The sequence below is a fragment of the Vidua macroura genome, chromosome 12 (assembly GCF_024509145.1).
Source record: "Vidua macroura isolate BioBank_ID:100142 chromosome 12, ASM2450914v1, whole genome shotgun sequence".
Taxonomy (NCBI): Eukaryota; Metazoa; Chordata; class Aves; order Passeriformes; family Viduidae; genus Vidua; species Vidua macroura.
In genome coordinates this window covers 18,790,092-18,851,039 of record NC_071582.1, presented here as the reverse complement: position 1 = coordinate 18,851,039, position 60,948 = coordinate 18,790,092, and the positions used below count along the sequence as shown (strand labels likewise).

The 60,948-nt window shown below is 39.1% G+C and overlaps 1 protein-coding gene across 6 annotated transcripts; it reads right to left on the bottom strand.

Moving 5' to 3' along the window:
* Nucleotides 1-228: 228 nt before the first annotated feature.
* Nucleotides 229-51,910, bottom strand: LRRC28 (leucine rich repeat containing 28). Of its 6 annotated transcripts, none has more exons than XM_053988113.1 (11): nt 51,838-51,892; nt 51,298-51,412; nt 49,329-49,546; nt 45,561-45,601; nt 42,902-42,939; nt 42,003-42,140; nt 19,810-20,016; nt 13,524-13,626; nt 9,970-10,145; nt 7,602-7,761; nt 229-4,691 (listed from the first exon to the last, which is right to left on the bottom strand). In XM_053988113.1, the coding sequence occupies exons 3-11, from the start codon at nt 49,509-49,511 to the stop codon at nt 4,619-4,621; spliced, it is 1,119 nt and encodes a 372-aa protein (XP_053844088.1). In that variant the 5' UTR covers nt 49,512-49,546; nt 51,298-51,412; nt 51,838-51,892; the 3' UTR covers nt 229-4,618. The 6 variants fall into 6 exon arrangements, with proteins under 6 accessions (XP_053844088.1, XP_053844087.1, XP_053844089.1 ...); XM_053988112.1 differs by lacking the exon at nt 51,838-51,892 and adding an exon at nt 51,691-51,792; XM_053988114.1 differs by lacking the exon at nt 51,298-51,412 and having other exon boundaries at nt 51,838-51,910.
* Between the last annotated feature and the right edge of the window lie 9,038 nt (nt 51,911-60,948).

Below are 60,948 nucleotides of genomic sequence, written 5' to 3'. Positions count from 1 at the left end.
GTTTCCATATGGGTTTTGTTCCTATTATGCAAGATCTGATGAACTACATTGTCTGAGACAAAGGGATTAAATGAATTGAAGTGGTGTTTTGGGCTTGGGAATGCTTTTAGTGTCTTCACCCCACCTCTTCAGCCTTGGGACAAGAGACTTATTAGCTAATTACCATGCAAATGAACTGAAATGTAAATTAAATGCTACATTCTGACATAGCTTAATAGTCCCAGGAGCAAGAATTTAGTTAATTTTAATGAATGGTAATTTTATCCAAAAATATAGTTTATTAACAAGCACATACAATAATTCGCACCACTAACTTTAAATAAACCATCTAGCAAACTCACCTTCACACTAATTGACATTTGATTAATACAGAGCAAGAAAGCAATGCACATGTGCTTTCCACAGACACAGAATGAACTCAGTTGCAAACAGAGTTCAAGTTATAATCCAAAAAAGGGCACATAAAAGCAAAAGCAATGAAGACTTCACATGAACATTGCCATTTCTTTCCACCAGACCTTCGGTCTCCTACAAAATAGGTCTGTAATACAAAAAAGTAATAAAAACTCTGGATTCAATTTATTCAGCCTCTTCCATCACAAGTTAACATTTTGCAACAACATGAGTACTATTAAGAGGGAGGTTAAGAGGCAAAGATAGTTACATCTTGGAATTATGGAAGCGCAGCTGCAGACAGAGCAGCAGCCATGGATTCCGGTGTTGTCCCAGTTTCTGCAAGAAATACAAAGATGGTAACACACATTCCTCCCTCTCATCAATTAAAACTTGACCCATCATCCACTGACATCAGGGCAAAAGTTCTTTTGTTATCAGTGGTACTCTGCTGGGGCCAAAGTGGCCTTCAAAAGCCAGTTGTCCCCTCTAGTGACAGGTTTGTCACTCTCCAGTCTTCAGCTGGGCTGTGATGTCAGTAGAACCTGACACGCTGCTCCCACACGGGTGTTAGAACAGTCCTGTGCTCCCTTCAATGCCAGAAAAAGGGATTCAGCAGAATTCAATCTGCAGGAATTGAAGCCAACTTGGCAATAAACAGCACCGCTCTGCTCAGAGCAACATCTCAACCTCACCACAACCAAGTAAATAGAAGGTTTGTAATGAACCGTGGTAAGAGCCCAGGAGAAGCATCAAAACAGAAAAATACACATTTCTTTATATCAGACCTTGCTCTTTGCACAGGAAAGGGCATTTCTGAACCTCTGAGAGATGATGAGGAAGGTTCCCAGGAACAGTGCTCTGAATGTAACAGTGTCCACGTCAAAAGCACTCAACAGGATTTTTAAACAAAGCCAGAGATTCTTCCATTTCCTTCATGGCAGAACAAAAAGCTACCTCTGTATAGGGTTTGAATAGGGTGCCTATTATCACAACTTAAACAAAAGTTATGCCTGTGATCCCTAATTATAATTGGAGTTAATCTTTACTTAGAAAAAATTTATAGCAGTATCAATGGGTTAAAGACTTATTTTATATAATCCCTCTCCTGCACCTTTCTGTTTGTAATGCCTTGAGAAAAAAAAAACCTGAAGACTTTTCCTGCTTCCACCCTAAGCGAAGAATTAAGATCTACTGTTAACAACAAAAAAAACCCTTTTTAAATTGTCATTTTTTTCAACATCTGGCACCTGATGTTTTGCAGTACACAGAAAAAATTACCTAGGTGGGAACTAACCTGACAAACCAGACCAAGAAATCAAAAATTACCCAGAAATAAACCAACTAAAGAGAAGTCCAAGCACTGTGGCACCTTGAAAAACCAGTGATGCACAGTTCAATCAGCAACAAAATCCCTCTCTGCAATTTGCATAGCTGGCTCTCATGCTTGCTGGTTATGAAATACTCTTACAGCAGAACAACTTTAGAAAAATTTGGACAAGTGAGAATGGAGTTATTTTAATCTAGAAGAATATCACCCAAAGATACAGATGAATACAAATACTGTTCATATTAAAAAAACCCCAAAACATCAAACATGAATTTAAGTTGCATTCTCAGTCTGTATTTTGGCTTTCCCCTTCTTTGTTTTATAAAAATAGGGTATGACATTTTAGCTTCAATTGCATGTTTAAGTCATTTATTTATTGAACATTCCATTCTTGAAATATCATCTATTAAAGTGTTAGTTAAGATTTATCCTGCTTATAGAACAGGCTAAATTTCTTCTGAAGTGCACTTGGAGACAATAAAAAGACTGATGCAGACTCAATAAGAAATAATTAGATTATGGGGAGAGAAAAAAAAAAGTTATAATAATAAAATCAAGCTTCACTCTTCTTGACTTCTAATAAAACAAACATTAATGTATTTTAGGTGATCACAGCCAGATTTAACTCCAAAATAGTATTTACAGACTGAATTCAGATGTAAACTGTGATTTCAAGTCCACAACTTGTTATAAAAAGAGGTCAAAAACTTTCAAGAAAACACCTCCTTCAAAGACAGAGGAAGCCACAGTAAAAATCAATACTAAAAATTCCTGATCAGAGTATTGTATAAAATTAACATCTGTAACACTACCATAGCTTTTACCATCTGTTTTTAAAAAAGTGGATTCTGTCCTACACTTGCACATTTCTGATAGAGATATAATTGTACATGGGCAATTTACACCTCAGCTCTGAGGTACTGAAGGAAAAGGATAAAGCTGAAGGTGGATTTTGCTGCCTCAGCAGTGAACCCTGTGGGGTGGCTGGGCCTGCTGGGATTCCAACATGGAAACAAACCTGGGAAACGACACAGACAGAAATCCAAAAGCACCAAGGCTGCTTGGACATGGCTCTTTCCCCTACTGCAAAGCAGATTTAATAAATGGGATTTATTTTAGAAAGTTTCACAATTCTTAAGCAGTAGATGATACTTGCATTCCTGAATGATTTTCTACATTTCTTAATGCTAATTCAACTCTCTAAAACCAACCCAATAAAACCAGGAAAGATTTTTACAAGTAACATGCACAACCTAAAAATTCCACCCTCAAAACTGCCTTTTTGGTACTCTTTTAAGCTCTTAAGATACTCTATTTATTGAAGAGATGCCAGGAAGCCTGCAGAGGGAACAAATGCTTCTTTGGCAACAGGAAAACATTTTAATGCCTCCTGCCTTCAAAGTATGCACACCTCACCACAACATATGCTAATACACTACCAAATAAGTCTCTTTATCTTGCCATTTTTATAACAAACTGTTTCATTCATATCTATTTCAGCTTGTAACTACCTATTGCACAGAGCAGCACACTGTGCTAAATCAACAAGTGGTTTATACCTAAGAAAGTAAAAAAAAAAAAAGAACAAATTATATTAAAAAAATTATATATTCAAAAACAAATCAAAAGGAGTGATCATCTATAAATTGTTTCAGTATAAAATCAAAATGTTTAGTCACGTAGGCATTTTGGGCCTTTTTTCCATCCTTTGTTCTTTATTTAAAATAAACAAGATGTAACAAAAAAAGATTCCCACAAATACAATAGTGAGTGGCAATTTGTACCAAATCTGCCATTAATGTATAAAAACAAATGTCCCAGCCTTTCTGTGCCCGTATCCATGTGTACAAATACACCTGTGCATGGAGGTACACACCTGCTCCTGGATTTCCAGCCTTCTCCAAGGCACACAATCCACTGACACACTTGAACAAATCAGCCAAATGCTGAATCTAGAAAAAGATCAAGACCAGCTCTTTGCAGATCTATAGCCTGCAACTGTAAAAATACAATAAATATAAAGATTTACTATCATATTACTCGTTGGATTTTTTTTCCAAGGGAAATTGATACTTAAAAGTCGTCTTCTTCCTGAAGAATTCCATGGAACAAAAGGAGAACTATTTCTAAAAATAAAGCAATGAAAATAAAGACAACACACCCTCAAACATGCTGGAGCAAGAGCCCTTAGTGTAGGCATCAGTACCAGCCTTCACTGAAACAGGATCTTCAGTCTCCAGACATATCCTAGTTACTCCCATCAAATAACCGTGGTATTTAATGATACTAGAAAGAAAGATCTGCTTTTAGCATGTGGATTTAAATACCACAGAGAACTGTCAAAGACTTGATATACAACTGGGATAACTCTACTGCAGTAAACATTAAGATGAGAAAGTAAGGCTGAATTCTATGGAAAAGTCAGAGGGATCCATCAAAGGTTTCAGCAGGCTTACAGCAATGCACCTGATTTCAGCTGTACAGAGGAAGAGGATAGGGATGAATAAGTGAAAATTGGTTTGCCATAACTGAACTTTTTTTTTTTCCAGTTAGAGGAATGCAACTGCCTCAAATGATGCAATGGGTCAACCTGAAATCAGGCACATTTGAAAAATACTGGAAATCCTGAAGTCAGAGCTTGTGAATGTGTTTGGTTTGTGTGCTGCCTTGGAGGAGAGAGAAATGAATACTTTTAAAAGCTCAGTATTTATACTTCTGAAAAGTTCCTGCAGTTCCTCCAGATTTGATAGGGCAGGATTTAAGTGCCTCAGAGTGTTCCTGACTGGGCACTTCTGCTGCTTTGGCACAAGCACACACGGTATTCCAGTACCACGGGGACACGGCGTCAAATGCAGCTTTACACTGGCAGCACTCCTGAGGAGGTTGAAATGTTTATCAACTCAGTAGGTCAAAAGTCTGCAGACATTGGGTGGAGCAGCAGTATGCCACAAAACTAACAGTTGTCCTCCTAGGAGAAAAAAAAAAAAAAAAACAAAAGGGGAGGGGGGGAACAGTTGTCAGTAAAGATTAAAGCTCCTGGCTCCATTCCACACAGACAATGTGCTGGTTTGTAAAATATGGGATTAGCCCATCTCCACAGCCCAGAAAAGCACAGGTTCATTTGCTGTCTCTGAGTGCCTGACACCAAGGCAGAGAAACACTGCAGGGGTTCTCAAAACCTTCCTGGTTTCTTATACACTGGGTTTAGAGCAGCAGTGTGTGGTTTTTCTCTCTGAGCAGGGTGTGCCTGAGTGTCACAGCCAGCAGGTTTAGCAGCTGACAGGAAAATAGCTGGGCAGCCTCAGCACTGCTCGTGTGTTTCTTAAATTACTGCTTGTAGGCATGAAATGACTGAAGGCCAGTGTCCTCCCTGGTTAGCAGAGTGAACAAGCAGATCTTCAAAAAGGATGAGTGACAGGCAGTGCTGTCACACCGTGCCACGCAGTGCAGCAGGAATGGCACTGTGCAAGTGTGATCTGAGCCCCACAGTGACCCTGCTCCTGCTCCAGCCTGGCAGGGACTGAGATATCTGCCTTACAAATGCTCAGATCTGTTTTTCACTAACCCAGAAATCACACTTTACCCAGTGCTCATGGCATCTGTGCTTTTTCAGATACAGAAATCCAGTCCAACACGTAACTCTCCTTCCCTCTAAGAGGATACAGAATGTGATACGGAAATCCAGGCAGGAGTTACTGGCATGGATGTGGCATGTGCTAATCAGTGCTGTTCAAACGCCCAGGATCCCTACCCTGTGTGTTTTCATGGTCACTTTAAGCTCTTTAGAACAGAAACCCTGTCCTTCACATCTTTCTAAATCAGCTATCACACCTCCACAATTCCACATAATCTTACCACGTCAAGTGCACAAGCTACAGAGATAAGGATGACAGGCTGCCCTGTTTAGATCTCATTTTCTGTGGATTTGCATCAAATGTCAGCTACTTAAGACTGGATTCATTAAAGGCATTTTGCAGAACACAGTACATTCTTGTCTAAGGGAAGGAATGATAACTATTTTTGAAACAAGTGAAAACCATGCAGAAATATGTATTTTTAATTATTATATTTTAGAATGTTAATACAGAGTTCTTCCAAAACAGCTCTAAAGTATGTTTTTGTGGAGTCTTAACTTTAATAATTCCTAAAAGTGCCTGCTGATAATGTCTATCATCTTCTAACTGCAACTTCTACAGTGAGCAACGCTTAGCAATTAATTACAAAGTAGTCCAAACTCTCACATTGTTGAATTATTCAGGGTAATAGATGGATTTAGTGACTAGCCAGTAGTTTTCCATCATTGTCTTAGAAAATGATACTGTTGAATGTTTGAAAGAGATTCTTTATAGCATGATTATAACATGACTAAGAATATTATGACTGTAATATGGAAGTTAATTATTTCACTCAACATGAAATCCACTGGATTTCGACATATGACTGAAGTGTAACAGTGGCAAATTGAAGTGTGCAATCTCTGCAATCAGATCTTTCTAAGAAAGATGGCTTTTCCAAAATAGCATTTATGCAGCCCTCTGGCTGCTGCCCAGATTTGGCATACCTAAGTTGCTTCATTTCATAAGGCTGAATTGCTTACAAATCAGATGCTTCTCATGTTACAAACTCACAGCACAACAAGCTGTGATACAGCTGTGTAAAGCAGGTACCATCAACCTGAACCACACATTAGTCTCTTCTCTTTTATTGAAGATCTTCCTATTGAAAAGCAGTTTCTTGTTTTTATGGAAGATCAAATCAACTATCAAAACAATGGATTTCCACAGGCCAGGAACTGGCCTTAAGTGGTGTTCCTGCATTATATAGACACCAAGAAGTAACCTCAAAAACATTCCTTTTTAGAGCACCTTTCTTTTCTGCCTACCACCTTTAGGTATATGCTTTGTAATTAATGGCTTGACTTGAATTCTGTAACAAGAATCTGCAACATCACCTTTGTTTGTTTAACTCCAAGTGACTTAAGCTTTAAATCTCCTTTATTACTTTTCAAACAGTACAAGTTGGAATTTCTCAGATGATGCTTTTCTGTTGCAGAAAGTGCATTCATTGATATTATGGCTCATGGAAGGCTGCAGTATCCACTCAGACTAGTAAGGATTAGGGAAAGAATCACTGCAAAACAATCAGGGCTCATCTTAAAGGCATTTTATATCTTTATCTACATGAAGGCAACATTCCCTGAACCATATCCCCATTCTGAGTCCCTTCTATGACTGTACTGTCCAGTAGGTCAGCAAGTCTGTGTGGGCTTGTGCACTTGACTTGTGAATCCTGCAGACACTTTCACAACTGCTACAACCATAAAACTGAAGTATTATTAAAAACATGTATTGCTACAAAATGTATGTTACTATGCAGAATGCTTCCACAGCATATATCAAGTTAATTAGTGTGGAAATTAAAACAAGAGTATTTTACTGCAGAACATCTTAATTAAACTCCAGCTTAGAGCTTTTTTCCATCTTGATCCTGCAGCACTTTTTGTTTGGTGTGGCAATCTGAAGTCAGGGTTGAGACCACCAGAGCAATTACTGGTGTTAGGTAGCACTTCCTTCCCAGGGCACAGAGCTGCCAGGCATGTACTGCACTACCACAAACAGCTCAATCCCATCCTATCCAAACCCTTTCCTGTCTTACACCAGGCTGAGACAAGCATATCTGAAGACCCTTTTAACAGTCTAACAGAAATATTTTGGTTGACTCATGAATAAAATATTTGTCAACATATACATGCAATCAAAGGCTAAGGATTTTGGATCTGAAATGCTAAGTTTAAAAAAAAATCCTTAAGAATATGCTTTGTTCTATAAGGTGTTTTTCTTCCTAAACGAAACCCCAGTGTAATTTCCTGTATAATTACCCTTGATGCAATCCTGCCATTGGAGTTTCCCTCAAGGGAAAGAGCTTTGGGTAGACAATGGTAAACATAGGCTGGCTGCAGCGGTGGCAGTGTCCCAAGGGACAGTGCAGCAATTCCAAGAGGCTTTTGGGTAGTGAGATTGGAGTCAGAAAGTTTAAATCTAGAGAAGAAAAGAAACAAAAAGTATTTATAATAAAATGATTGCATGATAAAGGCAAACACAAGCATGATCCATGAACAATTCAGAAAACAGCTGCCTCACATTCTTAAGGTTTTGTCAAAACAACAATGAGGTAATACAAATTACCACAATTAAAGTGAGGCACATAGTGCTTTCTATGTCTAAATTCAAAAAAGCTGAAGTTCAATGTACAAGTTTAGCATCTGCGGGCATAAGTTTAACTGGGCTAAAATATCCAGGTGAAAATATTATAGCTTGAGTAAATATTAGAAAGGATTAAAAGATCATGAAGGATTTTTAGACACAAAGATGATCTAGACAGATGTTTAGTAACTAATAACAATACAACATTATGAAAAGGACATCAGTAGTATTTTATTAATGTATTTCAACAACCAATCCAGCAGGATAGCTAATACCACTACAAAGCTCAGACTCCACCATCAGCAAAAAGGTATTTGCAGTATTTGGAATTACTTGAAATTCAATCCAGCCCAGCATAATTCTCACAGGCCCAACCAAAGAGACTACTCTAAAAAGATCGATACATTCCTCATCTGTTAAGTGTTCCCCCACAGCCTACAAAATGCCATCATTTTCACCAAAAGGGACTCCAGGGTCATTTCCTGGGAAAGAACCATCACTTTCCCAGGCCTGGCCCAAGCCACATGATGTTTTATAAATTAAACCCCACATGCTAATCTCCATCTAGAAACTGAGAGACAGCCAAGACAGGTGAGTGAGTTTAGGTGCTGAGTAATCAAGACAAGATGCAGTACCTGATAAATCAGTTTTATGGTATCACACTGGTTTCAGCTTTCCACCACTGCAAGGCTGAACCCCAGACACAATGTACCACATGAGCCCCAAGGAGGGGACGAGCAGGACATGTGTGTCAGAAAGAAAAGGTCACACTCTGCAGCCAAGCAAAGATTGAGGAAAAGTAGTCCAGTCACTTCTGTCACTTCCCCAGCAACTGCCAAGTATTTAACAGCACTCTTGAAACTGCAAATTTAGGCAGTGACAGATGAAATCTGCTACTTTAATCATATGTGCCACCTGCTTCCCCAGCACAGCATTATCGTACACCTGTCTGACACAGGCACTGCTCCTGCTCACCAAAACTGGGCTGTTGCAGTGGTAATGCCCACAGTCTTTAATAAGGTCACTCAGAATAGGACATAGCTATGGGTGTGTGTATATGGATATATAAATCCATCTTTTTCAGGTTCTGCATCTTGGCTGAAAATAGGTGTAATCTCACAGCCTTGTATAAGACTGTTTACAAGCCAGTCCTTAAACTGATTTTGCAGTATCACCTTCCCATTCCCAAACCAAAGTTCACTGGCATCTTCAGGAACCACAATCATACAGCTGGATTCCAGAAATGACTGTGCAAGTCACAAGTGGGTGAGAAAAGGCAGACCTCCTTGTACACTTCTCCTGGCAAAGCAGTGAGGATTTACTCCAGTGGCCAAGGTACAAAGAGACCCTTTCCATAACCCCTCTGATCTTCCCACTGGAACTCTCACTCTTCCGCTTTCTCCTTTGACCTTTAAAGCTGAGAATTCCCAAGATAGCATCAACAGTGGGGAGTCACAACACATCCAGATCTGAGAGGATCTGCAGGTTATCATCAGATATTGCTAACTCCTGTGATTGCATGATGCAGAACCAGATAAGCCAAGGGCCACTTTAGAGCAGAGAGCCTGAACTGGGGCAGAACTAAAGCAGCTCAGCTGTCACACTGTGCCGAAATGGCCGAGGGCTGCTCGCATTGCTTCTGCCTTATGTATAACAAGTCTGCCAGTTTAGGAGTGTGCTGCCTGGCAAGGAGCTGCATTGTTGGCTGATGCATCTGATCTTGCCTCAGGAACTGTATTTCTCATCTCCTATTTCCATTAAAGAGTTTCTCCTGCAAAAAAAAAGGGTCCTTCTTCATACAGACTTCAAGTAAGAAACCATTTATAAGCACCACTTGACCTCAGAAATAGTCTTTGGAACTCTGGTTTTTGATATTGGACATTTTTGTTCTAATGCAGCATTTCAAACATAATTTGATTAAATAAATCTTTTAAAATATAAATCCTTGCCCAGGCCTTTGAAGAACTGTTAGGAATGTTCCTATCACTGCCAGAAAACACTTTCACTCTTTCTCTAATCTGAAGAAAGCAGAAATTTCATTACCTTTCAAAAACCTGTAGTAGGTGTTATAGAGGGTCCTCATGGCCAGTTCTTGCAAAGGCAGGACATGATCGGTTTCTGTCCCTATAGATTTCACCTCTGCTGGCAGGAACACAGTTAACTGGCCTGATGAAAAAGAGAGCAGTTTCACCTCTGAAACTTGAATTGGAGAACCACAACTAGAAGGACACAAGACATTTAGAAAGTGGTTAGAAAAAAAATAATAAAAGTGACTTTATAGGGAAACCCAGATGACCAACCCAAAGTAAGCCTGATACTGTTCTCCAGTGCACCACCCCTCAAGGATTCCTTGCAAAGAGCAGTGCCTGGTGTGGTTGACCTTTAAAGGTCCCTTCCCAAACTATTCTATGATTCTACAGATTCCCACCTTCTGTGATGTGCTAGACATGGGACATTTGGAGGAATTACTCATCAAATAACATAAAGAAATGAGAACACAACCCCAAAGGGGTGAACCATGTATGCTACGTGCCCATTACTTTGCCCACGTGACAATCTCTTTTAGCCTCTCATTGGTAAATCCTTTACTGAGAGAGCAGTTTCCTACCAACAGTTTGCTTCCTGTGTCTTGGATCAACCAGCTGAAAACAATCATGGGTTTCTCAACTATAATATGTGAAGCAAACTCCAGCCCCCACAAAAAATGTATTTTAAGTGCTACTGGGTGATTCTGTACTACACCTTTCCCCATCCACAGAGTTCCCTTGGAGGGTACGGGGTGGGCAGATAAAGGAAAAATAAAAACAACTGCAATGCTGTAGTGGGAAGATATCCTAATAAGTCTATTAGTCTTGCCCTTCCCAAATCATATATGGAAAGGGAAGGTTATTTGGATCCAAAGAGAGAAACTTAGCTTGTAATAAAAATAATAACTCTTTACATGATCCCTGTTGCAAGTGATCATACCAGAGAGACACGCATAGGAAAATTCTACTAAGAGGTTGGGGAAGTCAACAGGGGAATTGGAATTGTTTATGACAACTGAAATTTGAAGCCAAGAGCAACTTGTTAGGGCCAGTCCTAACAAATGGAACAGAAACACAAATTTGTCAGCCTTCCCAGATATTAGACCTAAAACGGAGGTAACCACTCTCAACCTTATCAGATGTGAAAGAAGTCTCATAGTACTCCTCTGACAACAAAGAATCTCGTCTCTTCTGATTAAAGGAGAAACAGCCCAGAGAAACAACCAAAAAAGAGCAGCATCAAATAGCAAGCAAGTCAATAAGTCTCTTGCTAAATATTTAATACTCTCCCATTAGTGAGGTTAAAATATAAGTGGGAATTCAGAGATCCAGTATTCCAATGATCCTTTCCCAATGAGTTATCACAGTAAGTAAATCCATCATGTTGTATTTTCAAGCTGAATAGCCCCTCACCAACCTCAATAAGGAACAAACCCATGAACTCACTACAGCCTCTGCAGTTCAGAGCTGGGACATTTGGTCTACTTCATGTAAAGGCTATTAATGCCACACACAAAATCCATGGAGGTTAAAAATTGGAACAGAGGATGGTCTAAACAGCTGGGGGAAAATAGGAGCTGCAGAAGAAGCCTGGTGGATAAATAAGTGAGGGGAAAAAAAAGCTGAGACCACCTATTGGCTGCCTTCAACAAGACTGACAAATCCCTAACTGGGGACTATGAAATCCAATCTGAAAAAAATAAGATCAAAATTTATTTTGAGTGCTGAGATCATCACCTCTCATATAAAAGACTTTTTTCAGTCAGTCTGACTGCAGGATGCCCAGACAGAGATTCAATACTTACACAAGGCAATTTATATTCTATTTTCAGAAATCAAGCTTTATGTCAGTAACAGCAGCTTGTCAGATTTTATTCTCCAGTGGAGGGCCAGACAGCACTAAAGCCTGGATCTTCAACTCTTGCCTGACCCATGAAAACCTTAGCCTGGTTACTAATGCTTTCTTGGAAAGAACACAGAAATTCTTCACATGACCATTATTACACAATTTTAAAGTCTCTCAGCACATTATCAAATAAACCCTTTGGTTTCTTAACAACATATATGTGTTCTTCCCAACTGATTTTTTTTTCCTTAAAAATAATCTGTAATGTTTCAAGACAGTTTTCACAACAAATACACAAATACAAACATTTTTTTCACTAGAAATTCTCTCTTTTTACTATTCATTATTAAGGAAGTAAATCACTTTTCATTCTACAGAGGCATTACAAGAATTGCAACACTTGCAACTCCTTTAGTCTCTTCTATACTAGATTTTTAGGACTAGATTCTACAATTCTATACTAGATTTGTAATATCAGAGACAGTAGCAGGTGGTCTCACAAGCACTGTACATGTAAGAACAGCAAAAAGAACTGGTAGGATCGTCACAAAGGTCAGTGCAAAGATAAAATGATTTTAACTGAGAATAAAATGAAAAATTAAAACTTAAAAAAAAAGACATGGTTGTTGTATAAAACCACTTGAAATAGGCAGAACAGTTGTACCATCTCCTGCGTGATTATTACTGATTTTGGTTACAATCAATACAATTCTGTTACATTTAAGGTTGATTTAATGTCTGTCTAACAATTTACAATCAGTTCTGAAAGAAAAAAGGCTAGAATTTATCCTTCCTGAACAACAAAATTAGTAAACGCTTGCGAGTCACACAGTTCAGCAGAACTGTAATCCAACTGCAAGTATTTAAATATCACCAAGCAGCTGACATGGGAATATTAGAAAAACCTTAAAATGCCAAGACTCAGCATCTCCCATATTGCAGCAGAGTGCAGGCTGTAGAGAGGGAATTTATATTTAATGCGAGATCTGCTGAGAGTGAGCATACCAGAAATTTATAATTAGATGGTAATGGGGACAATCCTCTTCTGATCAGTTTTACACCAGTAAGGCTCCATTCATCAGGGGTGCTGATCCTAATTTATGCCAGTGTCAGGGCAGAAAGAATTAAGCCAGTGTCCTACACAGACCACTTTTTTCTTGCATTCTAACCACAAACATGAGACAGCCCAGGATATTTTTAAAATCCACAAGTAAAAATAAACCTGTCAATCCATAACTCCTAAAAAAAGTCACTTTAGTTAGTAGGTACCAAGACCTACAAGAAGCTGATACTGGGATGTAAAATGAGAGAAGGAACTGCACGTGTCTTTTCAAGATATGACCAACAATTTACAGAAATGTGAGCACTTGGAAACAAAGAGATGCTGCAATATATTGAAAATTATTTTGTTCATTCTTTAGTTCTGGAAACTCTGTGAAGCCTACACTTTTGGCCAACTTTTAAAGTCAGCTCTAGGCCTTATTATTACAAATTCTTTCAGAATAACTTCACTGTTATGCCCGAATACTAAAATAGTCAGAAGTCAGCAATTAACACAGAAGATTTATTACAAAAATAAAACAGAGCTGGGAGCTGCAGTAATCGCCTCCAAGTAACATCAGCTCTGAATCAATCACAGACACACAAAGAATAACTAGTTGTATCATAGAGGAGAAGTTTTACAAGGACAGGTACACAAGACATCTGAATTAATTCATACCTACCCACTGCAACCAATGACTTTATTATACAGATAAGATGGGAGGCCTTTCAGGTGAATGTTGTTATCCACATAAACATACTGGAGCTCTCGAGAACGACCTAAATCTGGGGTTAGAAAACAAGAAAAGTCAAGGGGAGAAAGGATGACATAGTGACAATTACAAGCAAAGCAATTCTCTTTAATTATAAATAAGCTAATCAGACTCAATGTAAGCAAACATAAATTAGTACTTCTCAGTTGTAAAATTTCAGCCAATGGTTTTATTATGGATGAGCTGAAAAGCTGTTTAGAAGCAAGCATTTCAAATTACTAAAACAAAACAAAGCCCCCTTTCAGAAGCCCTGAAAATCCCATTATAAATAATTAAATTTTAACATTGACAAACTCTGAAGTCAGTTTGAAGAAGCAAAGGGACAATTGATTTCAAATCCTCAGTGCATACTTCAAGTTCATAAGGTCAAACCTGCTTTCATTAACTGGCCTCATGTCAGTGAAATCACAGCTTCTCTATCTTTGGGAAAGTGGGCAAGACAGACACAAGAATGTGCTCTGTCCCCCTCCTTCTCTTCTCCAAGGAGGGATCCTTGCTGGGATTCATTAGCCTTAACCAAATACAAGTGCAGTCATTCAGAAACGAGTCTGTGTGATGCAGTGAATTGCAGAGCCCAAGAAAACACAAAGCATTAAACTGCAGAATGTTAGACATCAAATTTGTGGCTGCTATAAATGATCAATACTTCTGGAGGTGTGCTGATTGCATTACTGCTCTTAAAATATTCATGGCTGGTAGTCAAAAGAAGCAAGTACAGCACGATTAAGTAATGCCTTCATGGACTAGAAATCTATTAAGATACCTCTAGATAGAAGCATATCAGTATGGATCTATTTTATTTTGCTTAGAAAATTAGAAGGGAAAATTTAGGTTTCTTGGAAGAATTCTCAGAAATGAGAATTCTGCTAATTAGCAAGGTCTAGTGAGTGGTAAAACTGTCTGCTATTAAAAGAAGTGAAAAACCAATGAGAGACATTTCAAAAGACACCAAACTGAACTAAACAGAAAAGTCTGAAAGAGTCTGGACCAGTAAGAAAGCTGATGTGTAAAATCAGCTGGGCAGCCCAACTCATCTGTCACTCCCATGCCCTTTGAGACACTGGGGTAGGAAAAGGTTTCTATGTTTAGTGCAAAGCACAAACCAGGAGAACAAAGTCTGAAAGCCTCTGCCCGGGATGGGAGAGCTGTGACCCAGACAAACTGCACCATGAAAAACACAAATCATCTGTGTGCCTCCCAACCTGTTAAACTTTCATGAGGACCTTAGAGAGACTAAGATAAACAAGCATTTGGCTGCATCAGCCACGGCAAGACAATACTAATATTGACTAATTCCGACTTCCCATCTTTATCAGTTACCTTGGCTAGCAGAAATAAAAGGGTAACTGAAGAAATGGGCACAGCTTCTGTCCCCTTTGTAATCATGACCAAGAACAGAATAAAAATTAAAACAACTTCCATGATATTTCTATTCAGAAATTCTATTTAGAATACTGATCTCTTCTCATTCCCTACTAAAACAATAGGTATTACAAACCCTTCTTTATTACTGAATAGTTTTATTGTACACAAGAACCCTAAATACCACTTAGTGCAGATATTTTGAGTGATCCCTCCCCAAACGTGTGTCCATCTTAAAATATACTCAGTGTCTTCAGCTGTCACCCACTTGAATGGCAGCTGTGAGCACCAGAAACCTTAAAAGTTCGTGCTGAGGAGTGGCACAATATCAAATCTTTGATATAAAGAACAAGTGATGATGCTAACAGAAAACGAAGAGTTTCTAAAATAAAAGCATTAAGAGAGAAAAAAGTGAGTTTGGGTTTTTTTTTCCCTTTAACACAGGCCCTTGCTTTGCAACAGTCTGTAGGGGTTTCAGGGACCATAATCTGGGCTTTGTTCAAAGCAGGCACTGGACATCAAGGGACACATTCAACCATCACATGCTGCTTTGACCCTGTCCCAGAGACATTCCAGCTCACAGAAGTATCTGCTGCATCCATCGAGTGTCCTGCCTCAGGACGGGAGCACAAATCCCTCTGCTGACTGATGGGCACTGCTGGAGATGCTGCTGAGCATCACCTCAACAAGATGATTTATTTGGGCTCACTATTGCAGGGCTGAAAATAGTTTAGTAAAGTTCTGGGATATTTTTAGATGAAACAAAACCCCATTGTTATCCTACAATGAATAAAAATACTGCAACATAGAGACAATGTAACACCATAAAATATTGTAAGGCTGGTGAGGAATCAGCCAATGCAATTTACAGCAGGTAGCAGGTGGATGGGACATGTAATGTTCAGAGAATGTTCCCTTGTGTTGCAGAAGCCAGTTAGAATAAAACCAGCAGAAAACTATGGGTTGCTGGGGTAGCTTGAATGTGCTACTGTTTAACTTATTAATTTAGAGAATGGCAGAAAATTTTTAAAAGAGGCTCATCTTGCTGGTTTCTACACAGATGTATGCAAATGGGCTGAAAATCAAGCAAGTCAAAAAAAGCCCTAAAGCTGTTCTTTTCATATGCACTGAGAGGGGGGAGTGAGGCTGCATCTCATCTCTTCCCTCTGTCTTTATCTTATGCTATGTTTAGATTCTAAGTTCTGAGTTGACTGCATTTCCTAGGTAATTAAAGCAAATTTTTGGATGTTAGACAAAATATCTCAGTAGGAAAAATTCAATTCCCAAAGCCAAATAGCCTGTAACTATAAATGTTCCTTTGATAGAGTTTCTTTGCATTAAATAACCAAGCATCTTCTAGACTCCAAAAGATTTTTTCCCAGTTTCAAACATTATCCATAAAGTTTAAATTTTAATAAATCATCACTTTGAAAGGCTCTTTGTATCCCATCCACATTAATTTTTATGTCTTATATCAGCCAACAAATATTGTTAAAAGTTCTCTGAAAACCATGCTTCTGAAGAACTCTGTGCAATAAGGAAGCTGCCCATCTCTGAAAAGGCTAAAGCTACAAAGAAGGTTTTCATGTGGCTTTTGCAAGCGCTGTACTGTGTCTAAAACATTTCCACTTTCCTCCTTCCAGCCTCCCAGATCAAAGACCTCTCTCCCAGAAATGACCAAATGCCATGAGTCCTGAACAAACCCCAATTCTATTTTTTTTCTTTTTCTCCCTCTTTTTTTTTTTTTTTTCCTTCCCTTTTTTTTTTTAACCTCAGGGCCCTGGCATATGCATTCCACATGGCTGAAGATGGAACAAAAGCTCTTGTGTGGCTGCACTGATGCTCTTTTAACCATACTGTGAGGGCATGGACACAAAAGCAGCATATACTGAGGTAGAATAAGACCTTTGTTTACTGTGCACTGATAATTACTAGACCCATTTTCTAAAGAAAAAGTGCACATAAGCCCTCAAATAAAGTGATATATTACTGAATATTTGCTGTCATAACATCCCCTGTACTGCCAGTACACTTGAGAATTTATGGCCTATTTTAATTATATTTGTACTTTATTACACAAATGATTTTTATTTTTGCAGTGTCATCAGATTCACATTTCTGCTTGCAGTGGAATTTGTTTTCAGGCACTGGAGCACTCGCTAATGCTAAAAATTTAAAGTTAATTTTCTGTCAAAAGATAATATATGCTGTAAGTAGATTGATATACAATGATCAGCAGATTTCTAAGGCCATTTACTAAGGGAGCATGAAGTTACCATGACAATAATACAAATGTTCAGGATGCAGCTTTCAGTTCAACTTATATATAGAATTTTTGGAATTGTTCTTAAAAATTAGTTTATTTGGAAGACCCAAAGGCTGAGGTCCATCGTGTCTCATTTCTTTCAGTTTAAACTCAAATACTCACAGCTGAAAAATTATTTTTATAAAACACTGGCATATCCAAGATCTAGGTGTATTCTGCAAAACAAATTACTAATGCACTATTGTTTACCCATCTGCTTGTTTATGGTCCTGTTCTGAAAGTCAGGGAGTGGGATCAGGTATTTTTGCTGTATTTTAGAACTGATTAACAGTGTTACACTGTTTTTCCCAAGACACATGTGCCTGCAAACTTAAAAGATTGTACAGGGCAAAGAACCTCCTGATCCCTGTCCAGCAGGGCTGTGCTGCTGCTGGAATAAACCTTGCACCCATCAATCCAGGAACAGGAAAATGCAGATTTCCACTACACTTAACAAGAGCTGGCAGCTACGAGGGACAAACTTGGACAAGGCAGAATGGATTCCTGGTTGACAGAGTAGATGTCACCCACCACGTGAAATAAATGAAGTAAATAATGCTTTAAAAAGCATTAAGCAGTTTGTTTCAAACGTATTTCTTTTAACATGGACACATCTAATAAAAAAAAAAAAACAAAACCTCAACCATTCTGTCAGGAGATGAATAAATTCTCTGCTTTTCAACACAGCTCCCTAACTGCAAAAAATTGTTTTGACAATATTTGCTTGACTATCACTTGAAAATATTTCTGCAGTATTTTTCACCATTATTTAGCATCCTTATCAGTCATTAACTGGTAAAGTGAAGCTGGATGTAAGAATACACACAAAAGCCCCACCAGCCAACATGTGCAGCAAGCAGAAGTAATGCTACAATTATGCCTTAACTTCAGCAATACTCCAAGACAAATATTTTCCCAAGCAACAGAAGATAGATTTAATCTTTTTGCTTTTCAATGCACTCCCTCTTCTTTATTTCATCACATCTTGACCACTCTGAAGCCTTCTGATTCTTCAGAGGAAGGATTAAACATTTACATTTATACTGTGCTGCTTTTCCTCTGAACTCTAGGATTTATGATTCAGTTTCATATCCACAGATAGCAAATTATCTCCAAATGTTCACCAGTGAGTCACTATTAAGAACTACTGAACAAGGTCAATTGACAGTCTTTGATGTTTCCCGTTATTTTAAAAGTTCCTTTTGAATGTTTTGAATTTGAGTCTAAAAATAAAGAAAAAAGAAGGTGTGTCATTATATTAGAGATTTATTTCCTCCTTTTGAACTTAAAACTTTGGCAGATCTATGGCTCATCCAGGTCACGGCTCGCTCACAGGTAAGGTACTAGTGCAAAAGTAGCAAAAACTTTTATCCTTAAAAACTTCACATCTCATCTTACTGAATTTTTGCAAAATTAAAATTGTTTAACTTCCTCTCTCATGGGAGTTAAAAATATTTGCCAAAGTAAGGGAAGGCAATTTGCTTGTTTTAGTACTGTGGAATCTGGATGCTGCATCCTGGAACTCGTTTTCTCATTTATATAATGACATATGCTGGGACATAACTGCAACACTTTGGAGACATTATTTGCACTTACTTTCCAGTAATAAAAACTAAGGTGATAAAAAATTCAGAAAGATCAGTAAGTTCTTTAAAAACTGAACTGCTAGTGCTAAAAAGATGAAGTTAAACCTATACAATGTAATTAGTTCAGAAATTATGATCTCATTTTTAGCCATCTCAATTTCCAGCTTCTTTCCAACGTGATTATCATAACTTAATCTGCACCTAATTAACACCAAACTCTGTAGTCTAGGAAAAGTATTAATGGTTATTCAGATGGCAGGGCAGTTTTGCATGTGTGTCTGTATCTCAGCTGAGATTACCCCGTGGCAGGGCTGAAAAGTGGCAAGTTCAGAGAGGAGGATTTGCTTTTCCCAAAGGGAACACACAGTGACTGCCCCCAACAAACCCCCACACACTGACTGCACCTCCCACTCTTCCAAACTTTCAAAGGGTTGAGCAAAAGGCACATCAATTCCTCCCTGGGCCACTACTGTGGAAATTTTGATGGATGCCTGTACACAGCATAAACTAAACCTGCACTGGATTATGTGGTACTGACACTCCTAATGCTGAAAAGTAATTTATATGGAGTTACTGGGACTCCACAAGTTTTAAACCCTAGTTGAGGAATCTTAGTTAAATCATCAGATCCAGCAAACAGAAACAGATCATTACCCAAAGTGGTGGAACTCAGATTACACAGTACTATATTTAAGCACATCATTTAAACTTTTTCCCCTCGGTTAGCTAAAAATAAAGCAAATTTGATAGCTTTAAAAAAAACCCACGAAACCTTAACCTGCATTTTTTTTATTAACATATTTTCCAACAATATGATCTCTGTGACAGCTCCATAAACAGAGTCTGCGGGGACCACCAAAGAAACTCACTTGTTGCTTTGTTTTTAATTTCTGGGGGCGGGCAGTTTGTTTTGCTGTCTCCCACCCCCCAGGTGGGGACTCACCGAGGGGCAGGAATGCCAGGCGGTTGCCAGCCATGGAGAGCTCGTTGAGGCTGGGCAGCTGGCACAGGTGGCGGGGCACAGACCACAGGTGGTTCCTGTCTGCAGTCAGGTACTGCAGAGAAAGGCACATGTGCAGCCTCTCGGGTAACGTCATCAGGCGGTTGGTGGAGATGTCCAGAGTCTGCAGCTCCCGCAGGTCTCCAACCTCTGCACAACAGGCAAGGGGAATTATAACTACTTTCACAAAAATCACCACAAAAAAAAATCTTCTCACATAAATTAAAACTAAAGTTCATCAGCGAAGCCGCTTTTCTGTAGATACTGTTCTATCAATCCATGTTGAGAACTCATACTGATTGATGTCTTGTGAAGGCTGACCTAGAACACAGACTACATGGAGTTAAAGAATAAAGTAGGGATTTATTAGGAGGCCTCAATGGATCCACCTTGGGCAGCACAAGAGTCCAGCCAGGGCTACACCCAAGATGAACCAAAATGGTCACAAAATGCACGAGCGCTCATGAGATCTCTCACTTTGATCAGTTCTGCTCCATTTGCATATTGGAGTTCATTGTCCAATTCCAGCTTTAGGTTATGAAGTCCCTTTCTTGTTTGTCTCTCTTCAGCCCACGTTGTTTGTGCTCTTGGGCCTGAGATTTGGATCATTTGTCCTTGGTCCCCAGCTAGAGAAGGAATTGTTTTGTCTCCCTGCTCTGTGAAGAGAGCTCACCATCCCATAATATGAAGCTCAGAAGTACACACTAAAGCAGCACAGACTCTAAAAAATACAAAAGCTAAAACCCGAGGCATCATGATAATCTCCATCATCTTCATGTATCAAAAAGATCTGGCATATGAAGATGATGGAGATTATCAGTATCAGTTAGGAACCTTTATCAGTGTGTTCAAGTATGAGATTTTTCATAGAGCATTCCTGAATTGGGACAATTTACTGTCAGAATATCAAGCATTTTCCTAGTCTTAAATCAGAACAAAGAAGAAAAAAAAAACCAACCAAAATGCAAACAAAATCACATTACAAAGCTTGCTGATATTGAGAGTGTTTTGCACAACCCCAAACTCAGGAAAACTCAAATGAATGTGGTTTTTTTTTTGGTTTTTTTTTTTTTTTTTTGTTTTTTTTTTTTTTGTTTTTTTTTTTTTTTTTCTTTTGTTTTTTTTTGTTTGTGTTTTTTTTTTTTTTAATATTGAGGATGCAATGGGGGATTACTTAAGATGCTCTTGCAACAAGAGTTACAAACACATGCATAGCACTTCTTGCTTAGTGACAGTCTTTCACCCAGCATGCTTGGGAAAAACAGCTCTGTCTTCATGATACAGTTCAGAAGGGCTATTTTAAATTAGAAAAGAAATTTCTTAGTAACCTGTGAGTGATATTGTTATGTTATATTGTAGGAAGATATTTCACTAAGTTCTAATCTACCGTTGCAATAATTACACCATCTAGAAGTTTTTGGTTTTTTTTTTCAAGAATTTAAAAGCTGATTTTGTGTTTCAAATATTATTGTTTAATTTTTTTAGGTAGGTAACAAATTAAATTCTTAAAAATGCGTAAGACATGATCACACAAGCAGCCTCACTTCTGCAGCAGTGTTTTCCCTCGTGTCTGGCCTGTGAAACAGGATACAGGACTGACTGACAAATACATTCAAAATATGTTAAGCAGCTCTGCAAGTTACCTCATTGTTTATTTAGTTATTCTTTTACAGTTACTCTAAAAACTGGATAATTCTATATACCATAACATTTCCCCCAAACCTACGGAACAGTTTTGCTTTGTTTTAAAAATACTTCACAGCAATGGAACCAACTCATGAAGTGCTCTGTGCCCCTAAAACTTGCTGCAGTTCTCAGCATCTTGCAGACCCAAATGTACTTTGCTCTCAGCTGAATGAAACCAGCTCTTGCATCTGAGAGCTGCTAAAACAAGATTCACTAGAATCTTCTACACTGAAAACACCAGACAATCTACACAATCCACAATCTGTACAATTTACAGCTCTATCACCCAGATTTTTTACGAAGATATAAATAGGGTAACACTGTTTAAGTTAAAGTTAAACAGAACCTGTTGTGCCCTTAAGCTCTCTGCAGCAGGAGCTAGAAAATTCACTATTCCCTGAGCTCTGAGGTTGCACCTTGTATACTACACATAAAGAAGGAAACAAAACACTGGGTTAACCCAAGCTGTCTTCCACACAATGGGAAAAAGAAATTTACCTTGGGAGAAACTGCTATAAATGTTACTTTCAAGACTGGAAACATGAAAAGCAAAGAAAGGGAAGTTGTAATTCAGTATCAGAGATTTTCACACAAGTAATCATTAAACAAAATGCATGAGCACATTTAGAGGGAGTTTCTGCCCACTGCAAACAATCCCAATCAACTACAATGAAGACTCAACAACACAGTTTATGCGTCCTTTTAGAAACATTACTGACAGAAGCAGCTGCTATACACAGATGATCACATTCTTCAAACCTCTTAGCTTTGATGTCAACAGGAATAAGCTTTACTTGAAAAGGGTTTTTTTTTTTACTACAGGATTGAAAATAAATGACAAAAGCAAAATAATCACTACTAAATAGCACAAGACTACTGTGCAAAAAGAACTGCAGCAGATCTCATTTCGAAAGAGTTTTATATTCATCACAAAGCCATATGCTTGAAAACAGTGACAGGAAAAGAGCCACCTACATTCAGCCAAACCACTGACCACATGCAGTCAATAATAGGCCCAGCTATTTTCATGCACTAACCTTTTTCTCTGCCACTAAAAACAGTTCTCTAGTTCAGTTTAGGTCCAAAATCCCATAAATGTTACGGTTGGCAAAGCTGGCAGAGTTTCAAAGGCATTGCTAGAATGATATGTTTCAAATCTAAGAGGAAATAAAAGTATTCTCACTTTATCCTTCATCCAAAAAACACATACCCAAAACTTCATCCTCTCTACCTTAATCTCCCAATGCATACCAGATGTAAACATCCACTTTCAACATCTAGTGCCACATGTTGCACAAACACCCACTGACCCACAATGAAGTTTAAGACTAAGCCAAACAACAAAGTGCCATCATATTAAGGATATAACCCTTATATTAAAGATATAGCCCCCAGACTCCCCACCATAGTACTCAAAGCTCAGTTTGAAGAACATGCTCAGACACTTACTAATGACACTAAATTGGTTTTCATCTCATTAAAGTGAAGGGAAACAATTAAGAGGAATAACACAAATATAAACAGTCCATTAATAAGTTTTTCAAGCTTTTAGTTACTAAATACTATTATCCTTGTTTTTAAAGTCTTGCAGCGTAAATACTGCAGGAAGCCTTGGCTAACAAACACAGTGGAAGACTTGCAAATCTCTCTCTTGCTGTCAGCTCATCAAGCACTAGGATATACCAGAGGTGAACTTTGGAAATTTACAGCAGATCCAGAAAAGAAAATGGCTATTCCCAAACAAAAAGAGCTGACAAAGGAATTTTCAGAGATTCCCCCAGCACCCCCAAGGGTAGGAAAGAGACAAGCATTATACATCACCATTAGACCACACTGAGGAGTTCCAATTATATTTAAATGAAATTCATAAAAGTGTGATTTAAAATTTATATTAGCTCTAGGGTTCACACTATCAAAATCAACACAGCAGAGCAGTGAGCCCCATTCTGATATTCAGAAGCCAGAAAAAAAAACCCCAACTCCTCGGTAGCTCTGCCACCCCCCAGCTCAGGATGTCACAGATTTGTGCAGACACAGAGAGCCCAAACGTGACGTTCCCGTGCTGGTTCGTGGGCTCGGGCGTTTCATCCGTGTCCATCTGCAGGGAGCGCTGCCAGCACATGGAGCTGGGCAATCCCATATGGTCCCAATGTGCACACAGGAGGGGCTGACAGACTGGGAATCCAACACTGCCCGACCCCACGAAACTCCGCGCAGGCTCCGCACCCAGCGCCCTCCTCCAGCCTTGGAGGGGCCGTGCAGTGCCACAGACCCACACAGACCCACACAGGCTGTGCTCCAAAACTGGGGAAATCATTTCATCCTTTTCTCCCTTGATAATATGCACAGTCAGAAGGGATCACTCAGCTCCAAAAAGCAGCCTTTGCATCTGTTGTAAGAGCTCTCCCAATGAGTTGGAAAAATGGAAAAGTGAACTGTTCTCTTGTGTGTTAGAGTTTTCAACAAAAAGGTACCAAATAGACCTTTGGTACCTTTTACCAATAGACCCCAACACAATGAAAAAAGAAACATCAGCATACCTTTAATATTTTTCTTTAAAAAAGTGAAACCAGGAAAGGATTTCAGGGAATGTCCAAAATTATCGACCTTCTAACAAAATGGACTGTGTTTGTATAAACATAACTAGCATCAAGGAAAAAAAAATCTTATTTCTGATTCATATGGTTTAAATGCCAGTTTTTCAAATTAATTCCCATGGTTTTATGTGAAGGAAACAAACAAACAAAAAAAAAAACATCTGGAAATAAGCAGTCTATACAACATAGAGTAATTGCCAAAGGCAATTCAAACTTCCTTAATCTTTTCTGGGGGTACAGGCCTCACCAGCTGCACGACCCAAAAATAACCAACCGTTTTTCTTTACATTTCAAGAGTAATCCCACCTTTCCCTGATGGGCCATAAACCAGAATTTCATCCAAAGATATATGAAACACATACACAGTTGGATTTGAGTGTATGGGAGGGAAGGGTTTACTTTAAATCTGAGTCCTTATATCCCAGTAAAGTTAAAAAGGGGGACAGGAAAGGGCTACAGACCTACCTGCATGAGAATGCACCTCAAAGCAGGATATTAAGGGAAAGTAGAGAACCTACAAGGAATGGAAAAAGGGACTGATCAGCAAAGAGAGCTGGCACTTCAGAGGTCAGGCTGCAGAGGTCAAATGCAAACTGCCAGGAGGCCAGGAAAATGGGAACTCACAGACAAACAAATTTCTTTCTCAACAAGAAATAAAGAGCAAGAAATGAAGAACTGATGTCAACAAGGAGTAGAAACTAGAAGGACAAACCAAATATTAAATTAGCTTTTTGCATAATTTTTTCCTGTAAGAATAATGCTGTGTATGAGGACAGAGACAGAATACCTCATGGGAACAAGGACAAAGCACTGCAAATTACCACATCCATTACTAAAATGAAATGAGGCTGCTTAAAAAATTTCCATCCCAGAATACTGAAGGAAAAAAAAAAAAAAAAGGGTTATATATCAAAATTGCAGATTTGGGCATGAGGGTTCTCAATGAATAGGACATTTTCTGGGATAGCAGCCTAGGGCTGGAGAAGAAATGTAGAACCTGTTAATGTGAGCTCAGTGCTCCTCAGCATCTCATTACAACTGTTCTAAGGGGAAAGAGCACCCAAGAGTAACCAGTGACTGGAAGATAAATAGAAAGCAGAACAGAAATGCAGCCCAGATATTCTCAAACATAAATCATGCCATATTGGTTTATCTTTCTTTGATGAAATTTCTTAGTTAATGGTAACACATGAGGATCACAGCTCATGGTAAATTACTGGGATGGAGAAAATATTACTAGTGGTGCTGTTCCTCAAGGGTCTCTCTTGTTTAGACTTCCCATTTGCACCTGGGTAAAAAATAATACTAGGTTTCAGGTTGCTGTCAACCCAAGTATTTAAACTAGTAATAATGTGGTAGAGAACCAAATTCTCATACAGGAGGAAAAGCAGGAACTTCTAGACTTAAGGGATAGAAATGGAAAGAAAAAGAACAGAAAATCATGATAAGAATGTGCTGCAAGTCAGGGCTCTGCTTGAAACAGTGAAGGAGGAGAGGCACTGGCTATACTTGCTCCCTCCCAAAGGGCAATAGGGCAATTTCACCCTACTTCACTCTTGAAATAATGTTTTAATCAACTTCCATGAACCTGAGCACAAGATGCATTTCCTTATTAGACCTGTAAAACCATGCACCAGTGAGGAAAAGTGTTTGAAGTCTTCCATACTTAATAGAACCTACTACTTGTCCCACTAAGAAAGAAATTCCAAGTTTATACATGCCACGAATTTGAAGTGGATACTATTATCAATTGAAAACTGTAACAGACAGGAAGTGTAAGTCTAAATTGCTGAGAGCTTGATGGAGAAGATCTCCTTTAGATCTGCTCTGGGATGTCTCAGGAGGACTTAAATAGACTTTAAGATGGTTAAAATAAATTAAATAGCCCATTATATATTACATTACATTTACTGTCCTACCACACAGCTCACATTCCATAGCCTATAAAAATTAAATCTTCTAGCACAAATTGACACTTAAGGTAGACCTGTGCCATCTTCAAACAAGGAAGTTTAACCATAACTGAAATTGGTATCATTAGATTTAAGGACAATGAAAGGGGCAGGCAAATTGAATCCCATTTACATTTTGACACTGCTGCATGCAGGTCTTTCTCTGTATTGTTGGTGAGAGAGCTTGAAACGTGTTCTGTAAAGTCTAACAGACCTGATCTTCCTCATATTTCTCCCATATAGGCTAATATTTGCTTCATGTTTTAAAGGAAGGGGGAAAAAAGGAGGTACTGGAAGATATCTTGTGATACTGCAGCAACTCTATTATGAGTAACTCACTTTTAAATAAGGTGCTCAGTGAGTTCAAACCCATAAAACTTCTGTGGAAGAAGAAAGCCTCTATCCCAGCTGATCAAACTTCAATCTATTAATTTCAAAGCAATAACTCACGGCTACATGTCATACAAATATTCTGGCTGCAAAGAACAGGGGAAAAGATTTTTCTGGGGCAGGACAGTCTTTGTGAATGAACATAGTCACGTAACACCCCTCAAAGCTGTTCCCAATTCTTGGTTTCACCTACTTCAGCCATAAGCTACACTGACTCTCCTCCAAAACACTTAAGAAGCAGACAAAGCCCAAAACCAAGTGAAAAATACATACTTCTACTGAACACACCAAAATAGAATATTTTTTTCCCTCAACCTTGCTAAATGTCACATGCAAACTTAGTACCAATCTTTATTTATTTTGTGCCATCATTCACAAGCAAAGGTGAGAAAAGTGGCTCCATAAAGTCCAAGCTTGCTAAACAGTAATTTTAGGTCAGCTAAAAATGGCTGAAAATAGACATCAGGTATGAGGGTCTCATTAAGTCAAATTCTTCTAAAGGTCAGTGGTTCCCCATCTTACACCACAATTAAACTTCAGTTAACAGAACTGGCAGCTCTCTGAATGCCATGGGCCCAGTGCTCTGTGCTCCTCTCAGCACACACACAGAGCACAGATCCACAGTGGTTATTAGCCTGTATTTCCTCTCAGAGCAGGTCTGGAATTACATTTTTGTCCACAATTTGATGGTTTCAATGAGAATAGTTAGAATAAACCAGATGATAAAAATACCAGAAATTATCATACACGAGAAAAGTGGAAAAGGTGGGAGGAAGGGCAAGAGGAACAGGAGAGGAAAAAATTGTTTATGCACAAAGGTAACTCAAGGCCATGAAACTATCAGGTTTGCTGTTTTCTTGGTTTGGGGTTTTTTGTTTGTTTGGTTGGTTTGTTTTTTCAGAAGACAACCTATCCTTTCATTCTGCTCCGGTGTGCTCTGCCTATTTCACTGCCCCACAGCAAGGTACTGTTGTTACACAAACAAGAGATGTGAAATTAATGTATTCATATTATTCTATGGTTTTATTAAATGATACCTCAAATTTTGACTAGAGCAACCAAAATTAAGTATAAAGAGTCAAAATGGCACTTTATCAAATCTATTGCATGAAAAATTCTGCTAGCACTCTACAGAAAAAGTCTCTTATTTATGGAGTTTTTCTGCTGTTATCTTTCTGTTAAGGAGCAGCTGTTTTCCTTTTTCTGGGTGGTAAGAACATAAACAGAAGTGACATGAATAAAGCATGAGACCTGTTATGTTTCTCTTGTTTTGTTTATGTCTGACTATCTTTACTGCTGCACATCATCCACCATTTAATGTGCACTAATATCAGTACATGGAAAGGGGGGGAGGAAAAAGCCTTCCAGAAAAACTTTGTGCACAAAATACAGAGCTGATGATTTGAACTCACAATGCCAGACAGCTGAAGATGGCTCCTTAAATACAACAAGGCAATACTGAAACCAAGGCAAACAAAAGGAGCATCCTAAGGAGAGATTAAGGACAGCTCAGGAAGCCACAGAGACAAGGCTAGTCCTGGCTGTAAATTTTAGGACAGCTTTTTCCTTTCTTCGTCCAAGGAACAACTTGAGATCAACACAACAGAGTGGTCTCTCTGACACACACAGATTAGTGGCTTCTAACTCATTACTGCACTGGTGTCTAAATAATCCACACAAAGACCAATCTGTTGTGACTGTTGCTATCAACTGTTTCCAGCCAGCTCACAACAGACACATCTTTCTTCTTCTTGAGGTTAGTTAGGGTTTTTTTTCTTCCTCTCTACTAAATGCATAACAAAAGCAATAGGCGCAGGTTCAATTTTCATCTTTCAATGGAAAGTACTGTTGTAGCAAAGCAATTTATGGCTCACTCATTGTACTATTGGGAGACACCACAGAACACCCTTCCCTGAGAGTCAAATTTGGCCTTCATAACAAAAAGATGCAACCATAAATTTGTGTGGGATAACGAAAAGAATCAAAGGGAGAAGATCTTCAGTTTGGAGCCACGTTTACAGCAGTGGAGTCACTATATTTGTTTTTTTAAAGAATAGGACTGGATAGGACTGTCTTAAGTCCTATGAAAATAAGAGCTCTTCCAGGCCACTGGCAGTTACTACAAATTGCAACAGTAATTACTGGGGAGGGACTGGCTGAACCTTACAGGAAATATTCCCACTATAATAGCCATGAAAACTATAGATCCAGATATCCTTTTCTAGCAGCAGCACCAGGAGATTCTCTCGCTCCTCCTCACTGTCCCAGCTGTCTCTGCTGAACTCAGCAGCCTGGAGAATTCACCAGCCAAGAAGAAGAGGCAGGAGCTGTTATAGTGATATGGTTACTACATGAAAAATGCTATGGACCAACTACCAACAGTTTTAAACTAAGATTATTAGTAAAAAAAGAAGATATCCGACTTCAAGCAACACCAGCATTGTCCTGATTTTATAAGTGCTGAAAGCAACTGCAAGCTTTGTCTCAATCAGCCATGGTTTCCGCTGTTTAGTGTTTCAAATCAGCACAAAGTAGACAAGTAAGGCTTGCAATTACACTCCAAATCCCCCACTAAAGTAATTCTGAACTGCATTCCTTTACCTACACAAATAAATAGTCTTAGTTCATAAAGCTCTCAAATGTTAAATAATTACCAACTAGAGTACACTTGCACTTGCTTGGCATCAAAGCCTTCCATCTAGAATGACAATTTAATGCAGATTTGGACAATGCTAAGGTAAACACAGGTCTTTATTTTAAATACCACTGCAATAACATTAAGTTAACTGAAATACAGGTATCAAACTCTGTGTGTGTGACATGAACCACAGGAAGGTTAATCTCACATCATACCTCGAGTTTTACACATTCTCTTTACAGACTTTTTCCATTTAGATTTAGTGTCAGTAAATGATGCATTTTATTTTCCCTCAATTCATTTAACAGAGCAACTGAGTAAAAACAAGGACATCAATAACAAGTAGTAATTTAACTCTCTCACAGTGGTATGCAGAAAACTAAATTATACTTGGTCAATACGGTCAAAATGGAAATCAATATATTATAAAATTCTTCTATTGCACAGCATTAACAGTTAGTGTTTGTTCCCTTTCAAAGACTGAATGACTTTGTTCTCCAAGCTTCCCCGAGCACTCAATCCCTACTAGTAAATTGCATTTGCTTAATGCACAAGTAAAATCAACTACCTGTTAATACTGCTAATCACTGTACATAGTTAGGGAGAGCTTAGGGAAAGAAAGGAAATAAACCAAAGAAACCAAAGAGACAAAAAAGTACATTCACAGATAACTTGCTTCCCCCTTAAACTCTAAAGGCTTTATAAATAAAGTTAACTTTTAACACCTAACCGTAGAAACTATAAAAAACAAGCTTCTAGACATATTTTTTTCCTGTCACAAATGTTAATTTAGTGCAACCAAAAAAAAAAAAAATCTCACAAATTTCAAATTAGTAAGAGGTTTTACATGAAAAATTACTTGCAAATTAGTTTAGTTAGAATTAACAGAAAAATTTATTTTAAAACAATGTCAGTAAAGGCAGCTAGCATGGACATAATCCCCCTGAAAAGCTGGTTTTGCTTGTATGGATTACTTGAACTTGTCTTAGGACCCTCCCAAAAGAAATCACTGTAGCAAAACAAAGTTAGAGATCCTTGGCAGTCCAGCACACTGAAATCACTAAGGCCTTTCTGAGGTAAACCTGGAAACTGCAAAGCAGTTACCACCATTTCTTTTTCACACATTTACAAACTGATGAAAAATTTCAGGGAAAAAACACCTGCAGTTTAGTATTTATTCAAAGCTGAGGGTCTCTGAAAGCCTGACTAAACACCACTGAACAGACTGTTGATATTAAAGAAGTTCTCATACTACAGAAAGCTCAACACCATCTGTATGGGAAACATCTTTCTCAAAATACGTCCCCACCTCCGAGGTTTGGTCTCAGCCTTATCAATGCACATCTGTCTTCACCCGTGTGAACAGCTATTGGCAAACGTTTATGAGAGACGCCCTTAAAGCTCTCTTGAAGTTCAGTTTTACTTTTGGGTAACAGCTCTAGCCCAAAGACTTTTACAAGTATTTTAAAGAGCATCTGTTTTGAAGTTGCAGAAGCGAGAGGTTCATATATCTCACATGTGTTTGAGCCAGGCAATCAGTAAAGGCTTATCTTTACAATCAGATAATCAGCAGAAGAATTCAGTGATGACAGATGAGTTACAAACCAACTTTTTCTCCAATTCCTTTACTTAGGAAGCAGGTCTGAGATTAGGCACTGTATGATTACTTGAGCTGAGGTTCATTTCTCAGAATGTGTCCCCAGTAACAAGTGGCTGCTGTAAGACCAGTCAGAAGGAAAGACTTAACTAGAAGTGCCATCCTGATGGAGACAGGCTGATGCACGCATTGCGCAACGCGGAGAATCCGCCTCGTGACAGCCCCAGGGGTGCTGCTCAGAACCTGACTGCTGCCAGCCCTAGCACGGAAAAACCCTGCTATCAAATTCCAAAGAGGCTTTGCCGTGTTCTCAGTAAAGGACTCAGCATGTTGAGGGAAGTTTCAAAAGCAGGGGAATGACACCTTAAAAGAAGTTACAATAACCCACATGAATTTTCTTTTGATGCAGATTTTTTTTCTATGTAAGAATAAAGGTAAAAGATCCTAAAGATTCATTTTTGGGTTATGTTGGGTTTTTTCCTAAAGCACAAAAGCAAATTAAATCCCCCACAAAATCTTTAACATACTTTATCATAATAAACACAAAAGTGACTACATGAATTTTCACCAGTCCTGATGACAGTTGCACAGCAAAGCAGCCAGACAAGCAACGAGCCATCACACTTTCTCATTTACCAAGATCATCAAAGATGCTAACAAGAATTTTGGGGGTGGGAGGGGATTTGCCAGAGCTATGAACAGAGTAATGATCTATTAAACTTTATAGCCTACTCTGATAACCTATAAAATTAAAACAGCTAGAAATGTTAGGTTTTATAGTCTTTATGGATTTCTAGATCCATTTATGTAACTAACACCTTCAAACACTCCAAGCAGGAATACACAGAATTGCATCCCTGCAAAATGGAATTTCTGGTGGTCTGTTTTTCTGCATCTTAGATTCAACTCCACAGGAATAAAATTGACCAAAAGCAACCAAAGACCCTCTACTTCTTCCTCTCATTTGCTGAGCAGACAATAAATTCACATAAAACAAACACCACAAATGGAATAATGACTGAATTCAAACACAACTGTAGCCACTTCCAGACTGATTTTTTTCTGTTGTATATAACTGTGTCACAATGAGTCCTCCCCATAAATTTCAAACCCAGGTTTTCAAACAATCAAAATGTAAGATACAAATAATTCCATTTGACCTTCATTATTTAGGTCTGTGTGCCAGGTCTAATCAGTTCTCATGAGCACATTCGACTTAAAAACAGACTGTAGAAATACATTTTTCAAACTAAAAGGAACACAACGCATTGTTTTGATGCTACAGCCTGAAGCCCTTTATCTGAGTTTTATCAAAGTATATTCTATCACTGATCAAAGCAGCAATGACAACTTAATGTTCTCTAAAGTTATATATTGCTGTATAAACTTCCCACTTTTGTCTTGTGGCTCCTGGCTCTGCATGACATTGGGGGGACATTCAAAGGTCAGGAGACTTCCTTTCCAAACCCTCGGTTCCTAAGTGGCAGCTCTATCCATGGCAGGGCTCTGTTCCCATATACCCTAAAAATCTCAGGTTGTCATTTCTTCTGTCAGATGTTTGAATGACAACTTGGTACTTTACTGTATCAACTATCTGTCTGTCTAGTAGCATTTCCACATCACCCTATTACTCATTTTATTGTCATCTCAAGACCGTCTCTCACTCTAGTATTAAAATCAATATTTAATCTTAAATTCCTTTCAATGTATTGCTTTGCATATACCACGTAACTAGCTTTTAAAAGCAAAGTCTGGAAGTTACTTGGACTTGCAAGTCTTTCCCTTAAAAAAAAAAAAATCTGTATTTTAACAATTCACTGAGAAATCTCAAATTGAGTTTACTAGAAAAATGTTATGCAATTTTATGTTTAATGAACTGTGTTGAAATGAGTTGTACTTAAGACTCCTTATTTAATAAAAAGGCGTATGAACATGCAACATAACTACCACGTTTCCACAGTCATTTTAAGACCTCCAACATCTTCACAGCGTTTTAAGCTTCAGAAGAATGGTTGTCAGGATTACTTAAAGACTCTCAACATCTTCAAAATTCCTGCCTACCCCCACAAACAAGAGGAAAACCCCTGGAGAAACGAGGCTTACAGTCACTTGAGAAATCAAGGACTGCCGAGCAGAAGAACAGCCAGGATTTGAGAGGCAGCACCAAATCTCTGAACAATAGAGAATCCAGTTAAATCTGCTCCCATCCTCTCAGGAATGTGAGAATCATCCAAGTACCCCCATTAGAAGCAGCTCCAACTCCTTTATCTCCTATCTGAGAGCCCTCGAGGGGAACAGCTACGGGGAAAGCCCATGGCCCAGAGCTCAGCAACAGACGTGTCCCTGCAAGGATTCTGATTTTCAGGAGCACTGCTAAGCCAGAAGCTCAACAGGCTTGGGAGCACCACCAGCAGTAATTACTTTGGCTCTTCGTGCTCCATCCTGGTTTCACCTACACCTCATCAGGTTTCTTAGGAGCTCCTCTTCAAAGGAGAGAAGGAACGGGGAGGGGTGGAGGGGGTAATTCTGTGAGTTTGATGCATGGAAACCTTTCACTAGGATCTCACATGGAACAGAAGGGAACAAATGGCAGCATTGGCCCATTCTCAGAATCCAGTTTCAAACTGAAAAAACATGAGGATCTGGGATTTGGAATTGAGAATAAAATCAGAACTGAAAATAAAAAAATCAGGCAACAGCAAGTCACAGGCAGCCTTACAGGAACAGTGTTGTCCTCTATAATCAGGTTTGATTAACAATCTATTAATAAAGTAATTAGTGATCAGAACTTAGGTGGTGTCATTCTGAGATCTCTCTGTCCAGACAGGTGATGCCACCCTGTCACTACAATCTGGCAGCCAGGAAGAATTGCCACATAAAAAGGGAACATTTACAGGTCACTCTCTGCTCAATTCATACAAAGGAATTCCGTCTGAGACGCTGATGTACAGCGCCCAGCTCCCAGACACTCCTGGATCTATTAATGAACTCAGTAATTACATCAGCATACTGCTCATGTTTAAATACAGTCAAAACTCAATCAGGCACAGATTTTTTTTCAAGTAAAAGAATCACCAAAGATAGAGGCCAAAAAAACCTGTGATTGAGCCAAACTCATTATAATCTTGCTAAAATGTGCAAGAAAGAAGAAAAAATAAAAATCAATAAAGTTATGTTACAATTTTGAGTGACCTCTACATATTATAAAACTAATATTAGAAAGCTCAAAACACTTGGTCATTACCTTGTGCTACAATAGGGTTTTAGGCTTCCAGTTATTGACATGAAGCCTCAATGCCAGGCTTCATTTTCAGTTTGTGCCTCATCTTTTTTTCTGATATGAAATGACCGCAGAAGTTAAAATCTGCTTCATAAAATTTCAAAAAAAGGTTCTTGAAAATATAACACACTGAACCATATCACAATTTCTTTTTTTAACTAAGCCCATGCTCATTAAAGGAGCCTAATTTCTAAATACATTTTCCAGTGATTGCTCAAAATTAGAATAGCAAATTTTAAGATAGAATTTTCTAGTCCAATAAGCCTGGTACACAAAGCAATATTTGAATCTCTAATTTAAATGTTACAATGAGAGATGCTGATGGCTTCCTCCAACTGGTTCCCATTAGTTTTCACATTACTGAATTACAACACATACATACTCAGCACATGCATTTCTGAGGACCTGCTGTGCACCACCAGAATGAGGAATACCAGGAATACCGCAGGCCATTGTTGAAAGAGATACTTTTGTTGGATTTTTTGTTTCTTAACGTCATTTCTGCTACACTTACGGGAAATACTTCAGTTCCAGTGCACCCAATAGAAGCCCATCTGGAAGAAGTGTTGGAACAAAAGCCTGTATTGGAACAACATTTTTAACCATAAAATATAGGTCTGGAATTTTTCTGACTATGTTTATACTATTTTTGTTACCAGCATCCAGTGACATAATGAACCTTCATGGCAGACTGAAAAATGTTGTATGATAGTAACAAAGAGGCTTTTAAAAGCCCCTCAACAGGGGGGAAGTGGAAAAGAAAATAACACTAAGAAGGGGCAAGCAAGTAGACAAAGAGAGAACAGTGAGCAGCTCTATGCACAGATGACTCATTCTGACATTCTATACAGGTGAGGGTATACAGGAAAAACTAGAGTTAAGGAAAATTTCCAGGAATTTAGTGGAATTCTTTTATTCTCTGTCTTCACTTCCCTCCCCATAAATTTCAAGCACTCAGAAGTACTAGTAGTCCTCCTGAGATTTTAACCCAAACCAAATGTCTGAGCAAGGCAGACTGTTATAAAATCTGAAGCAACCAACATCCTCTAATTAAATAGGTACCACTGTGTTTGGACGTGCATGGAAGTTAATCCATAAGGTATACCAGCTTTGGTCACCGCTGGCAGTCTCAAAGTCCAACCCAAATCATCTCCCATCCACGTTGCCATTTTGTTCCTGACTCCTCCCTGCTGTATTTTTTTTTTTTTTTCCTTAAAAAAAATTCAGTCCTTAAAGGTTGCCTGGATAGAGCTGTATTGGAGTTTATACAAAACCAAAACATTTAAAAGCTTTTCCTCCTAGAAATCTAAGGAATTACTTAAGAGATACTATCAGGTATTTTTATTGTGCTTCTGGATTAATTCAGCATAATTACCAAAGCCTTACTAATGCTGATGTGAAAAACACAACACAGTAACAGGCAAGTGTGGCTAAATTTTGCATTGATTTAGGAAAAAGTTCTAATTAGTTGTTGTTGAACCTAAGAGGTAATGTAAAGCTTAATATGCTGAGCCTTGGTTTTGTACAGCAAACTGAAGCTAGAATTCAATTACTAAACAGAGCATATATTTTACAAATCTGTGCAAAGAAAACCTTGTTTTTAATAATTAGGCATCAACTCCTTCACAGAGAACAACAACATATTATAATAATTAACATTTTTATTTAGGAGGCCACGCTCCTTTAAATAGTCACATACTTCCAGAGTGCAAAGCTCATGTAACCTAATCTGTGTTTTCCTCAAATCCCCACAAGTCCATTTACTTAAAAACACCACACTCCTGGATGGGTGCCTGGCGTACCAAACCTGTCCCGTCGTGCATATTTTTATCCATGTTACTAAATTAGGAAAGCAGAGTGGACTAAGGTTATGCCAACTTGGAAAAAAGAACAGGGTCTGCATCAGTTTGTGCCTTTGCTTTTAAACTCATAACCATTACAAAAAAAAAAATTGAACTTTAGTAAGTATCAAAGCAATCTGCCCTAACCAGAGACAATAATAAAAGCAGAAGGGAAATCTGGGGGGAGCAGGTAGGAAGCCAAATTTATTCCCCTGACTTTGAAGCCTCTAAATCAAAATGTGAAGCACAAGTTCAAAAAATGAGTTAGGACCACATATTTTCATGCCAGGGTCTAGAGTAAGAATTGAATTACTGGCATGCTGTACACATCAGTGGAAATCTACTGTGAAAAGAAGGGAGGGAAGAAGTCGTGTTTATGTGCCTCTACTTAAGATTTACTGAAATCCCTTAAATATTGAGCTCTATTCAGAATTCTAAGTTGGGTATTCAAGAAGTCTTTACCAGTTAAATACTGGTATGAATAGTAAATACAGATATTGTACTTTACAGCAACATTAAAAAAGTGAGAGAAATGAATATGCAGTTTTCATATCTGGAAGTTTCTCCTGCCCCCAATTAGAAAAGCAAATTCCAAAGCAAAGCAGACTTTGCAATAATCACTCAACATTCCAAGGGTTACTGTATAAATAGACAAAGCAGCAATCAAAAATTATCGTTTGATTTATAATTTTAGTAACGACTGAATCCTCCTTGTCATTACACTGAAATTACCTATGCAAGAGAAAATTATGTAGTATTTATCTATAAAAGTTAGGTATTTCAAAATTCATCTTCCTGAACTCTTCCAGCCTTCTGGAAGCACAAGCTGGTTCAGTTACAAGAACTCACTGATATTACGGCTATTAATTTCCTATTAACTTAGAGGCTTATTCATTATGGAGAGATAATTATTAATTTCCTAATAATGGGTGGGAAGACTCAATCCTCCCTAACATTAAATATGATCAGCCTCAAAAAGGTGTGGTCTTAACAAATGGAATGGGAACACCCAAGTTCTATTTCTGGCTAACACTGACTCCTGCTGTGCCCTGGAGCAAATCACTTCTGTTAAAAACACTTTTTTTCCACTCTGTAAAATGAGGATAACACTCCCTTATCAGCTTCACAGGATCTTTCTCAAATGCTTTGAAGATAAAGTTTTATAAGCCTACAAATGTATTTTAATGAGTCTTAAACTGATTATATTTCTAAAACAATTTGCCTTAAAAAGGAAAAGGATTTGAAGAGAGCTGAAAGGAAGGGTCTCTGTGCTGTTAACCTCCCCTAACATCGCTGCAGTTTGCACTTTAAATACACCAAAGGCACACGAATTCATTTTCCTTCCGTCTGCCTAAAGGAAGCAAAATGGCAACAAGTGGATGCAAGCTGCAGGAGCTTCCAGAGACAACACAGAAGTGTGGATTTGCAGTGGAAGCCACACTTTCCTTCTGCTGGGGCAGGAACCTGCCCTGGACTCTGGCACAGACCTGCACCCCTTCAGCAACGGCTGCTCCGTCACCTGCACTTCCCTCTAACATTCCAACAAACATCAATCCCACTTCCTGGCAAGAAATTTGCTATTATTTGGTCACTTTTTTTTTTTCTTGGTCAATGCACTCAGCTCTTGGTTTTTTAAGTTCCTGAACAACAAACACAAAAGGAACCATGGTCTAAACCATGTAAAGACAACTGCTGATTTTTTTTCCCCTCTTCTTAAAGGGAATTTTGCCAAAAGATGGGCTGGGATCATAAACCATACCCTCTTCTTTAATTACTTAGCTTTTGCTCTTGACTTGGCAAAACATTAAGCTTTTCATTTCAGTAAATCTATAATTAACTCCAGCATGTGCTGAGTAAACATAACCTCACTTTTAATTAAATCTTAGAACAAGATGGTACAAAACTTGCTGTTTCTAAAGAGAAGTACCTCTCAAATAATGGGAAAAAAAATCTATTCCTTGTCAAATAAGAAACTTGACTCCAAATGTGAGTATAATCCACCCTCTTTTAAGTCATCTGCTCCCCAAACATGCATTCCAGCTATAAGACCAAAATGTAAACCTGAAGAGCCACCACTACACATCAAAAGACTCCAAGGCTAAAGTCAAACCAAATCTAAATGGTAACAGCAAAACAGAGAACCTTGGCTTTGGGACTCTTCAAGAACAATTTTTATAATGCATCTCACTGGATTTTTTTTTTTTTTAATGACACAATAACTATTATACAAAGAGAAATATTATTTCTCAAGAATGAAAGGAGCTGAAGTATCATATGCATTATAAGCATCAGAAACAAAGGGGAACCTTCTAGTTAGTAATTTGTGAGTGAGAGAATTCAGAAAGATTCAGAAAATTTTCTTCTGACAGTACATGCATATAGAACTAACTCTACAATTCTAAGTTAAAATGAAATATCAATTCACTGAACAAAAGGTGAAATCTCTGAAAAAATAAAAGTTCAGCTACTGTGAAAACACAGTGTCATGTCTAAGTCAAGCTCTTACATAAACTAATGTAATAAAATAACCATCTTTCGTTTGTGCTGACTTCTTCCAGTAACATCTCTGGTGTCACACATTTCCAAATGGCCCTCAAGAATTTAGATTATTTAAGTACTACGTTTAAATAGTAGAAAACTTGATGAAACTTACTTCGTGTTCAAGAACTGCATTTACCAGAGCCAAATAAATGAACCAAGAAACTGTTAAAGACAGCAGCTACAAGATTTACAATCTGCGGAACAAAAAAATGTTGTGCATTTAAATGAAAACAAGTCCTCAAGAGAACTTTAGAACATTAAATGTCTTTTTACTTATCTGCAACTCTTTAATCAGCTCGTCTCTGAAAGGCAGAGCCTCTCAGGGATTCTGATTACCCCAGAATGTAGATACTGAAGACTCTGCATTAGGCAGAAGCTAGTCCACTTATTAATCTTATCTAAAGTATATTCAAAATGTGACATTAAGAGAATTCCACAAAGCATTTTCTTCCAGTTATCTGCTATTATATTTCAGTTTCAACACGCTTATTCTGGACAAATTTTTCCCTTTAATTCTCATCAAGTTCAGCTGAGTCACCTCTGAGCAGTTCTCAAAACAGCTGAGAGGCTGATGGAAGCCCCCTCAGCAGTGGCAAATCAAACAGCCTTGAGGCCAAAGCTCAGGAGCTAAACCAAGGGTGGCAGCGATTTGGGAGTGTTTGCTGAGCAAAGAAAGGACTATCAGTCACACTACCCGAGTGCCCCTGCACAAAAGGTGCTTCCCCATCTCCAAGGGACACCATTTCCATGCTTCACCTCATGCCCATTTTCCATCATCAGTCCTGTATTGCCTGATTTCTTCAGGAAGCTAAAGCTAATGTCTCCACACTGGCTGCATGTATTTTTATCATTCTCCCCCATGTCCTCCCTTAAAATAGTTTTTTTAAACTCACTGAACAATCATGACCATACCTGAGAAAAGCAGAGTGGTTGTCATTATTAAATTATGCCATGTTTTATTAAAACAAGTACTTAAGAGATTAAGACCTTGCCCATCCCAGTGCAGATAAACCACAGCACAGGCTCAATCTCTATCAGAGTCTGAAGAATCTCTACAATCAGACTAGAGGCTTAAATCTAAATCTTAAATGCATACCACTTCAATTAGTTTAACATTTGATTTCTGTAAGGCAAATCTTAAATACTAAAAATGAACATTAAGAGCACAATTGTGGAACAAAACCATTAAAAAAGCATAATGAATCAACATATGCTATTAATTGCATTGTTTCTTCCAGCTCTTAATCACAATTAAGGAAGAGACAGCAAAGAATCATTCTTAAGAATTAAAATGCAATAGAACAGTGGGGTTGTTCAGACACATAATAGCAAACATTTACCATCCAACTGTTCTGTAGCTGCAAGAAAGATATTTTTTAGCAACTGATTTAGGGTATTACTGAGAGTATCTTCTTAGATATCCATGGAATTTTGAAAAAAACTGACAGTACTTTTAACACCAGACACTGGGAATGGAGACCCAGGAGGAATGCCAGGGCAACCACTCTGAAGTAATTTCCATAAATGACTGTCATCTAAACCCCAAAGCTCTTTTTTAATGCAGATCTTTAAATTCTGCACAAGTAGAAGCTAAGTCATATCTTAAATGGTTCCTTGTTATAAATTAAGAGCCATTTAGAGCCGTCTTTCCCTGGCAGTGCAGTGTCTGCTGCACAGAAAGCAGTGAACAGGCAGTAAACTGATGCACTGCAGTGAAATCACATCCCATCCTAGTTCAGTTGAACTTTGCCAGCTTTCCCAACAGAATGCTAGCTGACACTATAATGAAGATTCATGCTACCATTATAATTAAGGATGACACAATTCATCAAAAATTATTATTTTGCTCTCCTTTTTCAATTGTTGAACATAAGTGTTATTTTGAAACTCTAAATTTTTTAAAATAAAGTCTTTGAAGTCTTCACAATTTTACAGAGAAGATCTAAGAAAACACACTTGGAAGCTCTCTTTGGGAATTCCTAAACTTCTGTTTAGGAAACAGTGCAATAGATTAACTCTCCAGTGGGCAAATTATGCAGTGTAAGTGAAAGGCTAATCCTGCTTGGGCTGGTAACACTTGTGTGACATCCCACTGTCCCACTGACAGTGACAGGATTAGTACCAGCAGCAGCAGTGGCACAAGGGACACCACCACAAACACAAAGGCCACACACTGCTGCAGTCCCCAGGGCACAAGCAGGCAACACCAGTAGTATTCCTAAGCATGCAAACTTGTCATGCACACAAAAAACACATTCAGGGACAATGCTCAGGACCAGATTTTCTATAAACTTCAGGAGAAATTTAATGCAGCAAGTCTCAGCTGATACCAGTTCCTAATCAAATGTGGTAGACTCCAAATCAACTCTTCAGTAATGTAAATTATCCTTTTGAAAGTCTTTTTTGGAACCTTTTTAAGTTAATGTGTGAAGTTTTGCAGAAAATGTGTCACTTTTGCTTTGAACAAGTCTTTCTTTCATGGTACAGCACCATAAGGTAAATTATCTTTGAGGAACATAAAGCACACTCAAGTCACTCCTTTCTTTTGAATGTAGGACATCTGAAAATTGATGGAAATTTTATTGGCCCTGGGTCATAATGTTTAACAGGTTTATCTAATTTCATCCCAGAGCATTTACATAGTCATATACATTTTTTTTTCTTTCTAATCATAACCATCCTTTGACTTTTTTTAAGCTGTCTAGAAAAGTGCAAGGAAAGGACAGCAAGATTTCTGCTCCCAAAACTTCAAGGAGCATTTGCAGTACATTTCTTGAGAATAAACAATGTGAACTTAAAACACATGAAGGTCACATTGAGAAATTAGTTAAAATAGAGCCAAGAGCTAATCCTGTTAGATTAAGTTAGACCAGTTTTTTGAAATCATAGCCTTAAATTTTTATCATCTCTGCAGATCAGAAAATGCAAATATACCAGAGAAAAATTAAAAACTAAATTTAAAAAAGTATTTGAAAATCACCATCATCTTATCTGAACACATATAATGGTGATGGAAGAATAATAATGTTTTATCTGCTTATCAAATTATTTAGAAGACAAAAATCATTCAAAATCTGCCTATGGCCAACTTTTTCTAACTTTGTGTCACATTTACTCTGAGTAAGTTTTGCTTTTTTATTATAAACTAGCAAGACAAACATTTGTTATCTACTGTCACAATGAGATTGAACTGCCATAGGCAAAGCTACTAGACATGTGTCTTTTTAAAAAATATGATACTGGGGCTGTTGGGTGAAAAAAAAAGGAAGGAAAGACCGGAATCCTTTCTATTGTGGAAAATTGGAAGAAACATCATTTTATCATAATGACAGTTGTCATTGGCATTTTGTGTCTTCTCAAAGAAGTTCAATATTTTCTTGATACGATGGCAAAAGCTGTTAAATAAATACATTTTTCCCACTTCAGCAGCATTTTTCAGGACTCTGCAAGCACACAGAGCACGGCTTTTCTCTAACTAGAGCACACTGGGAGCAATACAAACAGCAATCCCTGCAAGTGCAGGGTGTAGCACTCGGAGCACCAAGAGCAGATCACTTGGCAGGTGAAGCTGCAGGGCTGTGTCAGGGCTGGGACCCCCCAGACACTGCACTCACCTGCAGGTAAATATTTCAGCTGGTTGTTGGCCAGGCGAAGGTGCCGCAAGGACCTCAGGCGGCCGATCTCTGGGCACACAATCTCCAGGGCATTGTCACTCAGGTCCAGAAACTGCAGCTTAACCAGGGAGCCAATGGCTTGTGAGAGAACAGATTAAAACATGAATGTGACCCCAGAGTGACACGAAAATCTTCACGGGACTGTGAGAGGAGGACAAGCCACAGCACCCAACAGCTGTGTCTGAGCATCTCGAGGTGTTAAAGCCAGTCTCACAGCTCAGTGACATCAATTGTGGAAATGCTGCTCTAGCTAACAAATAGCTCTGCTGGCAGTGAGACAGGGGTAACACACACAGGGATGTACAGAATACTCCCATCTCCAGATCCTCCTCAGGCAATTCTGCTCTGAAACCACTTTCTCCATTCTATTCCTTTGACTCTATCCAATTTATATTCAGAAAGAGCATAAATTGAACACAAATTCCTCAAGTTGGGAGCATAACTGCAATTAAGAAAAAGAAAAGAAATCAGTACAAGTTCTTGCTCCTTTGGGTTTCAAATCTGTCATGATCTAAACCAGCAGAGTATTCAGTGTGGTAACTGCCTGAAAGCAGCAGACACTCTGGATTTTTAGTTTCTGCAGATGAGTGCCATTTAGCCTTTTCACTTTCTGCAATTAGAACTGGAGCAAACAGCATTTAGGTGCATTTGAGAATTCATTAAAGGAATTTAACATAGCATAAACAAGGACATTATCAACTAAAAGCTACACTGGTATATTTTGTATGAAAATCTTTAATGTTTAATGGGAAAAATAAAGGAAAAGTAGGGCTCTTCAAAGAAGAAAAATGAATATTTTATGATTCCTGCCACTTATCATGAGCTGGTAGATTACTTACCTTCAGGTACAACAACTATGTTATTTGAATGAAGGTACCTGGGGGGAGGAGAAAAAGCAGAGGACACCACCTGTTACCCTCAAGGACTTCTGCTACATAATCAGTTTGCAAAATATCCAATTTCAGACTGAAAGATCACCCTCAAAGCCATTCCTCCCTATGACCACAAAAGCTGTGGAAACTGTATAAACTGGCAATGGACAGGTACTTAAGTTTCACTTGGATTATTAAATTATTAGCATAAAAATAAAAGAAAATTACATACAATTACGTAAAACAAACCATTCACAGTTACAATAATAATAGGCTTTAATTTTGCAAGTCATATGGAGGAAAACAAAAGGAAAAGAATAAGCAGAGACAATAACCAGAATAAATCATATTTGATCACCAGGTTATTTGACACTAAATGCTGGCCAAGGTAAGCAAAAAAGCCCACACCCACACAAGTTATACAATTACAAACATTTTCCCCTACACATAAATTCTCACACCTTTAGTGAAGAAATAAGCACATGATCTATTCACTGAAAGTGGGTTTTTCAAACTTAAAGTACATTTTTCAAAAGAAAAACCCAATCTTGCACATGGTTATTTATGCAGCTACAGAGGGTGGCCAGATCTCTCACTAAGAATATTCAGCACCCTCTGATGGAGCACTTCCAGTACTTCTGGTAACATAAACACTGATTTTAGATTTTACACATTTCAGATTTCAATCATCATTGCTGCAAAAGAACAATTGGATCTTGTAGAAAATAACAGTAACAAAATTTTCCAATACTGATATCCAACTGTAAAGGAATATTGAGCACTCAGTGTTCAATTGCTTCGGCACACATGGAATTATTTTCATGGCATGTTTTTTCCTACTGTATTCCAAGAGCATTTCCTAAAGTAGGAACCTCTCTTTTCAGGGAGACAGAACAAGGGAGAAGACATAGAAGCATTTCAACTGCATGGGGCACCTGAACCTTCTCTTTCTCTTTAAAAATTGTACTTTGCTAAAAACTTAACAAATGTAAGAATAGCATACATGTTTGTAGAAACATAGGATGAGAATTCTCCTACCCATTTCAGCTGCAGCTCCTAAAATATTTGTGAGCTAATTCACTTAAGCTAAAAAAAATTTATATATTTTGTATTATGAGGAGCTACAACTCATAATGCAGCATCAGGGGCATGATATACAAAGAATAACACACAAGTGACATAACTAAGGATGTAACTTTGAGGAAAATAAAAATAATTTAAGTTTGTCTCTCAAAATTGAGAGCTACTGTACCAAATTACTCTTTAAATAAATCCTTATTTTGTGGTCTCTTCCCTAACAACAAAACACCTCTTACTGTCTCATCAAAAACTGACTTGTCCTATTAGAGCTACACAAACCACAGGCCCATTGCAGCTCTCTCCAGACCACCAGAACGTGTGGGATAATGGTGGGACAACTGAGCTTGCTGAACACCAAATAATTAGGCTTGACTCCTATAAATCAGTGTTTGTGAGAAATTATTTTAAGCTGTAACTTAAACAGGTTTTCCTAAAAGCAGTATCAAATAACACAAAGGTTTCCTGATGCCCAGTGGCAAATCATGGTATCAAATATAAAAATATTAATTCTACTGCTCCAGAGCACAAACACTCTCAAGACAGAGGCATGAGCAGATAGGATTTGCTCTGGAGTGAGTCACAGACCGCAGTGACCTACAAACCAGTTCAGTTACTCTGGGGACACTGGCACCAGAAAGGTGGGGTTAAAGGGCCACGTGAGGATGACAAGATCAGGCAGCTGAGGGCATGGACTCCTCATATAAACATCTCCTGTGTGGAGCTGACCATTAAATAAACAATCAGTGCTCCACCAGTTACTCATCTGAAATTGAGACAAAGGGCTTAAAAGGGGAGAAGAGGATATCCCTTTTAACCCCCCATTGCCAATCCTACCACAGAAGGGAATCACAACTTCATAAGAAGAAAAGGGGAAGGAAGAAAACATTGTCTCAGGGGCTTAATTAAATTAATAGTCAAAATAATCCAGTTCATGGGACATCCATTTTTTGGACAAGACTGGGTAAACTGCTCTGCCTACAGCAATCATCATTCCATAGTTACTACCCCTACATGCTCATCCCTGCTCCTATTTGACAAACTGTGACTTGGTTCCAAAAACTGATTACTACAATCAGCAAGACTGAGATAATAAAACCCCTGGGAGCTGGGGTGGGAATGAGCAGCTAGGGATGGGCTGGAGGCTGTAACCTGCTGCTCTGGCTCTGTCACAACCCTCTGACCACTGCACTGGGAGGTTCCAGGGCTTTATCAGAGTGACAAGTCTACACGGAATTTATGGGGTAAGGTTTTTTTCCCCTTAGCAATACAGACACTGGTATACAGGATCTCCTCATACAATAAACAAGAAATTTCAAAAAGTTAAAACTGGACTTAATATGCCTCTGTCAGAACCGAGTCCAACAGACTCCAAAGTTCAACAACAAATTAAGAAAACACAACAACAAAAAAATTACCCATTCTTGCCCTCCCAGAAAGCCCTCTGCACTTAAGAGAGGAATTATATGCAAGTAATAGAGTCTAGATTATTTTAAGATGAGACGGATAAGCATAATAAAAATATATTAGAACTCCTACACAAACTCACAATTCCACGAGGTTTGGAAGCTTCTGTGCAAGGTTTTCTGGCTGAAAGAGAGTTAGAGATTTTTTAGGTTTTGAAACAAAAACCAGACACACAAACATTGTGTACCTAAGTAATTTTAATCACCATACCACAACATGTCAGCAGGAAAAATGGCAACAGGGAATGTCTGTCCAATACCCTGGTTCCAATACCCAAGTATCCATCAGAGCAATCTCATGTATCCCGGGTGAGCAGTTCACTACTGAACAAAACTGCAGCCTAGAAGTGACATTATCATGTCCTCAGCAAAACGGGAGTTAGATTTCTGAGACTGAAAAGATGGATTACCTCACCTCCTTTTGAAAATATATTCAAATAAATGAGTTAGTTGAAGGGAAGAGATTGCTAAGAAGTTGCAGCCTTTACAGACTTCAGGCAGAACAAGAACTACACAAGATGTCTAACCAGAATGTATTTTATAATGCTGCTAAACTGGGAAATGACCTACAATCTTTGTGTAGCTTGATCAATTACCACCAAGCCAGAACTGCTGAATCCATCAAACTAGATTTTCATATTTACATATTAACATGCATATCATTTCCTAACTGCCAACTGATCCCTAGCTGTAATTCTCTTCCTTGGTGGCATTTTTAACTATGAGCACATATCACAAAATTGGCTTCACAAGCTTCAGATGTCGTGTTGGAAACTATACTCAAAATTATTCAAAGTTAAGACAGTTTTATTGCTTAAGAAACCTGCTTTAACATAGATTGGTTTTACTGAAAAAGGGGTTACAATACTGATATATGCAGAAATGACTGCATTTCAAAAGCAGCTTGATCACATAATTAAATTCCTGTTAAAACTAGAAATATTCATGTGAATAAACATGATGTATGATACCTTAAATAGCTATAGTACCTAAAATATATATAACTTTGTGTTCATAACCTGATGCTAGAGGAAGATGCTGACCTGAAAAAGGTAATAGTCCCATGTAGCAAACATGGCCCGTGCTGGGTCTGAGTCCAAAGCCCAGCTTGCCCAACTCGGGAGCAGCAATTGATGGCTCGGGCCGAGCAGCGCCGGGCGAGGCGAGCACCCCGCGGCGGTGACGTCACAGCCGGCAGGCGCTGTCGCTGATCCGGGGCTGCCCCCTGGCGGCAGCTCCGCCGCGGCGCAGGGACCGCCCGGGCCGGGCCTGAGCCGGGCAAACGCCGCAGCTCCAACCGGGAAAAGGGGCTCAAGCACTAACACAGTCCAGCCTTAACTGAAAAAAGCGTGGAGAAAACCGATTGCACGGCCATCCTACAGCCTTTATTACCACAAGGATGTTAACCTGAACCGCGAACTATTTCACGTGCTGCTCTGTCATAACAGGACAGCATCACATATTCTGAGGTAGGAAATGAAGATCAATTATTCTTGATCTTGCTTCCGACAGAGCTAACAAGGCAAACACCTATTTCCTTTTAATAGATGGGGAAATTGGGCACTGGAAGGTTCATGTTATCAAAGATTAACTGAGAAGTGGGAAGATTTGATGCTGGGATACAGGTGTGCTGCATGGCTCCTTGATCCATTCATTATGTCACAGCACTCCATCACTTCCATCTTGCCAATGGAGACAAAAATGAAATTATTCTTAGCCAAGGTAAATTCTGTCAGCGTAACTATCCCAGACATTTCATAGGAATCATCTGTCAAGGACAAGAGTCATTTGAGAAGAGTAAAGGACAAAAGCTGATTTAGTCATTTATTTTCAGAATTCTTTAGGAATGAACCAGTGGGACAAAAGTACCACCTAATTTTAGAGAAATATGGTTCAGGTTCCATTTTGATAGTTTTCAGTAATATTCATGCAATTTGAAGGGTTTATTGCTCATCACCTTGCATTAGAGAAGTATAAGGAAGACACATCTTCCTTCAATAATTTGTTTTCAGGTATTCTCAGATGAGATTTCCACTCCCCCAGCGTACCTGACTTACTATGACTTTACTAAGTAGTGGACAGTAGTGGAGTAGTGGACACCAGTAGTGGACACTGAAAAACCTCATTATGAAATTCTGCTCTGTAAAAATATCTGTGATTTCTGTTTCCCCCAATTCCTCCTGTTTTTTCCTCTCCATCAACCTTTAACCTTTTCTCTCAGGGCATGCTCTCTGAAGGTCCCTGCTCTCTAGGTTCTCTCCAGTTCACCCAGGCTGTTCATGAGTATGAAACTCTCTGCTCCAGCTTGTGCTTTAACAGTATCAATAATTACTTCCTTCTGCTTTTAATGGAGATTGTGAAACTTTCCATGTTCCAAAAAGACATCTGCCTTTTTTTGTAACATGCTGCTGACTTGATCTATTTTGGTCCACTACAACTTCCAACATCTCTTCTGTGGAACAGATGCTCAGTGAATGACACCCAAATTTGTTTGCCTTGTTCCAACAATAGTGCTGAGCACTTGAATGAGAGCCCAACAAGGCACATTATGAGCAAGTTATCCTGATTGCTGTGAATCTAATCAAGCTCTGCTTCATGCTGTTTGAAAGCAATTTTGCCCAAGTATGACCCACATTTTAACTTTTGTTTCAGTTTCTTTATCCAGGTCTTGACACTTTACACACAAAACCCTCCTTATTGTTTCATCTTTTGAGCAATGCAGAGTTTATGAACCTTACTGCACTAAATCATCACTTAATTTCACAGAGAGTCAAGGCAAAGCTGTTTACAGCCTTTGGCTAATTTTATAGCAGTTTTGATTTGTAACCATGAATCCTGTCCTCCTGTTAAATTATTGCACATTATTAAATTACTGCCCAAAACCAGAGTGCTAAAATAATTCTCTACAGTACATAATAAGTCAACTTAAGTGACTCATTCAAGATGAAGAAAAGGCATAAAATTGTCAGAATCCTTTCAGTTTTTGGCCCTTAAAGTGGAGTACTGAACTCGTACTAGGAAACCTTGAAAATTGTACAATTTTGGTGAATTTTAAGTTGTCATGCCCTACAGCTCCTCTACTGTTGCTACTATTTTACCTCTCATACCATGGAAGAGCCCACCAAAACAAATCCAAACCAATCAAGCAAACAAAAATGAAAACCTGGGAGAATTGAGCCTATTGACAGTGGCAAGTTCTGACTCTATCCTATAGAGTCTTACCAGCTCAGAACATCTCTCACAGTTATTAAATGCCCCACACTGAATTTTGAGGTCACAACATTGACTCAGGGTGAGAATTTCATCAGTTCAGGAAGAACAACAAAACAAGAAGAAATCTCAGAAGAAAATCCCACCTTAATTGTGACATGTAACTGTGTTCTCCTATTAACAGCAGCCCATAGATACAAGTTTTTACTGGCACCTTAACAGCAGGGCTGGAATTAGACCCTGGGATTGACATTGCCTTTGAAATTAGGCACACACCAAGGGAAAAAGTCATTCAGCCTAATGAAGCAATGTAGAATAGACTGCACAGCATCACCTAACAGGAGAAACTGACCACTTATGTGAGTAGAATGTATAGGTTAAAAAAAAAACCCAACAGAACAAGCCTGACAAGAAAAGCCCCAGAAGGTCCTGAGAGCTTGAAAAGGGTAACCATAAGATGTCATGAACTTCCATTTATTATTCTCTACATTACCTATGCAAATTCAAATACTCTTATCTTACAGCTGATGACATCATGCAGGGTCAGATTCTCTATAATATAATCCTTTGGTTTTTCTGTTCCAAAAATCAGAATTGCTAAACACACAGACATTAACATTGCAATAAAGAGACTGTCGTACCAATGTGGTCAGGGAATTTCTTTTCATGTAAAGTCTCTCCAAGTACTGCAGCCCCTCATCTTTCAGTAACTCCAGAGGGAAGTGATGGAGATTTCGGTAATTTAGGAACAAATTCTTGTGCCTTTCCAGCTTTGCCTCAGAGATTGTTTTACACAGTTCTGATGCCATGACTAAGCACCACATCTACAGCATCACATCTTCTGAGAGCAGACCCATTTCTAGGAGACAAAAAGAGGAAAAAAGCCCAGTATTACCAAGGTGTAGCCATGCTTCTTTTGCAGGAAGAGTTCCTGATTACAGATTAGGTGATAATTTATCTAAGCACACCTGTTCCAGTTAATATACAAAGTCCCCAGAACATCCACACCATAAGCTATGTTAGAAGCAAGTCTTTGACTATTTTCTGGATTAAACTTCAGTGCATTGTAAGACCTGAAATAACAAAATCTTTGGGTATATTTAATGCTTTTAGCTTCATACATGTTTGATGGACCTTTCCAATTATTTTGTCAAAATTGCCACCACAAGAAGAAAAAAATAAAAGCAACTTCTATTAACCATTACTGATGTCCCACATCTATCCTGTCACATGTGCTAAAAGAAGAACCTACAGATAAGAAAAACATACAATTAATACAGGATTTTAGTCTCAGATTGTTAAAAACCACCATTATCTTTTAAGGCAGTAAGACAAAAGGCAATGAAAGTTTGAAGTGCTTTCCCATATAAAACTGGTGGAATAACTTACCAGTTGTAAGAGGCAGTTGGGATAAATAGCAAATAAAGCCATTTAAAAACAATACACTAATATATGAGAAATCTGAAACTTGCAGTGAGAAAATTTATAAAGGGTTAGATAAGAGACCAGATTTTCAGCTTGCTCTACTAAAAATAAAACCAGAAAGAACAAAGTGTCAAGCTTTAACTGACAATTTCAAAACCAGAAAACAAAAGCAGGAAGACAAATTAAAAATTAATTCATATCTGAAACCTGACTTTATTCAACTTGTTTTTCAGATATAACCAGAATTCAAGTCATTATTATCCTGTCTAGATGTAGACAACAACAGCAATGTTGCATCTTTTCAACTATCTCATAAAAAAACATAATAAACCCATACTATTCATTAATTTAAAGTTACCATTTTGCTACAGACCTGTGTGCATAAATTAATTCCCATTAATGAAAGCCAAGGACTCAGAACTGCTTCCCACCAATAAAATTTTTTATCTTAGTTCACTCCCTCTCTGAGGGAGAGGTTTCTAATCATAACAAATATTGGAAGTGAAGGTCCTGAATCATAAATCCCATCTGATGATAGGCTTGGTACACGAAACTCCAGCTGAAGAGTGACAACTCAACCACACACGTAAATGTAAATCAAACTACTTCATTAGTTTGAGTAGGTCCCTTCATTTGCAGATAACAGCTCTTAGCAGTGATCTGCGTCCTTCTGGAGCAATACACATTTGTGAGGTTTTTAAGAGGTTTTTAACCATTGCCTTCATTAGCTGCTTTAGGGAACACGGCACAGACACCGGCCCTTGGCACTGCTAACATTAAAGCTCTCTTAGTCCAGAAGAGCGAGGAAATGAAGCCATTACAATTCCCAACTCTACTTCTGTGACCAGCATTCAAATAATTCCTGGAAAAGTGTTAAAATTCTTAATGGGCATAGTCTCAGTATTTATTATTAACCTCTACAATATAAGACAAGATAAAGGAAAGTTCATTTTTCTCTGATTTTTTTTAAATCAGAAGCTGAGAAATGACAAAACACACACATAAATATCCAACAGCCTTCCAATTTGTCCAGAGATGGTTTTCAGGTGTCCTGCACTTGGGGGCTTCTCTTTACAGAGCTGTGACTCCATATAACAACCGCACATTTAGCCACGGCACACACGGACACACAGACACGCAACGCCACAGATGCAAAGTCCAGTCACAATCTACTTTGGCTCTTACTTCAAAGGAACCTCCTCCACTCCCTTCCACCACCAGCCAAACTTTTCCTCTCTCAATTATCTTTTTCCAAGGATGAGGTGCAGCCTTACCGAAGAGGAACAGCCACAACCATGCTCTTTAAGGAGAGTAAAAAAGGATGAGAGCTAATAGCAGCCAGTGACCATGGCCCTATGAGGGGCCGGGTCCTTCAGGGAAGGGCGAGGAGGAAGGGGAAGGGGGCACGGGGGAGAGGGGGTGAATGAGCGGAAAGAGAGATGGGAAGGGGGAAAAGAGAGATGGGAAGGGGGAAAAGAGAGGCACCGGACAAGGGGACACGGGGAAGAGAAGGAGAAACGGGGAAACAAGGGGGGAACGGGAGAGAAAGGGGGGATGGGGCCAGGCCATAGCGCGCACCCCCTCACGGAGAGGTGCCGTGCCCGCGCGGTCCGGCGAGCAGACAGCAGGGGCAAAGCACCAGAGACAACCTCCCACCGTCAGGACCCGACCACCTTGGCCCTGTCCCCGTCGCCCCCTCGGCCCGGCCGGGTCACTGCCACTCACCGGGGCCGCCGCAGCGGGAGCGGCGCCGCCGCCGGCCCAGGGACCCGGGGGCGGGACGGGCCGGGCCGGGCCGGGCCGCGCGAGACCGCGGCGGCCGCGCGGCTCTCGCGAGACACCGCCCCGCCCCGCCGCGGGCAGCAGCCAATCACAAGGCCCCGTCTCTCCCGCCTCCCTCCGCCAGCCAATGGGAGCGCGCCCCCCCTCAGCGCCGCGCCTGCCCCTCGCTGTGGGCTGAGAGGCTGCGGGCGGTCCCGGTGTGCGGGTGTTCCCGGTGTCCCGGTCTCTGCCGGTGTTCAGCTGTTCGGGTGTTCCCGGTGTCCCGGTTTCTGCCCGTGTCCGGGTGTTCCCGGTGTCCCGGTCTCTGCTGCTGTCCGGGTGTTCCCGGTGTCCCGGTCTCTACCGGTGTTCAGCTGTTCGGGTGTTCCCGGTGTCCCGGTCTCTGCTGCTGTCCGGGTGTTCCCGGTGTCCCGGTCTCTACCGGTGTTCAGCTGTTCGGGTGTTCCCGGTGTCCCGGTCTCTGCCGGCGTTCAGGTGTTCCGGGTGTTCCCGGTGTCCCGGTCTCTGCCGGTGTTCAGCTGTCCGGGTGTTCCCGGTGTCCCGGTCTCTGCTGCTGTCCGGGTGTTCCCGGTGTCCCGGTCTCTACCGGTGTTCAGCTGTTCGGGTGTTCCCGGTGTCCCGGTCTCTGCCGGTGTTCAGCTGTCCGGGTGTTCCCGGTGTCCCGGTCTCTGCCGGTGTTCAGGTGTTCCGGGTGTTCCCGGTGTCCCGGTTTCTGCCCGTGTTCGGGTGTGCCCGGTCCCTCCCGGTGCGGCTCCAGGAGCGAATATGAGGGCTCCACTTGCCTCCCCGCGTGTTCACACAGCCCCCGTTGCTAACAAGTCATCCCTGCTTAATCGCTGATAAAAGACAACTTTTATGATAAAAGTTGTGGTCAGGGACCACCCGCTACCTGTGGTGGAGCTGCCGCTGCCTTTTATTTCTGTGTTAACAGAGCGGAGGCGCTCAGAGGGTCTTGCCTGCCCTCACAACCTGCCCATCACCACCATTTTTACCCATGATAGTTGCCCTGTAGAAACGTTTTGATTTTATGTGTATTCACACACACTAGGATGACACATAAAGGTTTGTTTGTGTCTTGTCAGTTCTCTGCTGACAGCAAATTCCCACATCCTCCGGCTATTTAACATCACCAGGTATTAAAAACTTGCTTTTTGTTGAAGATCACCTCTACAGCTGGCTAAAACAAGAGATCTCAGCTGCAGAAATCCTCTTTCTAGTTTCCACAGAATAATTAACATAAACTGATCGTAACAAGACTCACGCAGCAGGTCTGCAGGGTTACCAAGATGAGCACCTTGCAGAAGATATTTTCCATATAGTCACATAACTTTCACTTGAAATAAATCAACATGCAGAAAAGCTTAAGATCTTTCCCTTGCAGAATAATTTATCTCTTTTTTCAGTTCTAAATAAAGAATAGCAGCTCTTAATGGCTCATTTGTCATTTTCCTGCACTTGAAAGGCAATAATTGATTGTGACAACTACACTTGCTCCATCTTACTTTGCAATCGCAGTTTGGAGTTGTTTTTTTTCAGAAAAAAATAGATTGGGTTTTGTTGAAATAATTTACCCTTCAAAATTTACCATCCTCCATATTTATCATATCATTCCATACACATGATTTCTTACTGTGCTTGATAGCACTTGTCTATTTTTTCCAGCTGATGTTACAAAGTGGCCTGCTTGTAGACCACCATGGTTTTAAAAACAGCAAATACATCACAGTTCTTAATGTCACATTGGTCTCACTCTATAAATATCTGAGAAATTAAAAGTTAAGCTTATTTCAGACCAAAGTAGAAGCTGAATATGAGGACTTCTAGCAACACGTTCCTCAGAGAGAATTCAATGTGTCAAACCAAATGTACTTCTCCAGGATATTGAGTCATTGATCAGGACAGAAACTGTGATTCTGTCTTCTCCTACTGAAATAGGAAAGGACAGATTAAGATTTTTTTCCTGGGAGACCTGCTCTTAACAGAGCCAGGATACTTAATGTGTTTATTTACACATATGTTGTAATGTTTTGGGGTTTTTTCGTTGGAGATTTTTTGAGAGAGTAACAGGTAGGAGATAAGATTACTCCACTTTGATATTGTTGAGGGCAAATTTTGTCTCTTCTTTTCTGCTCACACCAACACACTTCACTTTTTCTTGTGTCTTCCCCCCCTGAAAGGTCACTCAGGATTCTTTCTTTGTTGTTTTGTGTAGCCTGAATCATCACACTCATTCATTCTCTGTTTTCTCCCCCTCAGCCAATGCCATGGTGATCTCTGAAAAGTGCTGCTCTCCGATCTGAAAGCTGACCCCCGAAGCTCTGATCCTGCCCAGCACAGGTGTCCAGTCTTGCTTGTGAGGTCACAAGGCTAAAAATGATGAGTAGAGCAGGGATATTGGAATCTGATCTTCTGGTGAGGAGAGCATTTGCCTCATGGTTGCCAAGTCATTCTCATCTAACATGTCAGACTAGTGCAATCTCTCTGCTAAGTAAATTGTACTGTTTCTTTACCCTGATTTAATTCTTATTTTTGTGCTTCTGAGTGAATGAGGGGCTTGACTTTTCCATCATGCTAAGAAGGATGACTGATCTTATCTATGCCTACATAAAAAAATGAATAAAACTTGCTTTGAAATGCCAGTTTAAAGTAGATCTATTCAAGTAGTTTGCAGTTGTCAGTGGCTTGAAGATCCACCATCATCTGGTGGCTTACTGGAATAAATCCAGCAGCTGGAGCAAATGGGCACAGCTTCACTGGTGATCCCTTGTGTGTGCTGAAATCACACAAGTCAGATGAAGATAGTGTGAATAAAAAGAGATGATGCTATACCAGATTTATTACAGAAGGCAACTAATTGAGACTGACAACTTTGGGGAGATGCAATTGGAAATACCTTTGCATAGTAAAACTTTATGCAAACATTTTCTTTTGTTTTGCTGAGTGAAACATGAAGAAATTATTTTTATTGAGGTTTTTATGACAAGTTTCCTAGCTCTCAATGTCACAGACCTACAAGATCCAAAGTATCTCAGTGAATTTCTGATTTTGAGTCCTGAACACTGTGAGGTTCTGCCTCCCTAATAATCCTGCATGAGTCTTTTCCACCCAGTGCTGTGGATACCACTTACATTGAATCATGTGCATTAAATTAGACTTTGTAAATTTGGAATATGATAAAAATACCCACTTCACAATTAAAGGTCAGTTTTTAGCAGCAGGAAAATTCAGTGTGATTTATGCATGACAGCAAGAGAACTTCTCCTTTAAGGTCAGGTAATTACCAAGTATTTTTATTCTCTGCTCTTCAGTGTGTCAAGTAGCAGTACAAAAGTGGCTTTCTTGGACATCACTGTGTTCTGAGAATTATGGTGAGGCAAAAATCCATCAGTAAACACTAAGCTCATGCAGCTATGCTTCATGCAGAGAGGTCCTGTGGGCTGGAGGAATCTTCTAGGCATAGATCAATCCAGTGATCAGCAGATGGAGTTTCAGCTTTCTTTAGGTTCTGGTGTGTACAAGTGTTAACACAGTGTGTGAAGTAGTAGTGACCCAGCCTGGTGCATCTGCCAGCTCTCACAGCCAGCAAACATCTTTTCTATCCTCAGACTGGAGCAGAATCTGCTTAACACATGCTTGGGACATTTGGATTGGTCTAGGAAAATGAAGAGCTCTCCTTTACATGGCAGAGTTCCAGCACAGGGGCTGAATGGTTTGTGCTGCCCTACTGTCTTCTGCTTATCCCTAGAAAATGAACATTGCCTGGAATTTTGAAAGCTCTTATGCTGTTGAATATGCAATTTCATTTTTCTGCTCTTACAGACACCAAAGGGTGGTTTTCTTCCTCATCTGAGGGCTAATAACTTCTATTTCTTCAATTTCTTCCATTGTTCTTTGAACAGGAGCCGAGGGCCTCGTGTCATCATCAGGTTCTGCAAAGACTTGAAGAGGCAAACAGAACATTTCCATTTCTCTTTCTTGTAGATTTAAAAATCCTAATTATTCTTCTTCTTTTCACTCTACTATCTTATGTGAAATGTTTTCAGTCAATCCAGATTTCATATACATAATGATACAAGATTCAGTTGGTATAAATGTCAAGAATTTTGAATCTGTTCTTTCCACAGGAGGTTTACTTTGCATCATGCATCATTTGTTGATTTGTCTCTTGTACCAGAAAGAAAGAAACTCTGTAAAATGTTCGGTCTTTACTAATGGAGAAAGAATCCATTCTCCAGAATGTCCTTGTTCTTCTTGGGAAGTCTTCTGTAACTTTCAGTTAGTAATTTTGGTTTAGGGACAAAGCTCTCTTATTGGAGTGGAATAAAATTACAGTGACTCATCACAATACTGCTAACTTTGATTCCATAAATGTTTTAACTCTGGCTTTCTGCAGCAGTACAAAAGTGGGAAGGCAGATGGAGCTCCTGCAACACCGAGTGCCAGCATGCCAGTATTCAACGTTTAGACATCATCCACCTTTGGCTCAAGTCTTTTTATTTCCAGTTTATTCTTTATTGTATTTGTTAAACTTGAATTGACAACTTTTTCAATGGCACAGTAATGCTAGTGAAAAACCTAATTTCAAAGGAAGTTATTTGCACTGCCTGGTATGCTTCAAATCAGCATTGCTCAAAATGGAAGCTTTTAAAACAGTTTATTGCTAAATTGGGCTGAACTAATTTTTGAGGGAAATTTTCTGGTAATCACATTGATTATGTTGTGTAATAGACTCCTGAAGAAGTAATGGAAAGCACTGGTCATTTGGACATGATGCATTTGGAATGGAACAACCCTAATACAGAATTAGCAAGCAGTGGATTTTGTCCCTGATCATGCAGTTTCTGCTCATTCTAAATTCCCACTGATCTAATTAATCTCAATTGGAAAAAGAACAATGCCTCACTGACTGCCCCAGAAACCAAATTCCTCTGTTAATGTGTTAAGCAAATATAACAATAGGCAGAATCAACATTTCTGCCTCTGCTCCATGAGGAAATCTCAATATGGGATCACTGCAAAGGTACCAAACCAGCCAGCTCTCCATGGCTTTTCAGCTGTTAGTCCTTTAAAGACTGAAAGGAGCATGATGCTGATGTGGAGGTATTCTGTGTTGCCTCTTGTTGACAAGATAATCACGGCTTTCAAATTAATTTCAATTAACCAAATATTACTTTTCATCTTGCTGGCACTGCTGTATGTCACAAATGCATAAATGAATAAAATTTTGTTTATTGTTTGGAATTCACTTTATGAAACTCTTTAAACTTGACTGATTTGGTTAAAGTCACTTAAAATATTGTCTCCAGTTTTGCTTAGTTCAAACCAATAAAGTAGTAAAACCTGAATAGCAAATTTAGACAGCACATGGACACTTATTATTTTCAGGCAACAAATAGCATGAAATGTTCTTCGGTCTATTTTTATGTGTCCTCAATAATATTATTTTTTACTACCACCCTCGGCTGCCATCAAAGCTCTGTGGTGGTGATTTCTCTCCATCCTTCTGCCCACCCCAAGATTCCTTTCTTTTCATCTTCACTGCATTTCCCTTCAGTCCAGCTGACAGATCTGCTGAGTTCACAATAATTGTCCAATATTCCTGAGTATTTCTAATGATTAGTTGGATCTAATTTGACCGAAAGTTGTTATTAATTCAACAGAAATCAGTAGTTTTAACATTAAGCATTAATTATTCTGAGGTTGTTTCTTCTTCCAGATACCAAAGCTACTCCAATTCTTTTATCTATGTCAATTGCTGCCTAATGTTATTTTTTCTCTTAGCCATTTATTATTCTGAGAAGTACCATGATCTGGTGTTGAAACAAATTCATATCTTGTAGAGAGACTCCATATCATCAGCAAAGCTCCATTGTTCCCATAAATTTACTTTAAAACTTTGATAAAATATTAAATCCCTATACTCTCACCCACACAGTTCCATAATTTTAGCACATATAGGCTTGAAATGAAAGTATTTTAGTGACAATACACACACTTGAAATAACATTTTTATCTATTTGTGAGATGTTTGTATTTCCTATGGAAAGGTTTCAAGTGAGGTGCCAAATGTCTTGGTTGTGTAAGGTGACCAGTTTTGTAATTTAATTCTGCCATTCATTTCAGAAGGGTGTTAACTCTGTGACCTGTTACATTATGATAGAAATGAGGCAGGTGGTGAGCTATTTTTCATTCCAAGGGAATATAAATAGTGAAGGGGAGCAGCATGGTGTATACACAGCTCTTTGATTTATGCAAGCATATTGTGGAACTTGTTTGAGGGGAGTCAGATATAGAAATCTTCTGTTCCTGAGACCAGTGGGAGATTTGATTTTAGAGACCTTGCAGGGTTTCTCCTTTTCATGTCAACCATCCATCTGGTTATAGCTGGGATCTGACCTTTCTTTTTATTGAACACTCTAGGAATAGCTTAAATATACACCAGGATGTTCCATGTGTTGGGGAGACACTCAATAGGCTGTTTCCTGTCAAACACAGAATTTTTGGTTTTCAAGAGCAAACCAGAAAAGCCAAAGATCTTTCTTTTCTTGTTAATGCTCTGTGTTTCCTCTCAGAGATCTTTCATGGGAATTCTTGAGCACTTTGTACTGAGAGCTGTGAGTCAGGTAACCACAGTCCAGGCACACTCGGCTGGGGAGCCCTTAGGCAGTGGTCAAGGTCTTGCAGCAGCAGCTGCTGACTGTGGGTACTTTTTTCCAAGTCCACACCTCCTTCCTGCCTTTGTCACACTTGCACCACAACACTGATAAAGATCTTTCCACATTATAAAGTCATGGCACTGGCACAATATTTGTTACCAGCTCCCCCTTTCCTCAGTGTAAGGAGTGTTTGGGACAAAAAGTTTTTGTGTCTAGCAGCAGCTCTGCTCCCAGGGAGCTGTTCCAGGCCATATGGCTGGAGCAGGGTAACATCTTCTGCCTGACCAAAGGAGATAATTCAGCCTTCATTCTAAAGTACAGTGAAGACTCAGAGTAATTTCTGCTGAAACTATTTCACTGTTTTTCATTTTTCACCAAAGGCATAGGAAAAAGAGCCATGTGCCTTGTAGACTCTTCCAGAGATTAATGTCCCATAATTCTGGGCCAGTGAAATAATTAGGTGTGTTAAACCCTTTTTGTGCTTTTAGCACTGAAGTCATGGTTAATGAGTTCAAGCTTTTCAAATACACATTATGTACTTAGAACAGCTCTCCTCTATGAGTGATGGCGCCTTCATAGCACTCAGCCAGGGATACACATTGCTACAAATTAGAGCTAGCCCGACCAATACAGCTACAACTTCACTACAATCCTTCAATTAATGTGTGTTTCTTTCATAAAATAGAAGCCAGCCAACCAGCCACATACAAAATACAAAATTTGCCTGCTGAGGAATAAATTCCTGTCAGCATCCCAGTGCTGCACTCTGGTCCCATGTTGGGTAGGACTATGGATAGACACACTGCTATCAGGAAATAAATTAATTTTATTTAGATGTTTGAAAAACATCTAAAACCAAAGGAGAAATTTATACCAGAGCTCTTTTGTGTGGTTTATATTTTTGAAAAATGGGTATTCTCTGTGTATATCCAGTCCTTGGAGATGGCTAATCTGTAATGTGGCTCCTGACAAATGGATCAGTCTGGGTTTGGAAAACCATGTGGATTAAGTGCACCATGAATTGGCTGCTGGTTTAAAAAATCAGTCTAAATAGTCTTAATATACCCCTAAATAAGTGGAGAAAGAGAGAAAACTGATATTAGGAAATGGAGAAGCCCACTTCCCTGGAAGATTTATGTGGTACAGTATGCCAGCCTTTAACAGCATATGTCAAGTTTGTAGAGGTTGATGACAGGGTATGTTCTATTCTGCTGATGAGAGGGCTCAGCTCTCAGTGACTTTGGCCATCCCTGATGCAGAGAAAACCATGGCAGTGAAGCAAAAAACTTTTTCCTACTTCCATTTGCAGGTGTTTCTTCCCTGACCTCACCACAAATGCCTGACTTCCAGAGCAATTCAGGATGAATGGTAAATCCTTTGTGTTTGAAAAACTGTCCTTTTCCTTTGGTTTCTTAGGGGAAGGACATTACTGAAACCACATGAAACAACTGCTAAAGATACTTTTCCTGGCTGAAAGACAAAGTCAAGGACCAATGCACAACAACAGCATGGAAAGATAACAGCAAAGTTAAGTAGATAAAAGCATCACAACATAAGGGCTTAAAAGACTCCCAATGTTCTGACCTCTGCTGTCAAAAAATCTTTGAGTTTGTTCAATACCTGATAGGAAAAGAGTCCAAAATCCACAGAAGATGAACCATGCAAAGGGGACTTGCCTTGTTCAGTTGGGACAGAAGTTGTGCCTTGATATTCGGGCACAGTGAGTACTTGTAGGGGGCTCTGTTAATCTAGCCACAGCATGTTGTCCTATTTGATTTATTTGGATTTTTCAATTTTATCTTTCCTCCTCAAATTCTACCTGTGGCACAAAACTCAGCAATATGCAAATATTGCAAGAACATTGCAACACATCTCAAAAGCTCATAGTATTTCTCTACGCTTTTATTTATATAAAACAAGAATAAGGGAGAATCTTATTTTGCAAAATCAGATATTACTTAGTAAAGCTGAAATTCAGCTCAATGTGAACTCTGCAATTTGTTCATAATATTGGATTCAACATTATAGTTCTAAATGCAATAATATGAAATGTCCAAGGGGTTGTACAGATTCTCATTTTGGGAAATTCAATGAGAGCAAACTCCAGTGAATGTTAGAGCAAGGAAGAAACCAAACTTGTTTTTAGAAATGGGTATCAAGGAAGAACCAAGGTAGAACAGGGCTCTTGCAGAACTGAGTAAATGATTTAAAAATATTTCTAATATATTTGCTGCAGACAGAAGGTCACTCAAAGAGGAAGGTAGGCCCATATTCTTTAACCTCCCTACCTGCACCAGGTAGCCAGGGCAAGCAGATCGGTTAAATACAATGTGTGGGGAGAAAATAACATTTCCAGTCAATGGTTTATGCTCAGTATTTCATAGCTGTATAAAAGCAC

Coding starts and splice junctions, on each gene's coding strand:
- LRRC28 (XM_053988114.1), bottom strand. CDS start 49,511: ATGTGGTGCTTAGTCATGGCATCAGAACTGTGTAAAACAATCTCTGAG. Junction 13,627..19,809: donor CCTGGCATTCCTGCCCCTCG/GTGAGTCCCCAC, acceptor TTCTAACCCCAG/ATTTAGGTCGTTCTCGAGAG. Junction 10,146..13,523: donor AAAGTCATTGGTTGCAGTGG/GTAGGTATGAAT, acceptor GTGTCCTTCTAG/TTGTGGTTCTCCAATTCAAG.